At 38.4% G+C, this 67,856-nt stretch overlaps 2 protein-coding genes and 1 non-coding gene across 5 annotated transcripts in view; 2 read left to right on the top strand and 1 right to left on the bottom strand.

Annotated features, from left to right (window-relative positions):
- The window catches only part of LOC101744222 (coiled-coil domain-containing protein 186), a 20,898-nt gene extending 5,766 nt beyond the window's left edge, over positions 1-15,132 (bottom strand). The window contains exons 1-13 of one of the 2 annotated variants that reach the window (XM_062675856.1): positions 13,897-15,132; positions 12,401-12,613; positions 11,467-11,586; positions 10,207-10,315; positions 9,575-9,729; positions 8,711-8,820; positions 6,888-7,047; positions 5,879-6,016; positions 4,037-4,138; positions 2,666-2,753; positions 1,421-1,509; positions 796-834; positions 1-164 (exon numbers count right to left, since the gene is read on the bottom strand). The exon at positions 1-164 is cut by the window's left edge and continues 43 nt beyond it. In XM_062675856.1, the coding sequence (XP_062531840.1) occupies positions 1-164; positions 796-834; positions 1,421-1,509; positions 2,666-2,753; positions 4,037-4,138; positions 5,879-6,016; positions 6,888-7,047; positions 8,711-8,820; positions 9,575-9,729; positions 10,207-10,315; positions 11,467-11,586; positions 12,401-12,613; positions 13,897-15,132 (2,723 nt within the window). The remainder of the gene's footprint in view (positions 165-795; positions 835-1,420; positions 1,510-2,665; positions 2,754-4,036; positions 4,139-5,878; positions 6,017-6,887; positions 7,048-8,710; positions 8,821-9,574; positions 9,730-10,206; positions 10,316-11,466; positions 11,587-12,400; positions 12,614-13,896) is intronic. The other variant, XM_062675857.1, reaches the window with a different exon arrangement.
- Positions 15,133-17,287: 2,155 nt separating this feature from the next.
- On the top strand, positions 17,288-66,942 carry LOC101744080 (kinesin-like protein KIF3A). 2 transcript variants are annotated; one of them, XM_004926416.5, is made up of 14 exons: positions 17,288-17,472; positions 25,413-25,625; positions 50,316-50,521; positions 51,187-51,317; positions 53,184-53,383; positions 54,477-54,674; positions 55,097-55,227; positions 56,529-56,581; positions 57,577-57,707; positions 60,584-60,660; positions 61,220-61,400; positions 62,361-62,597; positions 64,329-64,454; positions 66,121-66,942. In XM_004926416.5, the coding sequence occupies exons 1-14, from the start codon at positions 17,467-17,469 to the stop codon at positions 66,250-66,252; spliced, it is 2,022 nt and encodes a 673-aa protein (XP_004926473.1). In that variant the 5' UTR covers positions 17,288-17,466; the 3' UTR covers positions 66,253-66,942. The 2 variants fall into 2 exon arrangements, with proteins under 2 accessions (XP_004926473.1, XP_012546091.1); XM_012690637.4 differs by lacking the exon at positions 17,288-17,472 and adding an exon at positions 24,786-24,860.
- On the top strand, positions 26,524-26,596 carry Mir2766 (microRNA mir-2766). Its single transcript, NR_107335.1, has one exon. It is a non-coding gene; the product is annotated as a microRNA mir-2766 (primary transcript).
- Positions 66,943-67,856: the final 914 nt, after the last annotated feature.

Below are 67,856 nucleotides of genomic sequence, written 5' to 3'. Positions count from 1 at the left end.
AGCTGGTTGAGCAGCGCCCGCAGCAAGCGACTCTTGGCTCCGAGCTCGGCGGTGAGCTGACGGGCGTGCTCCTCGAGGAAGTCGACCCGCTCGGCGCGGCGGGCCAGCGCGCGCTGCAGCGACACCACGCGCTCCACCAGCGCCTGCCGGTCAGGCTCGCGGACCTACCCCGCCCACACCACACAGCACTCGTATATAAAACTGATGGAGGACTTTTTGTTTTTGGCGAGAACACGAGGAGTGAAGTTGCGTGATTATTTTTTATGCCCTTGTAGGCGAGCACACCCGCTGGAATTTCCAAACACTAGCCATAGCAAGAGCAGTGCTTCAACGAATCTACCACCAGAATCGCGACATAGTATGGCGTGAGCGGCAAACCACACCCCCTCTTCATCAGTTTTTTTTAAAAGGATTTTATGACCGGGTAACTAAGACCTTTAAGTCGTGTCTTATTTTAATTTTATATTCCTATTTTTATAAAAAATGATAATATGGAGTAATGAAGAATGAAATGAAGATGATTAATTTGAGACATTAATCAACTGGGATGAAATTAAATGAAACGAGATGATATTCGATGAAATACTATCTCAGTAAAATGGTGGTCATTTACTGAATTTTTTTCATTGCACTTTTTGGAGGATCCCGAAGAAGTTACGTCCAGCGGCTTTGTTTTATTTCTCCACATTCGTGCACTTTCACAGATATTAAAACAGTTAATAAACCACCGGTTATTACACATACATTTAATCTATTTTACGGTTAATTAATTTACAAGAAATACAATAATCTAACCTTCACCATGAATTTACTAAATAAACTCGGATTTCTTATCTGAAATTCAATAGAATACGACATTTTCTTTGTGCCAACGAGTTATATGGTAGAATGTTAGAAAGAGACAGCGCTATAGCGAGCGATGACGTCAAAGTTCAGTAATTAGATTATTTAAACGACCAAACAAGCGGGTTGGAGATATTTGGGACGTCTGCGTGGAGACGAAGTTTTTTTCTAAATAAATATTACGTTCACCAGTCACTCGACCTTTTAGCCAGACTATTTTTTTCTATTATTGTAGGCTGACGAGCACACGACTCCTTTATGGATTGAGTTACATCATCCAACCATACAACTTTAACCCTTAATACGCGCTACATAAATTACTTTTTTATTAACTGTTTTCTACCCACACTCCTCGTACAATAATTATAAAAAAATATATATTTCATGTCATTATTTAGTACCACTAAGCAGAATGCGAGAAGCTGCGTTTTATTTAAAACATGAACCTTATGTCTCGAGCACGTAGCGCTATATTTGTACGTGCGTCGATAGTATCCGGACGGAGACGGAACAAGAAAGTAATAGAGCAGATTCATATCATAAATAACGATTTTTTTTAAATATATATATATTATACCTGGACATCAGGAACGTTGTCTGCGTGTCCGTTCTGCAGACTCTCTTCTTGCGGTGCGCTTTCGCCGCTCGTCAGCGAGGACACGGATCCTTTAAAGGAAGAGAAACATTTTCCTTATGTTTAAAAAAAATATTTTTCTAAACTCTGATAATGATTGGTCTGATGCTGGTGTGAAAGTCGCATCGCAGATGCTGGCGGGAGATCAGCGCCGCAGTACCGATTGAGTAGGCTTTGCTGAGCCGGTGATCCAAGACACGTTATTGTGTTATTCTCTGTGTCTCTTTCGCCTGTGTGTTGCATGTCGCGTGACGGTAGGCCGCGGAGTAGGGATAAAGTGAAAGGCGCACGTCAGAGCAGCCAAGGCTAATATGGCGGCGCCTATAGTTCGCAGCAGCTGACCGTGTAGTGTATAGACTATTACACATTTGTGCCAGTGCTCCACGCTATTTTTTTGTTTGTTTTCGTCAATGTTTAATGTAAATGTTGTTTGTCAGAGTTAAATGTCTATAATGTGAAAAAAAAGTTTCACTTTTACCGTGGTTTCATAAAACCTCACAATAATTTTTTTCTTAATTTAAATTTGGAATCAATGTTTATTATTATTTATTATTTGGAATGTCGAAAAACGGACTGTGAATAGTGTTTTGCCTAGTTCTGCTGCGAAACTGTCATGTTTCTAGAACTATACAGTAGCTAATTCGACAAAATGGACAGTTCGCCCTCATGATCCTAAGTGAGTGCAAACATTCAAGTCTAAGGGCTACAGTAGCTACAAATATCATCGCTTCAAAAATAGAGCACCCTGTATATCATTATTTGCTGTGTGCGATTGGACGGTGCGAAGATATCGGGAGCGGACCGTGGGCCACATGACAAAAATTAATCGGTCTTCGATCCTATTTCAAGGTGAGCATAGACATCCAGCTTTGGAATGAGCTCCCCTCCACGGTATTTCTCGAGCGCTAAGACATGTCCTTCTTCAAACGAGGCTTGCGGAGAGTACTTAACTGTAGGCAGCGGCTTGGCTCTGCCCCTGGCATTGCTGAAGTCCATGGGCAACGATAACCACACACGGTCAGGCGGCTCGTCTGCCTATAAGGCCAATAAAATCTAAGAGCCTGTAAAAGAGAACACCCTGTACGTCATCTTTTTCGATGAGGGTGTGCGGGACCGCGGGCCACTTCACAATTCCACAAATTAATCTTCTTCTTTTTTTTATAAAAGAGAACACCCTGTACTCCTTACCTGTCCTCGTTGATGGAGCGTCGGCGTTCACTTTGGCTTCTAATTGTCCACAGCGTTTCATCGCTCGCTGCAATTCACGATTCATTTCCTGGCAACAAAATACATACTATTTATTACACGCTGAGGTTCCGGATAAATAAAAATTCTACCGAAAACAAATTAAAACTCTATTTAAATTCTCAATTCTCTTCAGGTGATCCGTTTGTTGTTTCGCTTCAAATAATTCCGATTAATGACTGACTGCGTGCCATCTCTGCAACGCTTTTATAGTCGATAAATCGAGTAGCCTCGATATGTGTTTCCGCTATCTCACAATAGATGGCATTGTACTTTTCGAGCGTTCTCGGTTTTACTAGTTCTTTTGATATTCGCTTCCGCCATTCAACGACAGATGGCGTTGCTCTTACCGGCGTAACAATACTCTCATTTTGTGTAAAGCCAAAGCTCTGCCAAAAGCGTCGGGCGCTTTTCAGGATATTATCAAAATAACCCTTCTACTCATATCTGTTCATAAAATATTTATAACTACTGATACCATGCACCCCACGCTTTTTTTTTTCAAATAAAGTCACTTTTTCTTACACTATTTTTAATTCAAATTTATTAAAATTAATTTTCTATTTTTTAGTTGGATTTTCTATAAAAGCGTATTTTGTTAGTTTTTTTTTTAAACTATTTTATTAACTATTTTTCATTTTTTTAGTTCAATTTCAATTTTTTCCATTTTTTTTTAAATATTGTATTTTCATCGGTCCTTAATAAGTATACCAAATTTCGAGTTAATCCGACGTTTTGAAGAGGGACAGAATCATGTTTAAAGATTCCGATATATACTGTATGGGCGCGAGTTCATGTCCATCGGGGCCAGAGGCGACGCGCGGGGGACAGCTCGCCCCGCCTTCGCCCGCCCCCCGCATTCGTCTGACATCGAGTGTTGTCCTTGACGGTTGTGACGCGCGCTTATCGACATCGAAAACGCTAACGCTATTGTGTTATTTAACCATGACCACTCCGCTTCCAACAAGTTCAGATAGAAAAAAACCTACTGAAAAAAAGATACATACTGATTCCGACTCTGATCTGTCGGTTGTCTTTTCATTTGATAGTAATTGAATTGGAATTTAAAAAATATTTTTCTCTATTACAAATAAACAAGTAATTACTTATAACATTTATTTTATTTCATAAATTGCAAAATTACCTTAAGTTACATTACACCAAATTGACAGCTGTTGACTAAATCGGTAGTTATTATCGACATTACCATAATTAACTAGGTCACAGCACTACCGCATTCCTCAGGATGGACATGAACTCGCGCGCCTACTGTACGTTTGAAGCTAATAAAAGCGTATTAAAAAAAGAACTCACCTTTATGGCACTCGAGTGTTTCTTCTTCAGAACCCCGTTCTCTCCCTTCTCCCATTCCAGCTTCTTGTTCGTCTCTGCCACTTCCTCCGTTAGTTCTGCCACCTGGAAGAGTATTGCAAGACCGCATTAGCGCACCCAATGACTTTCATAGTTTGACTACGAATAAATATATTTTGAAAAAGTTTATAGAAAGAATTATTACTCCATCGCCATATAATAGGCGCGCCATAAAAAAAAAGACATGACATTAGTAGTCCAACTGGAAAGACGAAGGTATCATCACACCATAAAGCCCAATCTTTTGTATAATCTGTTTTATGAAATGTGATATGGAGCGAAATGAAATGAAATCGACTAATTTGAGACATTAATCAATTGGGATGAGATTAAATGAAAGGAAATAATACAGGATGAAATATAGGTAGTCTCAGTAAAATAGTGGTTATTTGCTGAAACATTTTCAGTGGACTTTTTGGACGAAACAGAAGTTACGTCCTGTGTTTCATTTTCCAATATACCAATTTATTTGGGATTTTATGGCCTAGTAACTAAGACCTTTAGGTCACGTCTTATTTTAATTTTAATAAAAACTCTTTTATATGAAAAATAATATTATGAAAATGAAAGGAGGTTGATTAATGTGAAACAGTAAAGTGAAATGAAATGAAATGAAAACGAAATGAAATGAAATGAAAACGAAATGAAGCGAAATGAGATGAGATGATATTGGATGAAATATAGTCTCAGTAAAATGGTGGTCATTTACTGAGACTTCACTGGATTTTTTGGAGAATCACGAGAAGTGGACTTTTTTGAGGATCACGAGAAGTGGACTTTTTGGAGGATCACGAGAAGTAACGTCCAGCGGCTTTGTTTCATTTTCCCACATTTGTGTACTTTCACAGATGCTAAACAGTTAGTAAACCACCGTTATTATCCTGAAAAGCAACCCACGCTTTTTTTAACATTAAAATAATTTTTTCTTACACTATTTTTAATTAAAATTAAAATTTATTTTCTAGTTTTTAGGTGGATTTTCTATAAAAGCGTATTTTGCTAGTTTTTTTAAACTATTAAATTTTTTTCCCTTGCATTGAACTGTATTGAATTTCAGCTTCGCGGCGGAAACCGGCAGGGTTGTGATGCCTACCCGTGCGGACTCACAAGAGGTCATACCACCAGCAATTACGCAAATTATAATTTTGCGGGATTGATTTTTATTACACAATGTTATTTCTTCACCGTGGAAATCAATCGTGAACATTTGTTGAGTACGTATTTCATTAGAAAAATTAATATTTTAAATTACAAATTTTTAAGAAGTCGTTGTGGCCTAAAGGATAAGTCGTCCGATGCATTCGTGTTGAGCGATGCACCAGTATTCGAATCTCAGGCGGATACCAATTTTTCTAATGAAATACGTACGTATCAAATGTTCACGATTAACTTCCACGGTGAAGGAATAACATCGTGTAATAAAAATCAAACCCGCAAAATTATAATTTGCGTAATCACTGGTGGTAGGACGTCTTGTGAGTCCGCGCGGGTGGGTACCACCACCCCGCCTATTTCCGCCATGAAGCAGTAATGCGTTTCGGTTTGAAGGGTGGGACAGCCGTCGTAACTATACTGAGACCTTAGAACTTATATCTCGAGGTGGGTGGCGCATTTACGTTGTAGATGTCTATGGGCTCCAGTAACCACTTAACATCAGGTGGGCTGTGAGCTCGTCCATCCATCTAAGAAATAAAAAATAAAAAATTACACCGGACGTCTCATCCTTTAGGCCATGACGACTTCTACCTCGATTTCGATCTTGGTTCGATGTTGCGTTATACCGACCTTCCTGGCGAGCACTCGATTTTCCTTGTTCCTCCTCTCAATCTCCTCATCGAGGGCCCTCTGCAGACCCTCGCACTCCGCCCGCAAGCCGGCGACCTGGTCCCTGAGCGTTGCGTTATCAAGTTCTAAGGCTTGAGCCTGTAATAAAAAATCAACAACAACAAATTACCAATTAGTTTCCGATTATTACGTTAATTTTAGTATTAAAGCTGATAGTTGAGTCTGTGAGCAGCCGTGACCACTCACAGTCAGTTGGGCTGCCAGATTGTCTCTCTTTGACGACCAAAATGGAATTTTTAATATATGAAGAATAGTTATTAGTAAACTTTAATAAAATTCAATACTATTATGGTGACTTTCCTTATTATACGTAGCAGCAGTAAGGGTGGGGACAGTAATAGGTAGTGCTGTCAGTAGTAATTAGTAGTGGTAGTAGTTAGTAATACTAGTGGTAGTAATTAGAGTTGGTAATCGTGATTATTAGTGGCAGTGGTAAGTATTGTTAGTAGTAAATATGGTGCTGGTAGTACTACTTAGTGGTGGTAGTAGTATTTAGTAGTGTTGGTAGTCGTATTTAGTGGTGTTGGTAGTAGTATTTAGAGGTGCTAGTAGTAATATTTGTGGGAGGCTTAAATTACGTCGGGGTCACCAGTGTGGGAGGCCTAAGCGACGAATAGAAGAACTTCCATCGAACGGGTGATATTGCTCGGCAGACCGACGATCTGAAGGTGGTTGTTCGGAACTTGTATATATGCGAGCTTATCTTGAAAATGTCGTAAGCGAGATTCATGCATCTGTCAAATATTTTGCGCTGTATGATGGCTACCGCCACAGTATTTAGTGGTGCTTGTAGTAGTACTTAGTGGTGGTAGTAGTATTTAATGGCGTTGGTAGTAGTATTTAGTGGTGGTAGTAGTATTTAGTGTTAGTATTAGTATTTAGTGGTACAGGTAGTAGTAACTAGTGATGGTAGTAGTAAGCAACGCCGGTAGTAGTATAGTAGTACGACCGTGGCGCGATGCTTGTGCGCCGCGGCCCGCTCCGCGACGTGCTGCTGCGTGAGGGCGGCGGCGTGCTCGAGCGCGGCGGCCTCCCTCCGTCCGCACGTCTCGGCCCGCGCCCTCTCCGCGCTCAGAGCGTGCTCCGCCTCGTCCGCCCTCACAGTCTCCCTGCACACGACATTATACACTACTTACTAGTGGTAGGATTTTTTTTTAAAGGATTTTATGACCTGGTATCTAAGACCTTTAAGTCATGTCTTATTTTAATTGATATTCTTATTTTTATGAAAAATTATAGTATGGAGTGAAATGAAATGAAGATGATTAATTTGAGACATTAATCAACTGAGATGAAATGAAAAGAAATAAGATGAAATGGTATGGGATGAAATATAATCTCAGTAAAAGGGTGGTTATTTATTGGAGGATCTCGAGAAGTTACGTCCAGCGATTTTGTTTCATTTTCCCACATTTGTGCACTTTCACAGACATTAAACAGTTAATAAACCACCGTTATTACACATTTAAATCTGAAGAAACACTAAATAGACAAAATAAAACAAATCACACAACATCACGTCTCGCGTTCCCGCCAAAAAGTCCCGGCGGTAAGACGTCTTGTGAGTCCGCGCGGGTAGGTACCACCACCTTATTTCTGCCGTGAAGCAGTAATGCGTTTCGGTTTGAAGGGCGGGGCAGCCGTTGTAACTGTGTGGTTTTGTTGATGTTGAGGGTTTACTGTGCGCTCTCCTCCGGAAACCTCATCAGAGTGGTCAATAAAACACTGAGTATAATTGTATGTTTATTCACGTGCAGCGACCGCGGTGGATCGCTGCACGTTGACCACTGACTCACTAACGTATGTTGCTCATTACTACAACTGCATAGTAAGCAGCTAAGCGGGGCGGGGTATCATTCCCCTACATAACTATATCTCGAAATCGTCGTGGCCTAACGGATAAGACGTCCGGTGCATTCGTGATGAGCGATGCACCGGTGTTCGAATCCCGCAGGCGGGTACCAATTTTTCTAATGAAATAAGTACTTAACAGATGTTCACGATTGACTTCCACGGTGAAGGAATAACATCGTGTAATAAAAATCAAACCCGCAAAATTATAATTTGCGTAATTACTGGTGGTAGGACCTCTTGTGAGTCCGCGCGGGTAGGTACCACCACCCTAGTTCAGCCGTTGAAACAGTAATGCGTTTCGGCTTGAAGGGCGGGGCAGCCGTTGTAACTATACTGAGAGCTTAGAACTTATATCTCAAAGTGGGTGGCCCATTTACGCTGTAGATGTATATGGGCTCCGGTAACCACTAAACACCTGGTAGGTTGTGAGCTCGTCCATCCACCTAAGCAATAAAAGAATAAAAACAACGATTCGATGTTTTTAATTTAGCTTCAGTTAAGTTCACTCCATTTAAATAGCTGAAAAAGTTTTTATTTTGTTTTTTTTTTCCAAATTTTAAACTTTAAATGGCTCTACTGTAGAGACCCCTATACGTGTTTGAAACCAGCTTAATAAAAAAAGTAAACAATAAAAAAATTACCGTTTAAATTTCGTGCATACTAGAGAACACCCTGTAGCGAATTATGACGTCATACGTGTAAGGTGACCTTTTCCAATGCTGTTATAAGAACATTGAAGAAATACCGTAGGGCTGAACCGTGGAATTTAGTGGAAGACTCGTGACATGATGGTCATATACGGGTCCAACAGTTTCCGAGGCATCATTCAACTTGTTTGTACTATCTAAACATACATCTATCTCTCTCTTATCTAGTTTACTAGAGTAAAGCGCAAAAAGGACAGATCTAGTGGCTCACCTCTGCAACTGTGCGCTGAGTACATCGGCCAGTGCTGCTTGAGCTCTCAGAGCTGCAAGTTCGGCAGCCTCCTCCTCTAAACGTAACTTGCTCTCGCGCAAAACCGTCACCTGTTAACAAAAGTGGATGACGTGGGTTAAGTGGGTGGCGCATTTACGTTGTAGATGTCCATGGGCTCCAGTAACCATTTAACACCAGGTGGGCTGTGAGCTCGTCCACGCATCTAAGCAATAAAAAAAGGCTTTTCTTTCGAAGTCTGATCCCCTCTCCAAGCCCCCAAACACCCCCTATCACTATAACCCGGTATTATATTCAGGGAACACTGCCACTCTCCGGGAAATCCCTCAGTGGCCTTCGCCACGCCAATACGGCCTACCTGATGGTGAGTGGTTACCGTCGCCCGTGGACTTCAGCAATGCCAGGGGCAGAGTCAGGCCGCTGCCTACCGCTTAATACTCTCCACAAGCCTCGTTTGAAGAAGGACATGTCATAACGCTCGGGAAACAAAGTGGAGGGGAGCTCATTCCAAAGCCGGATGTTACGTGGCAAAAAAGATCTCTGGAAACGCACTGTCGACATCTCGACATCATCTCAAACAATTCCTCAGAGCACTCCTCATGGAACATACGGTAAAAAATACAGAGGGAACCGAAGTCCCTCTGTATTTTCTAGTATTCTAGACAACGTCCTCTGCTCTCCTCCCTAGCTACCGTAGTGTAAGACAGCAATTTACTGCTGACTTCCAAATAAGCTTCTACAGATAACTACCTCTTAAAGATTCCGTTGGCTCCAGCTGGAATTTATTTCATTCCATGGGCCCAATACTAGAAACTAAAAAAAAAAAACATTAAAGACTTAAATTACCTCGGCGCTGGTGCGAGCGAGAGAATCGATAGCGGCCTCTCGCTCCCTCGAGCAAATGTCCAGTTGTGTCGTCATCGTCGACAATCTCTTCTCCAGCTCGTCCTTTTCGTGTCTGCAGAGGATCAGGGCCGCCTGGCTCTCTTTCAATTCGGTCTCTGTGACGTACAGTATTAAGGTTCAATATTGCGTGATGAAAAGTGATTGCATACAGCAGAGATGCGAATGTTGCAATGAATGTGTGGAGTAACAAGAATGGATAGAATACGGAATGAATATGTTAGAGGAAGTCTGAAAGTGGCACCTGTGACAAAGAAGCTGAGAAGTGCGCGTTTGGGATGGTACGGACATGTGATAAGACGAAATGAAAATGAGGTTGGTAAGAGAGTGTTTAATGAGGAAGAGAATGACGTCAGAGTCAATAAAGTCATCACATTAAAAACACTATACCACCAGCCTATATCCGTAATATACAGTTTAAAAAAAAAACACAAAAAAAAAAATTAAGAATATAGTAATAAAATATTAATATTACACTTGCGTCGCTCAATACGAGTACTCCAGCCGTCTTAATTCTTCAGGGCGCGACGACTGCTTACATTATAAATACCGATATACCAAATTATAAAGCATACCAAGATGTTTCGCTCTGATGGAGTCAGTGGCCTGGGCCGCGGCTGCTCCCTTGGCGGCCTCCAATTCCGACACCTGCGCCGAAAGCTTCTCAACGCGTTCGGAGCTTTCCTGCAAATCGAGACGCGAAAAAAAAGTAAAAATGTGGTGTCGTGGGACACCAGGTAAGAACGAAGCTCCTTCGGCAAATGTAGAATCGACACAATTTGCAAAAAAAAAATCGTGCTCAATTTTATGTTGGTTTTCTTGATTTTTCTCTTAAATTTTGCTGATTAGTTTTTATTTAAGTACAGGAAAGTATTTAGGAAATTCAGTATTTTAGAAAATAATAAATTACGTAAAATAAAAATAAAATCTTAATTCAAATTATCAATTAAAATAACAAAATATGTCTCTTTATTTTTGTTTGACAACATAAAATTACATAGAAATAGAAATAATTACAAAATAGTGAGAGAATGGATGAGAGAACGAAAAGAAAGAGGGAGAAAGAGAAAGGTATTATACACTACTCGCTTGTGTATACGACTGTCGCGCCTGCGCACGTCTCATTTAACGGTTTTATTCCACGCACTTTTTTCCACGGATTTTTTCCACGCACTTTTTTCCACGGATTTTTTCTTACGGTTTTACTATCACATTTTTTTCAGTTCGGTCGCGCAGCAAAATCCCTATCCCCTCCAAGCCTGCCGTAAGGAACTTCGTTCCAAAAAACATGAAAAGCTACTTCGTTCACCTGTGTGATGCGCGTCTCGGTATCCCTCACATGGTGGTAGGACGTGACGCTTGTGAGTCCGCAAGGGTAGGTAGCAATAATTTATTTGTTTCTTATGTCTTTTTGCTTACTGCTTGAATGGGTGGACGAGCTCACAGCTCACCTGGTGTTAAGTGGTTACTAGAGCCCATAGACATCTACAACGTAAAGGCCGCCACCCACTTTGAGATGTGAGTCCTAAGGTCTTAGTATAGTTACAACGGCTACCCCACCCTTCAAACCGAAACGCATTACTACTTCACGACAGAAATAGGCGGAGTGGTGGTACCTACCCGTGCGGACTTACAAGAGGTCCTACCACCAGTAATAAGTCGACCGGCTGCTTGGCGTACTCTTTCTCGCTCGCACAGCCGAACGGCCCCGATTGCGTTCTCTTTCTCGCTTGCACTTGCACAACGACTGCATGACAGACTACACCTTACCAATAGTGTTCAGCATTCTATTGGCTGTATGGGCGTCGAACCGTTTGCCTCCTTCAGGAACTCACCCTGTACGCGTCCATCTCCATACGAAGCTTACTCTGAGTCCACTTCAATCGACCCTCGAGCTCCCGTAAGTCTTCACGTAATTTAGAAACTTCTCTCTCGTTTTTCTGCACCTCATGACACTGAAAACATTTACACATAAAGTTGTACACCTGTAAACATGGGATAACTTGAAGTTTATGTAATAGTATCGTTACGCCATCTATTGTCAAATAACGGAAACACACCACACTCGACTTGTCAGGAATGTTCTCGATAGTTCCAGGGATGTCGTATCGACTATAAAAGCGTTGCAGAGATGACATGAAGGCAGTTAATAATCGGATCGACTCGAAGCGAAAAAATCGCGAACGGATCACCTGAAGCGATGCGGAAGAATTGAATTAAAAAGTTGTAAAGTATTCTAAGTGTTAATACAGTTTCAATTTACACTTTGGTAGAATTTTTATTTATCCCGAACCCCAGCGCGTAGCAGTAATCCTGCCTTGTTCTGCCGTGAAGCAGTAATGCGTTTCGGTTTGAAGGGTGGGGCAGGTGTTGTAACTATACCGAGACCTTAGAACTTATATCTCAAGGTATGTGACGGCATTTACGTTGTAGATGTCTATGGGCTCCGGTAACCGCTCAACACTAGGTAGGCCGTGAGCTCGTCCATCCACTTAAGTAATAAAAAAATTATTACAAATGTAGCAAAATAATTACAAATGTTTAAGCAAACAGTGAAACACGAATTTTGATCACTCTTGTTAACTTCCTTGATTTTTCCTTCCTGGTTATTTAAACTACTCTTATTTGGTTCCTTGGGCAGATATTATCAACCTTTCTCGGGGTGAGCCCCGTGAGCTCACCAGCCAGTGTGCAGGCTCCTGACAGAGAGGTAGGCAAAGAAAGCAGCCCACAGCTAACGCTAATATTCCCCTAATCTCTAATACTAACCTTATCATCATAGAGCTGACATATCCTGGTCTTTTCAGCGGCCGCAGACCTGAGTTTATTGTTGAGCAACTCCACTTCGTTTAGGGCACACTTTTCGCTTTTGGCTGCTTTTTCGGCTGCACGCTTCGCCTCTATGTGAGCGCATTCGACGCTGGCGTAGCGCATTACGGCCGCATCCTTCTCGCGGTCGGCTTGTTCTAGACGCTTCGATAGCTGGAGAGTCAAGCAGTATTAAGGTTTACAATGGTTTTTTTTTTATAAATAGTTTGGCTCCAACGCCTTTGGCATTGATTTTGCCAATGTCAAAGTATTTACAAAAATGAATTACATACTAAATCTAAATACAAATAAATTTGTTCAGTTTTTCCATACGCAAATGGTTTTAAGAGCAGCACATACAAATATAACTACTTTAGAGATAAATATTATTAGCAGATAAAAATTTACACAGAATATTTACATGTTTAGAATAGAATAAAGTTAATAACCAATTAATATTAATAGGCCGGGGAATGTAATTGGGAAGGATATCATAAAGAGGGCATACGGTATTGGGGCAGTCGAAGAAAACGTGATCCAGAAACGTTTTTAGTGGTCAGTGATTACAGTCGACAATAACGCCAATGAATAACTCTTCAGAAACCTTATTTGATAGTACTCCCTGCAATGCTCATGTTAATGTTGCCTCGCATGATGGGAATCACGAAACACAATGTGAATGGGCCCTATGCAGTAACACTCAATTCCAACAAAAGTTCTATTGAGTCAAGACCGATGTAATTTGATCCCTGATAGCGAGACCAAGTCAAATCGGCAGTTGACAGTTGTTTGCGTGAGTGTACCAGGCTTACCACAAGCCGGGAGAAGTGGCGATTGCTCGTGAGGCGCATAACATCTGCCCACACCAATGATACCGAAAGACGACCATGACTGCTCTGACAAGAGTGATACGACAAAGAAAGAAAAGCAACAGTTTCCTCTGAATCTCGTACTATGCAGTCATATTGAAGGTGGAGAGTGTGGGCTCAAGTGACTGCCAGGTATCCAGGGCAGGAATGGATGAAGTAGCTGTCTAAGTTTTGAAAAAGAATACTATTCCATAATAATGCAATTTCACTACCAATTATGAATGCTTCGTGTTTTGGGACATTTTAAAGATACCTAAGTATATTATGGAATATGAAGGTACCAAGTCAACATAGTATAGCACCTAACTAAGATTCATTGTACTAACAGAACTAAAGACATTGAGAAGATAAGTTACATTATTATTTTTAACTAGAATTTTCAAAGTTCTCAGGATTTTTGTTGATTCTTCTTCTTCTTCTTCTTTGTCGTTTCCTCATTACTGAGGGTCGTGACCTTGGTCCAGTTTTTGCACCAGCTTCCTCCAATGATTCCTCCAATTTTGTTGATAAGAAAACAAATAAAGGTAAAATATAAATTGTACCTAGATAGCATCAGTGATATTTAATAAGAGTAATAATAACATTTACCAGATCCATTTTTGCTTCCAACTCCTTGAAAGCATTATCCTTTCGATTTGTTTCGTCGCTTTGTTGTCTAAGGCGATCCTTCAACAATGCATTTTCGTCTCTCTGCTCCACTAAGACTCTTTCTAGAATTTCCATTTTAGTTCTCAGGATACCTAAGTCAGTTGTATCATCAGATTTAACATCAACTGGTTTTGTAGGATTCTCAGTTGATTTGACGTCAATAGACTCCACTTCATCCTCAAATATTTCACTCATTATTTTACCATTCGGTATAGGTTTCACTGATTTTACCGGTTTTGGTGTACGGTATCCGTAGGCATATTTCAGACTCCCACTGACTGAAGAGAAGATTCCCTGAACATTCTTAACTATGCTACCCACATCTTGGTTTAGTATTTCTTTTGGTAGCCGTGGATGTGTATTCGTCGCAGTTTCTGGTATTTTCTGCAATGCGGTGACTTTGGTTTTTTGATTCGAAAACTCTGATAATACTCTATCGGCATTTATCAAGTCTTCATTCCTGGTGTTTGTTTTAGAGTCGTCATCATTGTATTTTGTAAGATTGTCGCAACTGCGACTAAGCAGTGACATGTTAGCGATTCTGTCAACAGAGTCATGTCCGTTCAGGCTAACTGTAGATACTGTTAAGCTATGACTGATATTACCTATATCCGTATTATTCAGCAACGTTTGTAAGGATTGTGTACTACTATTTGTCGTTATATCTTTGGTTTTATTACATGAATTAGTTTCATTGGTTTCATAATTATACTTAATTGTCTCCTTAGCAACATTTTCTTCTGATGGATCCGGGCTAGAAGAATTACTGTCAGTAACTGCGTTGGACTTATTTAGGCTATTTGGTGAGCCATCCGAGCTTAAGTTTACCAATGGGGTGACGTCAGTTTCCGAATCGGATATGGGGAAAGCAGAATCCATTGTATCTAAGCCTGAATCGCAGTTTGTATCACTAGCTGTGCAATTTTCATAGCTATTCGTCCTACATTTAGAACTTTCACCTTGCACCAAATTTTCGTTTGGAGAATCATTGTAAGAAGAAATTATTTGATTATCTGTGGTGGAACAGGTACCAGGGTAAGCCTCGAAGCAATCCGCGCATGAATTTTTGGTTTCCAAATTGTTTTCAATAGTTTTTTCTTCATTTCCTAAGGTCAGGCATTCGCCAACGTCATCTTTCTCAATATGGCTAGACCTCTCATCATATCCGGTGGACATTTTTATATACAGAGCTACTTAATTTAAATCTATTATTTTTATTGCAGAGTTTAGAAGTGCGAGAGCCATGGGAATTTGTGTATTATTATTTAAACAAAAAATAAACATCGCATGAATTTGACGTCAAGGTTTCGACTTCGACTGACTTTGACTTTTGTTTGAGTTTGAGTTTGACAGTAGTAGTTCTATTTTTCCAACTAGAAAGGCAAATGGATCATACCATACAGCATAATATTTTTTTTTTTTTATATATACCTATCAGAAATGATATTATGAAATGAAATAAGATGAAATGGACTAATTTGGAACATTAATCGATTGGCATCAAATTAAATAAGATCAGATGATATGGGATGAAATATAATCTCAGTAAAATGGTGGTTATTTACTAAGATTTTTTCAGTGGACTTTTCGGAGACGTTCAGCGGCTTTGTTTCATTTGTCTACATTTGTGCACTTTCACAGATACAAAACAGTTAATAAACAACCGTTAACACACATGTAAACCTGAAAAAACAATAAACAGACAAAATAAAACAATTCACACAACGTCGCGTTTCCGCCAAAAAGTCTACTGAACTTGACATTAATATACTTAATATGCGTTATGCGCACATGGCTTATGTTGCAAGCCAGAATTTGTTTCTTTTTAATTGTGTTTTTTATGTATCTTTTTAGCTTGTGAGTGTGCTCATTAACCTAATCTTGTGTGTCTAATAAATAAAATAAAATAAAAGCTTAATAATTTGCTTTTTTTACTTTTAGTCAAGACTAATTAATCGTAAAGATAACAGACCTAGATCTAACAAATACATATTTAAAGTTGTCTTTGAAAGAACTAAATCGGTTTTATCAATTATTTTACGTAAGCAGAGATGTTTTTGAAAAAAAAATTTAGAATGATATTTTGTTTCTTGTTTTAATTTCTGATGATGTATGACCATTTATACGCTTTAGTTTTTGTGACAAAACAAAACAATTAACAACTATCATACGATGAAAAACATTACAATAATTATTGTTGAAAATTTTATTTATGACTGTTGATAATAAAGAGACATTCGAGTATTTCAAATTTAAATTAGCACAATGTTTCAAGATAGAGTCGTCGACTTGGAAATTATTTTTCAAACGTGAGAGCGGAAAGAGTATAGTTATTGTACACCAATATAATAATAAATTAAAACAAATGCAAAACGGCCTCATTGTTTTTTTTTTTAATTGAAACTTCAAGACTTTCATAAATTCCGTTCTGAAAAAATATAAAAATTAAACTTTCATCTCTTATTCTATAATATCTGAAAATCACCAAAATACCAAAATATTTTTCGAAGATACCTAACCAAAATAGAGTCATAAAAATAAAAAGATCTGTTATGATCTAATCTTTCTAAATTAATTTTCTTTTTGTTAAGACAGCACCTTGACAATGTTTCAGGCATTTCGGTATTTTTTTAATAACAGAATACTGATAATATATGTACTTTGTTACTCCAACACTACAGTTTTAAGGTACATACTGTAATGATGGTTTCTACGTTATATGTATGTGTGTATATCTAGTTAAATACTTTCAATTATAAGTGTGCTTCATTAGGCTCACAAGAAAAAAAAGATTCAGTAGCTCACGATACACAGACGACACAACACTGCATGCTTATACCTTCAGGTACTTAGAACTGCCGAAGATAGAAACACATGGAGGGGAGTTGTGGAATGGGTAATGAAAGAACAAGAGTCAAGTATACTTTAGGGGCTGGGTACACAATTGCATTACACTTCGCCCCTTGAGATCTCTTTGTCACTTTCCGGTCCTCTTTGTCTTATTTCTTCTTCGGTTCGTTGCGTCTTCATTATATATTTAGTCACATTGATCTTATTCAGATGCTTTAGAGACCATTTCATACCGAAACTGTGACGTGACAAATGTACTGTACTGTTAATAGGTAAAAACAGACCATCGCAATAAATCATGTCGCCTTTGTAGCCAAAACACACAGCGTATTGGTTAATTAATAGGAATTGAGACAAAAACTGAGTAAGAATTTGACTACCTACTTCAAATAATATAGTAGAATTGTAGCATTTTCTCAAGTGAACGAATTTCATTAGCTTTTTTCGATACTTTTATTTCCTGTTTCGAAATTTTCCGTTTGTATTAGCTGGCAACACCAAATCCATTTCCATTCCGCTTGTCCCGTCGTAAAGGAACAGTGTAACAAACTAGGTCGCGATTATTGATTTTTCGCATTATATCTCAAACAAAAGCTAAAACGTAATTAAATCTAAATTTGAGTCTCTAGAATCTGTGCCGGAGCTTCGGAGTCCACAAAAATGCCCGTGAGTATACTAAATCATGTGATATTCGTACCGATGACCTCATCGTTGCAAAAAAAAATTTGCCAAATTTCCGTTGTGAAATTTCCCTTTGTTCGTCCACATGGCAACGAAGAATTATTACGCCACTCTCTTTTTAACCGTGTGTATTATAAATCTGAAGATCTAAATACATTCTCAACTTAATTTCTTATACATTTTATTAGCACCTAATCCGATATTTATAATGCGGTGACGTATTGCATAGTAACTACGCCAGTCTCTTCTACGTGTACAACTTTTCAGGCTGTGCACACATGGCCTATTGTTTCAGCTTGTTCCAAAATTATTATATGAAATTTTAAATGAAAACTGTATGCTTTTCAAACCTCACGTCCGGTGAAGGTCACTCGGATTACATCATACAGAAGCGTGCGATCTGATAATTAATAATACCTAATTATTCAATGATTCCTAATTCAAAAATGTGTTTCGAGAAACATCTTAAGAAGTCTGAGGTTTTTAAGAGAAAAAAGTAAAATCTAACATATATGTGCATTAGGTAGCCTAAAAAAGTACTTTATCACGTTTATATGTACAACAATATCCTGGATTACTCTGAAAAAAAAAAAAACTATCCAATTGGATTCCTGTAAAATAAAGAAAAATATGAAAAATGATTACTAGAAATGAAATTCTGAATCCAGTTGGAATTGATTTACTCTAATAAGGTTACAATACAAACTTTGCTACTCTAGTGTCGTTGTGAGCTTACTACCGCTTAGTTTCATAAAGACTGACTCTGCTAATTACATATGTTTGTAATCTCTTCACACCCAAAATTGTAGTTTGTTCTAAGCAAATTAAATAATTAGTTAACAATATTAATATACTGAACATAAAGACTATTGTTCGTACAATTTCTTAAATAATCAAAATTAAAAAAAAAACTAAAAGCTAACGACATTCTCTTTGTAATCCTAATTTTTTTATGAACATAGTGGAATGCCTATCAGCATAATAGAGTGTTTCTCAAAGATAACAGAAATGTAACAGCATTAATTTACCAAGACTCATCTGCTGACATTAAAAAAAGCTAGGTTGTCCTCGGTTGGTTGGTGATCAGGGGAGCATGTTTTTAAAACAAAACTCAATATTAATAAACAATATGATGAAAAAATTATATGAAATTACAAAAAGTCTGACTAAGGCATTCTCAGAGGGATCTCTGCTGTGTTAATTAAGTAAAATTCTAAATGTATTTTTATTATAAAAGCAAATAATTGTGTTTAGTGAGACATTTCTTATTATTATTTATTATTATTATTTTAACTAGTTAAACTATAAAATAACTGATAACATTTTGTTGCCTATTAAAAATTAATTCTTTTATTTGCCTAAGAAATACTAGATACAGTTATTTGTGTCATAGTCAGGGCAAATGGATTAGAACAGCCCTTCCCAAAGTGGATAACGCCCCCTTGTGGGTGCTGCAGGCCTAAAGGGCGGTAAGATACACAGAAAAAAAGCTTGCCTTGGAAGGCGATTTTTCATCTAGGAGGACTCTTAGACACCGACTGAGCTCTCGCTATAGTGATTTTTAAGTAGATGAAAAAATAGGGGGACGCCAAAAAATAATTAATTCTCAAAGTGGGCAAAATAAGTTTTAATAAGTAATAGACAAAAAAAAGTTTTAGAACCTCTGGATTAGAACATCAAACCCCATCATGTGTGAACATCTTTTGTAGGCCTTTGGTCTTTTGCAAAAATAAAATTATAGGTTCTTTATATCACTGATGTTTATCTTAAAAAAAAAATTTAAGTTATTTTTATTTTTATTTTATTCTTTAAACTAGCAATTCTTGTATATAAATATATATATGTATATATATAATCTGAATCTCGGAAACGGCTCCAACGATTTTCATAAAATTTAGTACACCGGGGATTTCGGGGCCGATAAATCGATCTAGCTACGATTTTTTTTCAGAAAATGTTGCTTTATTCGTGTTTTCAATAATCAACTTTATCGATAATTATCAACTTAAACATAAACTTTTTTTTTATTGTTGAAAGAAAATAACGAATATTATAATATTATAATTAATATCAATATGTAATTTGTATTTAAATATAATTTCTAAAAAACACAATTTATCAAAAAAAAAAAAACGGGCAAAGCTCTGTCGTCCTCTACTATTTATCTATACACGTGCATTTACAGTAAGTAGTGATCGAGATAGAAGGCGTTATTAGCTAGTTTTCAGAATCGCCCAAATTGGCGATTTGGTAGGCAATGGCGGATCCAGGTGGAGGGTCATGGGGGTCATGACCACCCCCTGAGCTGGGTCCAGGACTTAAGTGGACCACTAATTGAATATTATGATTTTATTTATATATTTTGTCACCATACAGATTTTATGTAACTACATACCTTCAATATTTAATTAATTTAATATAATATAATAACTTTGTATAATGGCAAACGTTTGGGAACGAACGCATCTAAATTTGACTATGTGACCCCCTCCTGGCGCCAAAGCTGGATCCGCCCTTGTAGGTAGGCAAATAAAAAAAATGTTTCCACGTGGCGGAAATCGCAAGCGCAGTAGCTCAGCAAATTATCGTTCGTGTTAGGTGAACTCATTTTAACCTAATCTCGTTCCGCGTAGTAAACTTGTACCTCAAAATCGTTCCGAAAAATGATCTCAAAAAGTATTTGCGCGTATTTCTTTCACGCCTTCAGAACTGACAGTAATAGTTAAAATGATATATAAATTTCGGCTTAAATAAAGAGGCGTATTGTTTTCATTTAATAATTAGTATTTTGTCCCATTCAGGCGTAGTTGGAAAAGCCCCTTAGGCTACCGAGGTACCGGTGAGGTACCGGTAGGCAGCGGCTTGGCTCTGCCCCTGGCATTGCTGAAGTCCATGGGCGACGGTAACCACTCACCATCGGGTGGGCCGTATGCTGACGAGCATACGTGCAGGCAGACATGCCTACAAGGGCAATAAAAAAAAGTGAATTAGTAAGGAAAAAAATCGTCAAACTTTTTTTGTTAAGATTGTCCTAAGATTTCCTATTCAACAAATTACATATTACCCATCCAATTAGGTATAAAAATAAGGTACATACTTAAATGAATTAGATTTGTTTTAAGAATGATGAATATCTAAAGTATCCAGAAATATTTAAATATATTAAAAATGTGAATATATACATATCTTTTTGTGTAAATACACCTTGACTTGTTTTTATAAATCAAACTAAATGTTCAGAGACCACCGCTTTCTTATTATTTTCTAATTTCATTCCTGGCCTGGCCATTTGGTATTAATATTAAAAATAAATTTTGACTACAACATACATAATATATAACAGAAGTTAGAGCTGGTTGGTACCTTCTAGTGCTGAAACGCATAAGGAGACTGCTTGAATATTCATTAGTTAGTCTATACTATAATCTATACTAATATTATAAAGAGGAAAGATTTGTTTGTTTGTTTGTTTCGAATAGGCTCCGAAACTACTGGACCGATTTGAAAAATTCTTTTTCCATTAGAAGCCGACATTGGCCTTGATGAACATAGGCTACTTTTTTTAATTTTTATTTTATTTTATTTTTTTGGTTTCATGTGTGTTTTAATGTTTCCGAAGCGAAGCGAGGGCGGGTCGCTAGTGTTTAATAAAAATAGCAGTGTGTCATAGTTCTTTTTAGAGACATCTCTATTTAATATAACGTTTTTAGAATACAGCTATTTCAATTAGGTATATAAAAAAAGTCTTACTGTTATAATTTTTTTTTAATCTACTCTTTTCTTATGGTTAGTAAAAGTCTAGTAAGTATAGACAATATGTTTTGAAAATATGTCTTTGAAACCAATTGGAATTTTTTTGGTACTGAGTTGAATTAATCTTATTAGATTAGCAAAAATTGTATAAATGGAAGGTCTGTTTGTCTGATACTCTGTATTTTCTTTGTCGCGGCCGACTAATGACGGTTGAATATTGTGCTAACTACAGTCGATTTTTGTATAAAAAAAAATATTTCTAGAACTTTACGTTTTCCGCAAACCGAACTAATCGTATCTTGAGGTTTGCCAGAGTCGTAAACAAAATCCAATTAAAATAGAGGTTTTTTTTCCCGACCTAATCATTGGCATCTTCGGGGCCATTCCAACTTCACGCGGATCGGTAGGTGAGCTCACGGGCTCAACCTGAGAATATTGCTAACACTAGAGCAAGAGCGGTGCTTAGCTGAATCCACCACCGGATCGGAATCGCGACCCCCTAAGAAGATCCGGCAAGTAACTCAGTGGGTTGGAAGTTATTATAAGGTGACCAACTATTTTTTTGTTCAAAAAGAGTAAGTACACTTTGCAAGTATTTCATAGGTGAAAAAAAAAGAAAAAACTTTATTTTCTTTTAAAAACATATTTTTCTTCGGAGTGGTTTTTTTTGCTAATAATGTTCGTCTAATAATGCAGCCACATCCGAACATGAAAGTTCATTTTGCATATTAAATTTTACTGTTAAAAGACGCCAGATAATGTTTTTACAGAAAGTTGCGACTTCTCACTGCTCCAATAATCATTCCCTAGTGAAAATACCTAAAAAATAATTAAAATTATCCAAATGAGTACTTTCAGAGTACAGGATTTGAAAAGAGTACGGTTTGCGAAAAAAGAGTACAAAACTCAGTAAATGAGTATAGTTTGTCGGATAATATAAGTAAATAAGTAATAAGTCGCGGTAAACCTTTGCCGGGCTTAATCAGTGATAAATAAGCTCACGGTTAACCACACTTGGTTTGTCGATACGGATCACATATATCATAACAGAAATAGATGGGACTATAGTATTAATACCTCCAATCACTCCCTTCACTAAACATGGTAGAATCCTATCTCTTATACCGTATTAAGAAACGTTACCATGATTTATTGCAAAGTTTGTAATATTGGCGATACGTATTGGCGTATCACTTGTTCAACTTTTCAATATCGCTTCAAACATCAGCCAACATCGTTCTATGGAAGAACTGATTGGTCCCACATTACCAATGTTGTCCACATGGCGTGTTGGACCAACGCGTTGTCGATAGATACTTTATGTTAGCGGTTTGGTCTCGGTCAAACTTAACCGGCCTGTGGACGCTGAGATTTTGGCTAATATTAGAATCTGGATATGAAGAATACACAGTAAATACAAATAAACTTTTGATTTTTATCATCTTAACTATCCAGGAACTAGAATTGGAGAGTCTTAAATGATCTTAACTGTTCTCATGACCAGCGTCCAACGGTGATGGCAATCGTACTCCACCAAATATACCGTAGAGTGGTTCGACTTTGTTAGCGAAAATAATAAGGGATAAAATTAGTTGGAACACGTAACTAGGTCACAAGATCTTGGTGCTAAAACAATTTGTCCAGCGTAACTGAGAAATTAGGGGTACCCTGGGCCGCTGAGTCCTCTACTAATGCTCCCCCTTCTGTGGTAGCAGTGGTTTAGTTGTTGTAAAACCGCCCCACTTCTACCCGTGGTTGTGGTTGTGATAGCTTTAGTAAAAAGCTTTTAGTAAAGCTCTACAAATTACAAAAACAGGTCACAGGCGGACGTATCACGATGCACAGCAATGAGCGATAAACTGAAGGAGGGAGGGGGGAGGAGCAAAGCTTACTTAGTGAATTATTAAAACAAGAACATGACCTTATTTAATATTAGCACTAAAAAACAAAACAAAAAAAAACCTTAATAAATTTTATTTATAACAATAACCATAAAAAAAAGAGAAATTTTTATTTTTATAACTCACATAATGCATCCTAAATCCTATCATTGAGATTATTTTTTTATTGCTTAGATGGTTGGACGAGCTCACAGCCCATCTGGTGTTAAGTGGTTACTGGAGCCCATAGACATCTACAACGTAAATGCGCCACCCACCTTGAGATATAAGTTCTAAGGTCTCAGTATAGTTACAACGGCTGCCCCACCCTTCAAACCGAAACGCATTACTGCTTCACGGCAGAAATAGGCAGGGTGGTGGTACCTACCCGTGCGGGCTCACAAAAGGTCCTACTACCGGTAATATTGATAGTGAGATATTGCAGGAACATCCGTTAGGTAAATATTTTCCGACCTATATTTCGATATCTTTACTTACCTAGTGAACTATTTAAAAGAGGAGCACTTATTTATTTAATACTAGCTGACCCGGCAGACTTCGTAGTGCCTCAGTCGTTAAATAAAAGAACTAAACTTTTGTATAAAATAAACTTAAAACACACAAAAGGAATCGGTCCGACGGGAGACACATCAAAGGAAAAACTAAATTGTTATTTTTATTTTTAATTCCGAGCATTTTTATATTTACCTACCTTTTAAATCTTCTCTGGACTTCCACAAATAATTCAAGACCAAAATTAGCCAAATCGGTCCAGTCGTTCTCGAGTTTTAGCGAGACTAACGAACAGCAATTCATTTTTATATATACTAGAGGTCCCGCAGTAGTCGAAATTCGACTATAATTAATTGGAATTGTAAGTTTGTACACTATTATGATTGTATTTTATACTTCTATAATCACAGATTTCGCCAAGACTACACTATAAAAAATATTAACAAAGACAAACAATATTTCATGTATTCTCAATTTGACAACAGACGTCAAGAACAAAAGTTTGACAATAAATAGTATGCATGCGTGTGTGCGTCAAATACATGGTATGTAGTGTGTGTAATGTTTTCTTTATTGATTTAATGTATCTGTTATGCATTATTTTAAAAAAATATTAGCATTGTGCACTTCTTCTCTATATTCTCTATAAGTGTGGAAAATTTCATACTCCTCCGTCCGCGCAATTTTCGTAAAAAGGGGTACAAAGTTTTTGCTTCACGTATTAATATATAGATAGATTAGCTTTAAAAAACAAAAAAAAAAGCACGTTAATAAATTTTAATTGTAACAATACGTACGTAAACACTAAAAATAAACTAGGCGCGTCTATTCTATAAAGGGATTCTGCAACGCGGGCCGTCACTATTTCGATTTAGGTCAACGCGCTAATAAGTAAGAGTAACACACAAACGCCAAACCTAATTCGGGCGTTCTAATATCGAAAACGTACCCGGGTCCGTCCGTGGCTTTGTTTAAATCGGTATTAGTAATTGCATAAATGGGTGTATTATTTTGCGTTTTAAACGTTTGAAATTGGAACGATGCTCGTTCGTTACGTACGTACGTACGTATATACGTATGTAAATTAATATTTTCTGGGACACGAAGGTGTTGCCAGTTGCCACAGATCGCTGGGCCGCCTCCTCGCAGTCTCCGGCGGGCTTTGCTCGCTAGCGGACGCGTCGGGTCATCCGGCCCGCCGAAATTGTGTGACCTAAATTGAGAAATGTAACAAAGAACGCTTTTATTTTATATATTTTGTTTTTCCTAACCGCCAAAATTGATAATGCCTTTGTATGGTATAACCGTGTTTTAAGATTGCGGGCTCTGTATGATTTTTTTTTTAACGAATGTCTCGATTTCGAAACAAAGGCGTTTGCGTAATGCAAACTCGAGAAATTTGAGTACATAATGTGTTGTAATATTATTATTTGAAACGAGGGAATCGTTTGCGCGTTGCGAGAAAGAAAAAAAAATAGCGTAGTTGCTTTTTTAACGGTCGCGTAACAAAGGAGTGCTGAGGTTTTTTTTTGTTTGTTTGATTTCCATTTTTAAATCGCGCAAATAACGAGAGTTAGCAGCGCGCGCTTCTTCGGAATAGCGCGTTCGTTACAACGTACATAATTTGAACGACACGCGACGCTAGTTTAGAGCTTGACCCCAATATTGCGAGGTCAAATGTGACACCAATGTTTTTTTTTGTTTTTTTTTTTTGTGAATTTGCAGCCGCGTTCCTTTTTCGAAACCACACTAATGATAACTTTTTTGTGTTTTCAATAGGACGCAGAGCTCTCGGCTCCGACCGTCGAGAATGTTCGGGTGGTGGTTCGCGTGCGGCCCATGGACCAGAGGGAGAAAATGGACGGCTCCTACAATTGCGTGTCCGTAGATTCCGTGAACGGGACTGTGGCTGTGACCAGGAACAACGTGACGCCTCCAGAGCCGCCTCGCGTTTATGCTTACGATGCTGTCTTCGACTCTAACACCAGTCAGGTAAGTGCTATTTTGGCCTGACCGGGCCATGACAACTAAACTAAGGTAGGTGTTGGTCGTAGTCATAAATAAGGGGTTGCCCACAGGATTTAAAAAAAAAAGGAGTTTTCAAAATATATGTGTAAACCGCGGTACTGTATTTGGTACATAGTTAACTGTTTGATATATATTATTATGTAGGTGGAATTGACGCATGCGCGGTAGTGTCCATACCAATCGACGTTTTGAAGCCCTTTAGTACTACGTGCATTGCATAGTACAATTGGGTCATGAAATTTGTAGGAATTTTATATAAATTTGTCTTAATTTTCATTCAATAATTCGATAATAAATTCTTTTAGTTTCCGTTTATATGAACTTTACGAGGTGTGCGTTTTTTTTTTATATGACATTTACCTACTTGTTCTCATTTTGAAACATTTAAAAACCTTTGAATTTGGAATCGAATGAAGGATTATATTTTGTTTTTTTTTTGTTTAAATTACGAAGCCGTATTTAAACGTTCACGCCCACAAAAGCGTTTCGGTACATCGTTCGGCGGAAACGAACGAAGCCGACGGTTGCGCGTTGCAGTGCAGCTCGCTCGGAGCCGATTCCCTCCGAGTACTCTACATTATTTCACTAGCCGTCGACGTTGCGACGAGCGCAGTTGTCAGCGGAACATAACCGCTCTGTTACAATGACTTAGTTAAAGTACTCGTATTGACTCTTATTACTGTCGGAATTAGGTTGAGTATTTTGAGTTATCGCGGTACTTGTTTTGAATTTGGAATTTGAATTTTATTTGACAGTCGACATGGTTCATTGTTGTAGTGATATGGAACTGATATTATAGTGTTGTACCAAGAATACTTTGGCGTCGAAGAAGAAGTGATGAACACGAATAGAAGATGAAACGCATTACTCGTCCGCCCTTCGTCTTGACTGGCGCTGTCGCTTGCATCAGTCTTGTCGAATGGTGGGTGAGTTTCGTGTGTGACGTCATTTAGAAGACGACTCGAAGGCTGAATTGAAACGACGCTTATGTGTGAGCATTGAACGTGTGACTTGAAAAACAAAGAGCTCAGTTTTGTTATTTTGTTTTTGTTGAACATTAAAAATCTTCAATGTGGGAATTTTCAAAGCCATTCTTTTTCAAGTTACGTTCTAAGCCCACAAACTGGCAAACGAAATGTGAAGCAAGAAGATTAATAAACGTGTGGTGTAACGTTCTTAGTGCATCTTGCGCTACGTTTGGGTTTCGGCGCTTCGTGTCGAAATCCTGGTATTGCAAGACGATTAAGAAATATATTGCTTAATGCACAGGGAACGTTGCACCTAATAACGTCGAGCGAGAACCGAAGAATCGAAGTGTTTCTATATTTAAAAATGTGCATTAAATTTTTCGATTTGTTTTTTTTGGAAATCGAAACTTTTTAAATGTCAGCCAGTTGTCTAGAATAAATTTGAAAATGGAATAGTTTCGGATTTGGATCTTGTATTTTGTAATTTGAACTAATAATAATGTTTATTATATTATACGCGCCGATGTATGTATGTATGTATGTAAAATGTCATTTAAAGCAATCACTGTGACTAAAGTTCTTATATAATGTTTTTTTCGAGGTTACCATTAAATTTCAAGGAATCTTAAAACTGATTAGATAATTTGTTAATGTAACGGAAATTTTAAAACAATTTATTACGAATAACTTTGGTATTTTTTTTATAGGAAAACACGAAACGTATTAAATACAGAGTATACTTAATATCGAAGTCAATCTGTATAAGTTTTTTTTTTTTTTTGCAAAAGCACATAATGCGGGAAATCGTTCCAAATACGAAATGCACACAAAGATAGCGTTACCAACATGACGAAACGAAATTGAGTTTGTAATGAAAGAGGGCGACCTCGTCGTGTTGCAGCCGGGCCTGGGGATGCCCTAATTGCGCTGTGCCGGCGACCGATCAATAACACTCGAACCGTTCTGTAGGTCTATCCGCGTCTAGCACTACCGCCTACCATCGCTAGTACGTACAGAGTCGTATAGAGCAGGTGCTCCCAAACTTTTTTTTGCCCACTTTGAGAATAAATTATTTTTTAGCGCTACCATTTTTTCACCTACCTAAAAATCACTACAGCGAGAGGTCAGTCGGTCTAAGATAAAGTCAGAAATCGCCTCCCAAGCCTTGTTTATCTGGGTCTCTTATCGTCCCCCTTTCGTTTTTTTTAAGGGATCTTGTGACCTGGTAACTAAGACCTTTAGGTAAAGTCTTATTTTAATTTTAATTCTTTTATTTTATGAAAAATGATAATATGGAGTGAAATGAAATGAAATGAAGATGATTAATTTGAGACATAAATCAGCTGAGATGAAATTAAATGAGATGAGATGATATGGGATATCTATAATCTCTGTAAAATTGTGGTTATTTATTGAGACTTTTTCAGGGGGCTTTTTGGAGGATCTCGAGAAGCTACGTCCATCGGCTTTGTTTCCTTTTCCCACATTTGTGCACTTTCACAAATATTAAACAGTTAATAAACCACCGTTATTACGCATTTAAACCTGAAGAAACACTAAATAGACAGAATAAAACAAATCACACAACTACACTCCTCGCGTTCCCACTAAAAAGTCTGCCCTCTTTAGGCCTGCAGCGCCAACAAGAGGGCGTTATCGCCCACTTTGGGAAAGGCTGGTATAGAACGAAACCGAACGGTTCGTACTAGCTCGCACTAGTTCGTCCAGTTTAAATTTGGAAATGGAACGTAAAACAATTGAGCTATATACGTAGAATTAGTTCATCGGTCAGATGTACACGGAGAGAGAATGATTTAAAAAAAGAATTTATATATTTTTTATTGTCTCTACAATGATTTTACTTTTGAATGGATTACAAATGAATTGTTTTAATTAGGTATAGTTTGTTTTTGTCGTGATCCGGAATTTTTTTTGAAAATGGAATTATGGAACTATGGATGATGTTTGAAACAATTTCTAGATTGAGAGCTGTGAGAGAAAGGTTTGTATAAAAGAATGTTGTTTTAGGAACAAGAAAGTGTTTTTTTTTTGTAATAGTAATGTGATTATTACAGGTCCCATTACCGAGTTTCGCTAAAGATGTATTATTGTTTATAAATTAGAGAAGTGCATTTACAGTGCGTTTCCAGAGATCTTTTTTGCCACGTACCATCCGGCTATGGAATGAGCTCCCCTCCACGGTGTTTCCCGAGCGCTATGACATGTCCTTCTTCAAACGAGGCTTGTGGAGAGTATTAAGCGTTAGGCAGCGGCTTGGCTCTGCCCCTGGCATTGCTGAAGTCCATGGGCGACGGTAACCACTCACCATCAGGTGGGCCGTATGCCCGTCTGCCTACAAAGGCAATAAAAAAAAAAAACAGGAAATGTTGAGCGAATTTAAAAAGAATGACCTTGACCTGAGCTACTCGCCTACGCTTAAACAGCGACCGGAGTCCACCTTGAGGCATGAGGTCGATGTCTCAATAACGCTGTACGAACGATGTTATGACACTCGAGAGCGAAACGTTGCTTCGTAGCAGATATAGTCAGGTTGGCGGCACAACTATATCTTATAAGCCAAAATTTACATTGGCGGACTTAATGCCTAAGGCATTCTCTTCCAGTCAACCAAAGGTAGTGCAGAGTGAATAGTGGTAGGTGCAATGAAATTTATATTAAGTACAAATACATACACAAAAAAAAAGTATAAACTTACATATTATATACACAATCATATTATATTCATACATACATCCATACATTTATTGGCTTATAAGATATATAATTATATAAGCCGTTATTGATTTATAAGATACTAGCTGGGCCGGCAAACGTGTTGCCATATAAATTACTAGTGGCCCGCTCCGGCTCCGCTCAGGTCTTTAATAAAAATGTCAACGACGTGGTTTTATTTTTTTAAATAAAAGAACACTTATAGCGGCATAACTATAATAGTTAGACATATGCTGTCGCAACACTTTTCGTAAATAATAATGTGTTCTACAAAGTCGTAGTACATTATTTTATTCTATCATCAATAGTTTTCGCAGAGCACGCGATGTAAAGTATATTTTAGGTAATTATTTTACACCTTGGTTTACATTATCTGAGTTTTTGTAAGGATCCCTAATTTTTTTCAAAACATATTATAGCCTATGTCACTCGGGAATAGTGTAACTTCCAACCAGTGAAAGAATTTTTCAAATCGGTTCAATAGTTTCGGAGCCTATTCACTACAAACAAACAAATCTTTCCTCTTTATAATATTAGTATAGATTTCTAGGAAAGATAAATAACCTAAATACCGACTGCAGTTCCATCTGCCGGGCTGATTTGTGAATCTAAACTATTCTCGAATCCACCTGAAGTTATACAGAAAATTTCATTAAAATCTGTCCAGCCGTTGAGGATGAGTTCAGTGACAAACACACACACAGAAGAATATATATAATTTTTATTGCTTAGATGGTTGGACGAGTTCACAGCCCACCTGGTGTTAAGCGGTTACTGGAGCCTATAAACATCTACAACGTAAATGCGCTACCCACCTTGAGATATAAGTTCTAAGATCTCAGTATAGTTACAACGGCTGCCCACCCTTCAAACTGAAACGCATTACTGCTTCACGACAGAAATAGGTTTGGTGGTGGTACCTATTCGCCCCGACTCACAAAAGGCCCTTCCACCAGTAAAAGTCTTATATGCATCGTTTGACTGGCTATACTGGCTTACAAATAAAATATATATAGATATATAATAATATGCTAAAATGCTGTCGCGGACTTTTTAGTAGGACAATTCATTTCCATTTTACCTTATATTACATAGGTGTAACTCCAATGGTTTTGTATTAGCTCGCAGATTGGAGATATTTTTCCTTAACACTTGATACACTTATCGTTCCATTTTCGGTAATTCACATTTTTAACCGACTTCAAAAAAGGTGGAGGTTCTCAATTCGACTATGTTTTTTTTTAATGTTTCTCATTACTTTTGACTGGGTGAATCGATTTTGATGATTTATTTATTTATTAGTAAGCTGACGCTTCCCTTGGGGTCACATTTCAATTTAGTCCAGTTCTGATAATGGTATCCATGAGATCAATAACTCAATATCACGCCAACCGATTTCGATTTTATTTTTTAATATTGATTATTGTTATGTACATATATATGTATATTAATTTGTTTTGGAATATCTTTTTTTTTCTATTTCAAGTCGGTTTTTGTTAAAGCATGTTTGTTTACGATAGCGTCCCGCCCCGGCTCCGCTCGGGTCTTTAACAAAAATTTCAACGATATTTGACGTTGTTTTCTTTTTTAAATAAAAAAACACTTATTGCGGCATAACTATAATAGTTAGACATATTATTATACTGTCGCGATCTAAAGAATATTTTAGGTAATTTTTTTACACCTTGGGTTACATTATTAGAGTTTTAGTAAGGATCTCTAATTTTTTTCAAAAAAGATTATAGCCTATGTCACTCGGGAATAGTGTAGCTTCCAAACAGTGAAAGAATTTTTCAAATCGGTTCAGTAGTTTCGGAGCCTATTCAATACAAACAAACAAACAAAGCTTTCCTCTTTATCTATTATTAATATTAATATTAGTATAGATTATATCTTTATAAATTATTAGTATATGTGTTATTCTGATGTGTAAGCTATGATGTTGTAAAGTTTCATGAAAATCCATTCAGTACTTTTTGCGTGAAAGCGTAACAAACACACATTCTTACAAACTTTCGCATTTATAATATTAGTAGGATTACAAACGTGTTAAAAACTTTTGTTCTATCCGGATATTTACCGCAGTGAGCGCGTATCTATCCGATAGTAGGTATGTTTGTAGGTCGAAGCTAGGGATGGCATGCACTTTGTTTTTTTTATTATTAGCGACTCAAATGACTATGTTCCGTTTTTTTTTTAATTTACCTTTAGATTCATTGCGCACGTGTATGTATGTAAGTGGGAAGATTGCTATTGCATTGATATCACGATTCCTCCACCGACTTTTATAGTGTGATGTCGAGGACTGGATTGTATTGCATACTTAGTCCGACTCCTTTCCCCTCATTCCGTACACTCCTCCCCTCCAAGCAATGACTGCTTCTCCATAGAAATACGACAGAACCGTCATATCTGCCTGGGCTGTCTTAGCGCGTTCTGAAGGTCCTAATATTGAACTAAACCGAAAGGCGAAACGGTTTCACTCTGAAAAATCGACTGTATGTCAAGGATAATAGAGCTGATTATGTATTGACGGGCTTCGGTCGGGCACTCGTAACCAATGCCTGTTAGTATAGGTTAACCCATAGACACAGCCCACGGAGTTTTTCACCGGATCTTCTCAGTGCGTCGCGGTTCCGATCCGGTGGTAGATTCTGCGAAGCACTGCTCTTGCTAGGGCCAGTGTTAGCAATACTCCCGGATTGAGCCCCTGAGCTCACCTGCACGCCAAGGAGAAGCTGAAATAGCCTCTCAAGGCTATAAGCATAGGTAGGAGAAAAAAAAGTAAAGTTTTTAAAGTAAGTAAAGGTAAAGTTTCTTTAATTATATCTACGTTCCAAGAATGTTCGGGAACCGGGTCCCGCGTATCCCAGACGTCTCCTAGGTACGGATACCTCGTACGGGGTTCGAATTCTGGCAAGAAATTAAAGAGACTGTCTCTTCTGGTAACCACTTAACACCAAGTGAACAATGAGTCCCTTAACTTATCCTTAACATTGAATTCCTTTTTTTTTATTGCTTAGATGGGTGTACGAGCTCACAGCACACCTGGTGCTAAGTGGTTACTGGAGCCCATAGACATCTACAACGTAAATGCCCCACCCACCTTGAGATATAAGTTCTAAGGTCTCAAGTATAATTATAACGGCTGCCCCACCCTTCTAATCGAAACGCTTTACTGCTTCACGGCAGAAATAGGCAGGGTAGTAGTACCTACCCGCGCGGACTCACAAGAGGTCCTACCACCAGAAAAAAAACTTTGAAATCTTAAATTCTTAAAATTTTAAATCTTACAATCTTAAAAATTTCCGCCCAAATTTGTACACATTACAAGGCGGACGGTACATTATTACATGTGACGTCATTTGTGGTTAAAGTAGCGACGTATCCACAGAACGACAATGAATTTCATGTTAACTCCGGGGCCTTGCTTCTACTATTAGGTAATTACTGACACTTAAAATCGTAGACTTATACGTAGAATGTACACTAAAACAGAACGATTAAACACATATGACGTCATACGTTTTGATTTCAAACTAGATAATTAAAATAGAAACTCAACCTTAATCACTTATGCCTTAAGGCTTAGATTTATATTACAAACACACAAAACATAAGAATTACTGGTGGTAGGACCTCTTGTAAGTCCGCGCGGGTAGGTACCACCGCCTTGCCTATTTTTGCCCTGAAGCAGTAATGCGTTTCGGTTTGAAGGGCGGGGCAGCCGTTGTAACTATACAGAGACCTTAGAACTTATATCTCAAGGTGGGTGGCGCATTTACGTTGTAGATGTCCATGGGCTCCAGTAACCCCTTAACACCAGGTGGGCTGTGAGCTCGTCCACCCAACTAAGGAATAAAAACAAAAATTAACTGTAAAACGAACTCGCTTCTTTGTACATAAAGATATAAATGTAATTAAAAACAACAAACTGCCATCCCTATTGGGGCCTGAGTATTAAAAAACCTTAGTCGTGCATAACCTTGCTTCTATCTGTGTCACACGCCGCGATGATGTGTGTGACGCGCTTCCACGCAAGGACATCAGGTCCGATAACGAAACGACGCACGTACAAAACAAGTTTAAAGGAATATAGACTTAAACGCGTATCAATAAAGACAGTTTTAGTCGTTATCGAATCTGCAACACGTTACATTTAGATTTTGTTCTTAGGTTCTGTATTCTCAGCTACAATGCTAGTTTGTATTTTTTTTTAATTCGTCGTACATTAGCGAAGGAAATGATGTTTGATATACGTTAGGAGTTTTCACATATTAATTGAATAGTAGTCGCCCGGTAGTCGAAATTCGACCATAATTATTAATTTAGATTATAAGATTGAACCTTATTATGGTTCTATTGTCAAAGACTATTATTTTACTTCCTATATTCACAGATTTTCCGAAGACTACACTTTAGATAAATATTTAACCTATCCTCAATTTAACCACAGACTATAAGCGGAAAAGTTTGACAGTAAACAAATAGTATGCATGCGTGTGTGTGTCAAATACATGGTAGTGTGTGTAATGTTTTTTTTATTGATTTACTGTAGTTACATATTTTTTATTTAAAATTAGCATTCTGCACTCCTTCTCTTTATTCTCTATAAGTGAAAGAAATTTCGTGGTTCTCCGTCTGCGAAAATTTCGTAAAAAGGGGCACAAAATTTTTGCTCCACGTATTATTAATATATAAATTAAATTATTACTAGACGTCCCGCAGTAGTCGAAATACGACTATAATTAATGGGAATTGTAAGTTTGTACACTATTATGATTGTATTTTATACTTCTAAAATCCCAAATTTCGCCAAGACTACACTATAAAGATATTGACAAAACAAACAATATTTAATCTATTCTCAATTTGACCACAGACGTCAAGAACAAAAGTTTGACAATAAATAGTATGCACGCGTGTGTGCGTCAAATACATGGTATGTAGTGTGTGTAATGTTTTCTTTACTGATTTAATGTATCTTTTACGCATTATTTTTAAAAATATTAGCATTGTGCACTTCTTCTCTATATTCTCTATATTTTCTTGGGAAATTTCATAGTCCTCCGTCCGCGCAATTTTCGTAAAAAGGGATACAAAGTTTTTGCTTCACGTATCAATATATAGATAAAACTGATTCGTTGTCGACGAACGTATGAGGGCCGTGCAAAAAACAATAGCTTTTTGTGTCCTAATTAACTTAAGGACTTGTTCTAACGAGGTCAAGGCTAAGATGGCGTTAAAAAATGTTGGGTGACCTAAACTGAGCGAAGCGTCACTTCACGCCTGGACTAAGACTTTGGCTTTACAAAGCACAAGTCCGGTCTCGCGTGGAGTACTGCTCCCACCTCTGGGCCAGGGTTCTGAAACACCCAGCTACTTCCATTTGACTCCATACAGTAGAGGGACGTTAGCGATAATTCCATTTTTGCAGATCGTTTGGAAACTCTCAGGCTGCGAAGGAACTTTTTTTCCTACATATTCTAGTAGTCTTGAGGGGTTATTCTAGATTCACTGAGTCAGTAGGTGAGTTCACGGGGCTCAAACCTGACGACCTAACAAGAAAGAGAAGAGCACTGAGAAGATTCGGCGAGAAACTCAGTGGGCTGTGTCTATGAGTTAATTCGCTCGTCGAACCCTTCGTCGCAAGCGACTGGTTCGACGACGACGGTGACCGGTGCTTGTGGTGCCTAAAAGCACCGTTAATGAATCGGGAGGATCCGTAATGACGTGCTTTGGGCGACGTCGACTGTTTACCATTCGGTCTACAGGATCGGGTATGTAGTTTCCAGCGGCCACGACAAGAGGGTTCTCATGTCGTGTCGCCTTCTCGAAGTGGCGCAATGTTGCCGACTGTAGATACTTACTGACAGAGTCGAGCTCCAGGTCATCGTGGATCTCTTTGTGCTCTGCTTCGTACATAACCCTTGCATTAGACGCCTTCAGCTCTAACACTAGGAGTAGGGACCCCAGTAACCGTACTCGTCGAACTCTGCAAACAGTTCGACCTGCAACCTAAACATCAGCCCGCCGAGTTTCTCGCCGGATCTTCTCAGCGGGTCGCGATTTCGATCCGGTAGTAGATTCATTCGGGAAGCAGCTACTCTCGAGTTTTTAGGTCTCCTTTGGAAGCGCTCGGGCAGCTGTTAGCAAATCCCGCCCCTCCTGGCTGAGCCCTTGCTCACCCACCTGTCCTGGTAAAACTGGAAAGGCCTCCGGGTCACCAGGAAATGCTCAATCATAAAAAAAAACGAATATTCGTACTAAATACATTCTGAATAAATCTATCCTTATCTTTACTGATAAACATAGACCTATATTCGTATAACCGTCACTAAACGTTTGATTGTAAAATACACTGCATCAATGACATATCCATTCGCACTAACTCCGTAATATATTGATCTTTCGGCGCTTTGGGCAGCATTCTTTGTTCCAATTTACGCCAGCGAGCTACAGTGACCCAGTTATAAAGGGGCTCTGCACACAAGAGACAGCCCCGTACAAGATAGTTGAAGGCTTTGTAATAGAACATGTCCTTCCTCAAACGAGACTTGTGGAGATTATGATTATGTATGGACAGTCTGGTACTGTCGATAACCGATACATCTACTAATCTAATACTAACTATTAGTATTCCTCCGACCGACCTTTAACTTGCACTGGTGGTAGGACCTCTTGTGAGTCCGCGCGGGTAGGTACCGCCACCCTGCCTGTTTCTGCCGTGAAGCAGTAATCTGTTTCGGTTTGAAGGGTGAGGCAGCTTAGATTGGTGGACGAACTCACAGCCCACCTAGTGTTAAGCGGTTATTGGAGCCCATAGACATCTACGACGTAAATGCGCCACCCACCTTGAGATATAATAGTTACAACGGCTGCCCCGCCCTTCTAACCGAAACGCATTACTGCTTCACGGCAGAAATAAGCAGGGTGGTGGTACCTACCCGCGCGGACTCACAGCAGGTCCTACCACCAGTAATCAGGTATTAGGTATTATCACAAGGTATGTTCACGATAACATACCAGGGTTAATGTATTTTTGACATTTGACATCTGACATGTGAAGATCTATGAAACCGCCAACCGAATAAATTTGAACACCGTTCAATTTTTTTTTTATTGTTTATTACGAGCGAACGGATTTGGAACACAAGCGCCACAATGCCACAATGAAAGAATACCTACTAGCTAAACCCTTTAAATCAGCGGTCGGGGAACCGGGGTAAATTACCCCAAATTGTGTAAAATGAAATTTTGGCGGGTAAAAATGAAACTTTTGTGAGTAAAAAGTGTATATTGAAGTGAAACTTCTTTAGAATCGTTGTGATTTCAAACTCGATAAAACGAAATAAAACGCCTCAACTGTATATTACATATATCTATGTATTAATACGTGAAGCAAAAAAACTTTGTATCCCTTTTTAAGAAAATTGTGCGGACGGAGAAGTATGAAAATTTCCACACTTATAGAGAATATAGAGAAGAAGTGCATAATGCTTATATTTTTTTTAAATAATGCATAAAGGATACATTAAATCAATAAAGAAAACATTACACACACTACAACTCAATTTGACCACAGACGTCAAGAACAAAAGTTTGACAATAAATAGTATGCATGCGTGTGTGCGTCAAATACCTGGTATGTAGTGTGTGTAATGTTTTCTTTATTGATTTAATGTATCTTTAATGCATTATTTTTAAAAAATATTAGCATTGTGCACTTCTTCTCTATATTCTCTATAAGTGTGGAAAATTTCATACTCCGCCGTCCGCGCAATTTTCGTAAAAAGGGATACAAAGTTTTTGCTTCACGTATTAATATATAGATAAAATACAATCATAATAGTGTGTGTACAAACTTACAATTCCAATTAATTATAGTCGAATTTCGACTACTGTGGGACCTCTAGTTACTATTATTACCGTTATATATTACTAGGTATTTATTACATTGATAAATTGTATAAATGATGTTTAAATTAAATTTTTAGTTATTGTTTTCTTTTCAAAATTATCATGTGGGCTATAATATGAAAGATGCTAAACAGAAGCGATTTCGTTTTTTTTTTTTTTTTGTTCTTCGCCATGGAGTATAATATCAACTTACACAAAAATATTTTGGGGTAGTAATTAAAAAGTTCCCCGACCGCTGCTTTAAATGCAGCTTTGAATGAAAACATAGCGAAACAATTTTGCGCATGAAAGACTTTCCACGTTTGGTGTTTTCCCGTCGCAACTATGTCAATAGGGGTGCGGTTGCCGGGGAAGTGAAATAGGTCACGCAGGTCACAGGTCGCGGATCTAGATCACTGCGGAGGCTGTGCGAACCTACCTACTGTGTTGTTGAGCGCCGCTCTAAAATTTACAGTTCGAAATGCAACCTTTTGAGGCGCGAACCGTCGATATATCGATCTATTAATGCGTTTAAAGTGCGGAGCGTCGGAATACCGACTGTTTGCACAGTAACTTTTTTAATAAGTTATTTATTATCATTTATTGTTATTAATAAGTTGTTATTTAATATATGTCATTTCGTGTTCATTGATTTTCAATTTTAGTTAAGAACGAAGAATTGTTTGAGATGATACCATCATCTCGTTTTACCATCGAACGGTCCGCCACCGGTGTACAGTTCATCCAAACTACCTGGAGCCCTTGGCCTTGGAATGAGCTCCCTTCCACGGTGTTTCCCGAGCGCTATGACATGTCCATCTTCAAACAAGACTCATGGAGAGTACTTAACGGTAGGCAGCGGCTTGGCTCTGCCCCTGGCATTGCTTATGTCCATGAGCGACGGTGGCCACTTACCATCAAGTGGGCCGTATGCTCGTCTGCCTAGATGCGCAAGAAAATAAAAAAGTTACGATTTGGTTTGCAATAAACTCAAACACTCTCTCTTTGTCACTGCTTAAAGCGAATTACTATTTTAATCGATTCAAATACTTAGGGTGATGAAATAAACAAAATAAAATGAAACCTATCCACGCTAAAAGCCATAGATATTTTCCGCTCCACAATGGAGCTCTCAGTTCGTAGTCGTGACCTGATTTCAGCGTCGTCGGCCCCGTGCATAATTTTATCTCCCCTCTGTTTATTGATAATCTATGCCCCGAGTGACCTCCTTTTTGTATGACCCTCTATTTTACTTGGAACGTACTCTATATTGCATACCGTTTGACAGTTATTAATTCGAATCAATTTGAATTCGGGCCCAGTCGTTTCTTCCGCGCCATTTTCGTAACAATGTAAATAAAATACTTATTTAATACGACAGAAAATATATAATGACAATTAATTTAAAGAAAAAGAAAAAAAAATTAAATTGAATTAGTAAAAATAAGTAGCTTTAATTAAATCAGATTTGAGACATTGAAAACAAAATTGCCGAAATCTGTTTTGGCGGGTAAATAAAAAATCGATTCGTGTACACACTTCAAACTGATAGCGTCGTATTTTTTCGAAATGCAAAAACAAACCTTATCTGCATTCGGATACGGTTTATTTTTTCTTGAATTCATAAATGAATCGACGCTTCAAAGGCAATCTTATCTGAGTGACGGAAAACATTAAGAAATGCTTCGATTATTTTTTTCGTAGCTTGATTCATTTTAAACGATTAGATCCAGATAGATAAATATAATTCTGTATGAAAATTTTAAACCGTGTAAATATCTAATATATAAAATTCTCGTGTCACAGTTTTCGTTGCCATACTCCTCCGAAACGGCTTGACCGATTTTGATGAAATTTTTTGTGCTTATCCGGTATCTATGAGAATCGGCCAACATCTATTTTTCATCCACCTAAATGTTAGGGGTAGTCCACCCCTAAATTTTTTTATTTATTTTTTAGACAAAATTTTTAATTTCAATTTTTTTATGATACAACATACGAAAATACATACAATCCTCAATTTTCACCCTTCTACGATCAACCCCTATTTTTTATTGGTTAATTATAAACTTTAATTTTTTTGGAAAGATTTTCATTTTTATTTTTATTTTGTCATGAGTTAAAATAAAAAATCTGATGTCACTCTCAATTTTTCATCCCTCTATGATCAACCCCTATTTTTTATTTGTTAATTATAAACTTTAATTTTTTTGGCAAGTCTTTATTTTGTTTTGTCATGACTTAAAATAAAAAAAATCATATTACTCTCAATTTTCACTCTTATACGATCAACCCCTATTTTTCCATCCCGATTAATATTTTTTTTATTCTATGCACAGATCTGCAGTAAGGTTGCAAGATGGCAATCAAATATTATAATTGTAGTACGATAAATTCTTATTCAGAGTTTATAATTTCAAGTTACTTTAATTATGATTGTTTTAAATTTAATTTGATCTCCCGCCCTCGCCGTTCCACTTCGGATCAACTATCAATCGATCAGCTATCCCCGCCAGGTGTCACCACTCATCCAGCAAACATCACGTAGTAGGGATGAGAACGAAGCCGGTCTCCTGTCTTACTTACTCACTATACATCATAGATTATACACTTAATATATTTGAGAGCTGTACAATACTATACCTTTTTCAGCCATGTTTTTTTGGTTTTATTTGTGTATCAATAGTATGTTAATAGGTCTGAGAATCGGCTACTATCTATTTTTCATACCCCTAAGTGAAAAGGGTTGTCCACCCCAAACATTTATTTTTTATTTTAATTTTATGGATATATTTTTTTTGTTTATAATGAGGTATTATGTTGTTAAATGAGGATTTTTTTCTACAGTAGAATTACCCTAGAAATCTTATTTAAGGCAACACAACGTTTGCCGGGTCAGCTAGTTATGAATATATAATTTAAATATTTTTTATTTATTTTATTTTTACGCTATTATCGATGTTTCGAATGCTCTACAGTTTTTGACAATAAAACAAATAGTGTAGTAAGTAAACACAAGGAACACAATAGGTTCGCGTTATTTTTTCAGAATTGCTTTTGGAGACTCTCGCAAGAAACGAAGACACTGTTGTATACCGGTGACACATAATGGTGATAAAATAAAATAAAAAAATTTAGCACGCAATGTATTACAATCAAAAACGAAATGTCGCGCTTGTTGCGCGTACTTACGAGTAGCCGAGCAAAGGAGACGGAAAATCGTGGGCCAAAAATGTAATAACTTGGAATGTAGTCTAAAAAAGTTGTCATATTTTTTTATATAAGAATATAAAAAATCACCTCAATCCTCTTTCTGGGACCGGAGAAAAATGAGAAAGTTAGTTTTTGTCGGTATAACGGTGTGATCGATTTAATTAATCGATTACAGGATTATAAAAAGAAAAACATTGCACTAGGTAATTAATGCAAAGTAATTAAATGAGCGATTTATACTTGTTGTATACAAGTGCGGTATACGCCAGATTTAATTGCGATTATATACATAAATGAAGAAAAAGTCTATTATTACTTAACAAAGTAATATGATTATCGATTTCAAATCGATTAAAATCGATTGTATTTTTGATGACAGCTTTGACAGTAAGCTGACATGACGTTTGTTCATAGATTATACAATTATTTTTTGGCGCTTGTTGGTTTTTTCTGCTCTACTTGTTTTGTATCTTCGACGCATTTTGAGTGTGTATCTATCGGGCTGTTTTTATATTTTCAACGATCACTGCTTTATTATTACGGATTCCAACTCTGCCAGTCTTGTACGACAATTGCTTCTACACTGGACACCGAAGATCGCTCACACGTTTGACTTGAAATTGTTGCATTGGATACTGTTGAAATTATGGATCGCTGTGTGAATTGTGGGATAGCAATTCCATATTCCATATGATGAAGATATTGAACGAGAGCGGAGAGCGTTGTCGGTTAGAACAAACATGATAGCTCGCAGGTTTGCACGGTGTTCACTTAAAGTCAAGGTCGCCCTCTTTAGGGCCTACTGTACTAACTTTTACACGTGCAGCTTGTGGGCTGGATATACTCAAAGATCGTACAACGCTCTCCGTGTTCAATACAATAACGCGTTTAGGGTGCTGGTGGTGCTGCCCCGCTTTTGTAGCTCATCAGGGATGTTTGCAGACGCGCACATAGATTGTTTTTACGCTACCATGCGTAAGAGGTGTGCATCTCTGGTAAACAGAGTGAGAGCCAGCTCCAACAGTATCCTGAGCATGATCGCAAGCAGGCTGGACTGTATATACATGGGTCGCTGTGGTGCCATCTCCCATGGGATGTTACCACAGTAATTCATTGTGATGTAAATATAACTACTAACATAGGTCTAAGTCTTATTAACAATTTATATGAGTCATGGTTACTTGAAATAAAAACATTATTATTATTATTATTATTATATCATTGATATTCATTCATAATATGACATTTAAAAGATTATCCAATGGATATAATAAACATTTACTTATGCTTAAATAAGTTATTATTCAGCTCTTTTAAAGAGATTGTAACATAACCGAACTTTTACTAAATCTTTATTAATTCGGCTCTCAGATTGAGAAAACTTTTATAATTTTCAGCAAGGTACTGATAAATCTGAATCTATTAATTCATATTAGTTTCATCACGTTACATTCGGGCCCAAAAATGTATGTAATCGTTTCAGTCTCCTTTGAACATTAGCTGTTGACGAGTCAAAACAGTACTGTTGCTCCATGTCTTGTAGGCCCTCTTGGCTGCATCCAAGGCGGAAGTCAAATTCATATTGAGTTGCCTCTGGCACCCTGCCTTTTTCCCCTACCTAAGCTGATAGCCTTGAGAGGCTATTTCAGCGTAACCTTAACTAGTAGGTGAGCTCACGGGGCCCGAACCTGACGACGTTGCTAACGAACTCTAGCAAGAGCTGTGCTTCGCAGAATCTACCACCGGATCGGAAACGCGACTCACTGAGAAGATCCGACGGGAAACTCAGTGGGCTGTGTCTGAGGGTTAATTTACTCTTCGAACCCTTCGCCGCAAGCGACGGGTTCGACGAGAAAGATGACCGTTGTACCCTACCAATGACTTCATTAGTTGTTGGGTTGGTCAGCTCAATCCAATTTGCAGTCTTTGAATCTAAATATTGTCCAACAATATATGTACTCGTAATGGCCGCCCTGGGGAATGTCCGCCGCATTGGCGCTGCGCTACACGTAATACGTGCTACAGTTGCTAGACTATTGAAACTACAAGGTTCAGATTAATTGTTTGCATTACATTTCCGCTTTTGTTTAAGACATTTTTTTCTTGTAATTGTCGACAGTAAAAAAAACCTTTTCTCTATTCACTTCGGGTCATTTATGTTGTACATTTGAGTCTTAAAGTGGGCGGTAGCGACTGAAGTACTCATACCACAGATAAACTTAGGTATACTAGGAGTGATTTATTCTGATTTTTTTTTGTATTCGCTGGTAGCCTAAGAGGCAATTCCAGTGACGATCGGTCGGGCTCTGTTCTTAATTTAAATTTTACAATAATACAGATAATAAATGCGTTAAACGTTCCAAATCACGTTCGGAAATGGCCGCGTTAGTGCGAACGGATCCAGTCGATACTCCTCGTCCTCGGGTCTGTCGACACAAAGGCCTTTGTCTTCGTTCGACAACGGGAAATAAAGATTTAGGTACTTTGCAGTAATGTTTATTATGATATTAGGGAAACTGGAATGATTGCTTAAATAAGTTATATCGAGCAAGATCGAGGGGCAGCTAATTAATAATCTGTGCAACACACAGTGTGTTATGAGAGACAAAAATAATAACATATAGAGTCTGATAATTAATGTGTAATGTTTTAAGTTACTGACTTAGATTCTAAGTAATACTAACAAAATGTATGGTTTTTACTGAAATAAAATATTATTATTATTATTATAAAATGGCTGCATGGATTGATACTTGTGCCCAAAATAATTGACAGTTGAGATTTTTGTTCTTTTATTTAAATCAGTAGGCATAGTTAGTCACAATCCTTTTTTTATGTTGTCACACAATAGGCCCAGGCTTTCTAAAGCCTAAAATAAAATTGCCAAATATCATTATTAAAATAAAACCCGCAATTTTGGTTATTAATAGGTCAGTGACTTCCAAATTGAATCTGAATTTTCTTTACGGTCAGTCAGCGAAGCGTGACCTGTTTCCGTGGGCCAGCTGCGTCCCTCTTCCTCACGTGCTAGTTGTCGTAAGCGAAAAAGAGGTAGCCGTATGTTATAATGATTCAAATGATGTATCTATCTAATATTATTTATAACGCTGTTCTAAATTACGGTTTCTTGTAGTATGTATTAGCGGCATTGGCGTTGCTAGATCTATGGTCGCCACTTAACACCGGGTGAACTATGAAGTCGTTGCAGATATAAATAAATAAATAAAACTGAATAATAGTTGGTATAACATTAACGTGCAGAGTGAATTGGAGCCCTGTGTTGAAGCGTGTATAAATTCATCATTCTCTTACTCTTGTCAGAGCAGTCGTGGTCAAGTGGTATCCTTGTTTATTAAAGCCGTATAAACGCCATTTTTTTCCTACCTAAGCTGATGGTTTAGAGAAAACGATGACCGGTGCTTGACGTACCTAAAAGCACCGTTAGTGGATCGGGAGGACCCAAAATAACATGTGTGGAATTTGAAAAATTTCTTCAACGGAACACTAATGTAAAACCTTAAAAGAAAGTACTTTTTAACGTACGGTTAGACAATGCCAATGACTCTGTATGTATGCAAAGCGATTGATCCCGGCCTTTATTATGATGCAAATTCATATTTCACTTAACAAAAAAGTAGATTATTTGAATTTTTGAATGCGACTATCAACCTTAACTACGGTGGTAACTTATAGTCGGTAGTGGTAGGGACTATTCCGGCTACACACGACCCGTCCGCGGGTAGGTAAGCTCACGGGTTCAGCCAGAGAGAATTTTCCAACACTAGCAAGAGCAATGCTCCGCTGAATCTACCGCGGGATAGGAATCGCAACCCACTGAGTAGATTCGGTGAGAAACTCAGTGGCTTAAAGCATGCTACCTTCTTTTCGAAAGAAAAAAATATATATTATCCTGTTTAATATAGTATCCTTGGAATGTACATATCGACGCTTGAAAGGCAAATGTGACTAAGCGACAATGCGTGAACTTTACATTAGACTAATTTAAAGTTGAAATACCTGAAAAAAATCTATTTTAACGAATCTAGCTGTAGGATTGAAATGATTTTAATAGACCTAGAAATATATATTTTTGCGCATCGAATATGGTTATTGCCTATAATTTATGTATAAAGAAGCTATTGTCGCTTAGTCACGTTTGCCTTTCAAGCGTCGATATGTAACGTAATCTTTGAACGTACCTAATTCTCGTTGACTTCAAGACGTCCTTGACAGTTCGTACAGGCGTCAAGTTTTTTTTTTTCGTACCTAAGCTGATAACCTTGAGAGGCTATTTCAGCGTAACCTTAACTAGTAGGTGAGCTCCCGGGACCCGAACCTGACGTCGTTGCTAACACGAACCCTAGCAAGAGCAGTGCTTCGCAGAATCTACCACCGGATCGGAAACGCGACCCACTGAGAAGATCCGGCGAGAAACTCAGTGGGCTGTGTCTGTGGGTTAATTTACTCGTCGCAAGCGACGGGTTCGACGAGAACGATGACCGGTGCTTGAAGTACCTAAAAGCACCGTTAGTGGATCGGGAGGATCCGAAATGACGTGTTTTGGGCGACGTCGACTGCTTTCCTTTCTTTCCGCAAAACCGGGGATGTAAGGCGTCAAGGAGCTATGATGTCACAATCATTTTGTACCTTCGCTCTAATATCCTGACCGGTATCGACAGGAGACCAAACAAAGATGAAATCAATAATTATTAAATTTTAAACAATAAACGACTTAATTATAATTTTATTATTTCGTAGAATTTCGAATGGTTCACAGTTTTCGTGGTCGCCGATGTCTGAGGTGTATTTTGTCGTCGTCGACATTTTTATATTGTGCTAACTACCGTCTAATGTTTAACAAAAAAAAAAATCTCTTTATTTATGTAGTGTTTCTATTTAAAAATAAGCCATCACAAATTCCATAGGTATATATTAATACGTGAAGTAAAAACTTTGTATCCCTTTTTACGAAAGATGCGCGGACGGAGGAGTATGAAACCCACACTTTTACGGAACTGGCGACCCGCCCTCGCTTCGCTTCGGAAACTGTAATTTATTATTGATTTCTTCACTATTTAATGGATGTTATTATACATATAAACCTTTCTCTTCAATCACTCTATCTATTAAAAAAAACCGCATCAAAATCCGTTGCGTAGTTTTAAAGATATAAGCATACATAGGGATATAGGGACAGAGAAAGCGACTTTGTTCTATACTATGTAGTGATGATACAGATGAATGCAGAGAAGGAGTGCAGAAAGCCAATTTTTTTTTAAATTATGCATAAAAATTCATTAAATCAATAAAAAAAAATATTAAACCCACTACCATGTATTTAACACACCCACGCATATTATATACTCTTTTGTTTATTAAAGGATGTGGTCAAATTGATAATAGATTAATATTGTTTCTCTTTTTGGAGGGAACGCGAGGAGTGAAGTTGTGTGATTTGTTTTATTTTGTCTATTTAGTGTTTCTTCAGGTTTAAATGTGTAATAACCGGTGGCTTATTAACTGTTTAGTATCACACACAAATGTGGGAAAATGAAACAAAGGCGCTGGACGTAGCTTCTTGGGATCCTCCAAAAAGTCCACTGAAAAAGCTTCAGTAAATGACCACCATTTTACTGAAATTATATTTCATCCTATCTCATCTCATTTCGTTTCGCTTCATAATATCATTTTTCTTAATAAAAATTATAAAAGATTAGGCTGTATGGTGTGATACCTTTGCCTTTCCAGTTTGGAAAAATATAACTACTACTTATTATTATTTGCAAGTGTTGTAACCTTAGCGAAATCTGTAATCATAGACGTATAGTATTTGACAATAGAATAAAGTTCTAACTTATAATTAAAAAAAAAGTCTACATTTAATTACCTAATTAAGATTATTGGTCTATATAAATTATGCAATCCACTCCAACAATGAACCTAAAACTAAAAACCTTAAATAATAATAATAATAATAATTTAACAACTCAAATATATTATTAAAAGGAGTACCTTTAGGCAAAGTTAAATTAAAGGTAATTAATTAAATAAAGGTCGAATTTCGATTACTGGGCGACCATTATTAATCGTAAATCGTTAAAAATCATTCGAATGAATCATATGAATAGAGATAGTGTTCATTAAAGGAGATTCTGCGAAGCACTGCTCTTGCTAGGATCAGTGTTAGCAACACTCCGGTTTGAGCCCCGTGAGCTCACCGTGTAGGTTACGTTAGGGTGAAGCTGAAATAGCCTCTCAAGGCTATCAGCATAGGTAGGAAAAAAAAACATAAAAAAAGAAGGGGGAATTGGACGTCATTTTCGATTTGCACAATGTAACTTATGTAGCGATATGTCTATCGTTAAGGATTTATATTTAGTCTGGCCATAAATACTGTTACAATTAAAAATAAACAAAATATTACATTTGAATTTCGAATCTGTCATTTTTATACGATTGTTCATTGAGTTTTCTCATTTTGGCGCCAATACATTGTACAATATTTTGCGATATTAAAATGGAGTGGGGTGATAAAGACAACCGAATCGCTGTGATTGCGTTACACAAAGTAGGTATGGACCCAAATGCAGTTTTTAAAACTCTCCATACGCTTGGTATTAGTAAAATGTTTGTGTACCGGGCTATTAATAGGTACAATGAGACCTCTGTTTGTGACAGAAAAAGATCTGGCCGTCCACGTAGTGTTCGTACGAAAAAGGTGGTCAAAGCAGTAAGGGAAAGAATTCGAAGAAATCCTGTTCGAAAGCAAAATATTCTATCTCGGGAGATGAAGATAGCACCTAGAACCATGTCGCGTATTTTAAAAGATAACTTAGGACTTCCAGCCTATAAGAGACGTACTGGTCATTTCTTAACTGATACAACATGATGATGTCTTAACTGAACAACTACTAAAGCAAAGGGAGGTCATAGAAAAATTTTGTTTACGGATGAGATTTTTTTTACAATTGAGCAACATTTTAACAAACAAAATGACCGTATTTATGCTCAAAGCTCTAAGGAAGCTTCCCAATTAGTCGACAGAGTGCAACGTGGGCACTATCCGACTTCAGTGATGGTTTGGTGTGGTATTAGCTATGAAGGAGTGACTGAGCCATACTTTTGTGAAAAAGATATCAAAACATCGACACAAGTGTATCAAGATACCCTTCTTGAGAAGGTAGTGAAGCCCCTTAACAACACCATGTTCAATAATCAAGAATGGTCCTTCCAGCAAGACTCGGCGCCAGGTCATAAAGCTCGGTCTACACAGTCTTTGTTGGAAACGAACGTTTCGGACTTCATCAGAGTTGAAGACTGGCCGTCGTCTAGTCCCGATCTTAATCCGCTGGATTATGATTTATGGTCAGTTTTAGAGAGTACGGCTTGCTCTAAACGCCATGATAATTTGGAGTCACTAAAACAATCCGTACGATTAGCAGTGAAAAATTTTCCCATGGAAAGAGTGCGTGCTTCTATTGATAACTGGCCTCAACGTTTAAAGGACTGTATTGCCGCCAATGGAGACCACTTCGAATAAGATTTTTATACTTTAAATTGTTTTATATTTATGTATTAAACTAACACACTGTAAAAGTAATAAATGTTATTTGCAATAGATTTTTTATTTATTTTTCATTGTAACAGTATTTATGGCCAGACTAAGTATAGATCGAGCACAACTCGGTATGCAACTCGGCTTGTTGTAAAATCGATATTACGTAGTTCGTGCATCGCGCATCGGGGCTGCGTCTGCGGGGCGACCGACTGACCCGGATTCTGGCCACGCCTCGTTCACGCGATCCGCGCCGTCTTGAATCCACCTACCTACCTACCTACCTCTCTCGTAGTCGCGGCCATAAAGTCGGATGTAGGCGGCGCGAATTATCCAAACTGCCATCTTGAATTTTCGTCACATTATCATGAATATGCGATAATCGTAATGCGATTTGTATTGAATGCGATTGGGTTTGGTGTTAAGAGATTACCGGAGCTCATGGACATCAACAACGTTACGAAATTCATTCGGGTGTTTGTCTGTGCGCCTGTACAACAAAATTCCACAAGATGTTCAGAACCTACATATACATAGGTTTAAGAAAACTATTAAAGAACATCTGTGCAATAAAGCTTACTATACAAGTCAATGATTATCTAGAAGATTGCACCAAGTGGGAATGAGTTGCTCGCTCCGGGCATTTCAATATTGCGATAATTGTTACGTTATAATACTCATTGTAAAAATGAATATTTAAAAAAAGAAAAAAAGAAAAGGCATGTCCGCTGAGTTTCTTGCCAGTTCTTCTCAGGACGGAGGCTAGTTCTTGTAAATTGGCGGTAGTTCTTTTTGACGTTCAACAAGTATGTACTTTCATTTATGTTGAATAAATATTTTTTTATTTGATTTGATTAATGCCAAAATTCGCCTTGAGATACCTATGAGTTTTAAATCTCAGTTTGTATAGTACAACGACTTCCCCACTTTTCAAATCAGAAGGCTGTTACTGTTTTGCGGCCGAAATAGGCGGAGTGGTCGTACCTACCCGTGCGGGCTCTCAAGATTGGCATCAGCTTGTCATGTGTTCTGCTATTGGGTATAGTCCGATCTCACGTCTGTTTTCATAGCTATGGGCTCTAGTGACCACTTACGACCAGATTGGCTGTGCCTTCATTCACACGATGAATCACTAAAATCAGCAATTTTCCAACCGGAGTACTCTTTACCAACTTTTATTTTTTATTGCTTAGATGAAGAAGGACGAGCTCATGGCCCACCTGGTATTAAGTGGTTACTGGAGCTCATAGACATCTACAACGTAAATGCCGTCACTCACTTTGAGATATGAGTTCTAAGGTTTTTGTATAGTTACAACGGCTGCCTCACCCTTCAAACCGAAACGCATTACTGCTTCACGGCAGAAACAGGCAAAAATAGGCACCTTAGGCTGTCAAGTAGAACTTGCGTTAAGCATTATAAACACTCACCGTTTTGTCCATAGAAAAGTTATATTGTGAACTCAACTTGATTATTTATACCGGGAAACCGTCACGCAAATCGGAGGGTGGGACAGCCGTTGCACATTTGGACGCTCGACATCATGTCTTAACGAGTCTAACAATTAAGTTTGGCACATCAATGCCCCCCCTCCTTTAATAATTGAACGTAATACAAAATTTTATCCAAAATAAAAATTCGACTTCCACATAAATTAAAATTGAGAATATCATCTATTTAATAGTAATCCTAGGGTAACCTCACAAGTTGTCTCCGCATTAATAAGTCTTGCGCTTGCTCCTAACTGCGCTCCAGATCAGACGGGCAGTAATCACCAAAACAAGTAATATCATCAATGTAGTCAAAGATCAACGACTACTTACAGGTCGGATCTTGATGGAATATAAATGAGAGGATGCGTGAAGCATCAGCTTTGCAATAAATAAAACAACACGAACACGTAAAAGCTGCTCGTCTATAAAGAGTACAGCCGAATTGAGAGCTTTCTTCATTTTGGAATCTAAAACCATTACCATTGTCCGGTTATCGTTCTCGTCGAACCCGTCGCTTGCGATGAAGGGCTCGGCGAGTAAATTAACCCACAGACACAGCCCACTGAGTTTCTCGCCGGATCTTCTCAGTGGGTCGTGTTTTAGATCCGGTGGTAGATTCTGCGAAGCACGGCTCTTGCTAGGGTTCGTGTTAGCAACAACGTCAAGTTTGAGCCCAGTGATCTCACCTACTAGCCCGGCGACGCTAACATGGTCTCTCGAGAGTCTAGACCATCAGCTTAGGCAGAAAAAACAATTACCACCGATACCTGCTAACGACAAAATCCTTTTGCAGATGGACATATACGTCCAAACGGCCAGCCCGATTGTCGAGCAAGTCCTCAAAGGGTACAACGGCACTATATTCGCGTACGGGCAGACGGGAACAGGGAAGACCTATACAATGGCGGGCAGCAGCACGGCTCCAGAACTCAGGGGGATCATACCGAACTCGTTTGCACACATCTTCAGTCACATAGCGAAGGCCAAGGACGACGAGAAGTAAGGACTCTTCGGTATTAAATTGCTTAGACGAGTTCACACTTAATAGAGTCCATGGACATCAACACGCCGCCGTCCATCTTGAGACACGGGCTTCTAAATCGTGTAGTGCAATGGAGTTATCATAGTACGCGTCTTTCAAACCGGAATGCATTACTGCTTTAAAGTACAATTAGAGGTGTTTGGCATGTGGGCTCATTCGACGCCCTGCCACTAGTAGCTAGTGGTTTGCCAGTCTGCCTATTTCAGCCTCGAAGCAGTAATTAGTCCTAAAAAATCATGGATTTGAGGTTATTCACCTGTCCACGTAATAAAAGTCTTTAGTACTCGTATTTGAATTTAACAACAATTTCAAATGCCACCTTCTTTTCTGCATCGCCCTTGATTGTCTAGTAGATAATGCCGTATCAGTCTGCCAATTTCCCTTCAATGGGCATGATGCGTAATCCCTATGTTCCCTACTCCGAAACGGCTTGACCGATTTCGATGTAATTTTCAGATAATCTTTAGATCATCCTAACGAGTGGTTCTGTGAGTTTGGCAGCGATCGGAACAAAGCCTGGTCGATGATCGGCAAGAAAAAAAAAGCTTCTCGAAAGCTCTTTCGAAGTCGTTTGCGTTAGTCTTCGATTCGAGTCTACTGTATTACTGCTTTATCTCCATAGATTCCTGGTGTGCGTGACTTACCTGGAGATCTACAATGAGGAAGTCCGGGACTTGCTCGGGAACAACCCCCATCAGAGCCTCGAGGTTAAGGAGCGGCCTGACATCGGTGTGTTCGTCAAGGACCTGACAGGTGAATACGCATCAAAAGTCGATAACGATACGATAATCTTATTAAATCAGCCTAATATTCTGATTAGGTTCGGGATAAAAAGATCAGTGCCCTATGCTCCTAAGCCCCATAACCGCTCGTCGGTCACTCATACGCGTATAATCCGGGGAATCCCTCATTTCCCTTACGACACCTCCAAGAAGTGATAGGGGTGCTATACTAGGCCTATACCACATAACTGTGTCCGCACGGATAGGTACCACCACCCCGCCTATTTCTGCCATGAAGTAGCAATGCATTTCGGTTTGAAGGGTGGGGTACATAGGCGGCACTGAAAATATCGGGAATTAACGAAGTGACACAACATTACTATTTAAAAATGTATTTATTGCTTTTCGAAGTATTCTCCGCGAAATTTAACACATTTTCCATACGATGGAACCAATCATTGAAGCAACCATTCCATTCGGAAGTTGGGGTCTCCAAAATGGCCGTTTTGTAGGCGTCCACAGCTTCTTCAGGTGATGAAAATCTCTGTCCATGCAATTTATTCTTTATTTTAGGGAAAGTATAGAAATCATTAGGGCTTCGGTCGGGGCTGTACGGCGGATGGTCTAATAATTCTATGTTTTCTTGCTCTAAAAACTCTTTTGTTCTGTGCGCGGTGTGAGAACTCGCATTGTCTGATGGAGGATGATGCGGCGGTTGCAGTTCTCTTTACGGAGTTCAGAAACGATCTGTGGCAAACAAATGCTAGCATACCATTCTGCATTAACCGTTCTTTGTCCCTCAAGAGGAATAGTCGTAACATGGCCGGTTTTGGAGACAAACGTGGCCACCATTTTTTTTGCAACACTCCGTGAACGAACAATTTTTGTTGGCTTTAACTCATTTTCGAACACCCAAACTCGTGACTGGTTTTTTGTTTCGGGTTCGTACGCGTATGTCCAGGATTCGTCACCTGATACACTTTTGTATACAGCATTTGAGGATCCTGCGTGGAATCTTTCGAGAGTTCTGACGCACCAAGTAACGCGAGCCGCTTTTTGCTCTTCACAGAGCGAATGCGGTATCCATCGGGAAAACAACTTTTTTACACCTAATTATTCATGCAAGATTATTTGTATTTGACTCATGCCAATGTCTAAAGTTGCCTGAATTTCGCGGTATGTCACATGTCGATCTTCTTCAATCAGCTTACGCACAGCATCAACGTTTTCTTGGGTGACTGCAGTTTTTTGGACGACCTTGACGGGGATCATCACTCACTGAGCTTGACACGTCCACGTTGAAACTAAGCAAACCAGCGATAAATTGTGGTTTTGGATGGGGCTTCATCACCAAATGCAGAAATCATCCGGTCAACACACTGTTTTTGTGTTAAAGCACTTCGAAAGTCATAATAAATCATCGCTCTTGAATTTTCTCGAGTCAATTCCATTTTCTCAATGACTAAACAAGTTTGACAAAACCTCGTGACAAGACCGAGAATCTTTTTTTAAATAAATAAATGGTATTCGATTTTTAAAACCAAGGAGTTTTCAATTAAAAAGATTTTAATATGACAGGAACAGTGGAAATATTCCATTCCCGATACTTTTAGTGCAGCCCTCATAGCCGTTGTAACTATACTTGAGACCTTGAACTTATATCTCAATGTGGGTGGCGCATTTACGTTGTAGATGTCTATGGGCTCCAGTAACCACTTAACACGAGGTGGGCTGTGAGCTTATCCACTCATCTAAGCAATAAAAAAAAACATTTTCTTTTGCCACTTTTCGCCTAGAGCGATCACCGCCCTCGCTCGACTCAAGGTGCCCGCCTAGATGATTCTATGGATTGGATGATTCCAAGGCGCTTCGTTATTGGTACTTCGCACGTTTTCAGGGTACGTGGTGCATAACGCTGACGAGCTAGAGAAGATAATGACGGTAGGCGATAAGAACCGGCACATCGGCGCGACCGCCATGAACACGGAGAGCTCGCGGTCCCACGCCATATTCTCGATAACCGTCGAGAGCAGTAAGAAGGGCAGCGACGGTAAAACTCACGTCAAAATGGGGAAACTGCACCTAGTCGATTTGGCGGTGAGTCTTTGAAATTTTTCATCTATATATATAAAAATGAATTGCTGTTCGTTAGTCTCGCTAAAACTCGAGAACGGCTGGACCGATTTGGCTAATTTTGGTCTTTAATTATTTGTGGAAGTCCAGAGAAGGTTTAAAAGGTAGATAAATATGAAAATGCTCGGAATAAAGTAAAAATAACAATTACATTTTTCCTTTGATGTGTCCCCCGTCGGACGGATTCCTTTTGTTTGCTTTAATTTTATTTTATACAAAAGTTTAGGTCTTTTATTTATCGATTGAGGCGCTACGAAGTCTGCCGGGTCAGCTAGTTTACTATAAATTCAATTATCAGGACTATCAAGGCGCTGCTTATGTCATTCAGGAATATTTTCCTTACTCGTAAGAGGAAAACCAGTATAATAATTAAAAGTGATAAGTGTTTATAGAGAATTAGTTAAAGAGTAATACGATATTTCGTATACAGGTGGTAGGACTTTTTGTGAGTCCGCGCGGGTGGATATCACGACCCTGCCTATTTCTGCCGTGAAGCAGTAATGCGTTTCGGTTTGAAGGGTGAGGCAGCTGTTGTAACTTACTTGAGACCTTAGAACTTATATCTCAAGGTGGGTGGCGCATTTACGTTGTGGATGCATGGGCTCCAGTAACCACTTAACTTCAGGTGGGCTGTGAGCTCGTCCACCCATGTAAGCAATAAAAAAAAAAAACAAAAAATATGGATGACGTATTCATTCCAGTCACCTCGAAAACCAAACTATATAGTGTATCGTTTTTTCTCGAATTTTCTATGTGACCGAACTCAGTTAGTTGATTGATAATCATCCAAATCGGCTTAAATCGACTCGAGTTCGAGATAAAAAACAAAAAAAAATACAATCGATCAGCGAACATCCTCCTTTTTTGAGGGCGGTTAAAAAGCACATACATCTATGTTATTCATTACTTATCGTATTAAATCACATCCAGAGCTCACAAACTCAGACTACCACGATTCAAGTAATATAAAAAAAATATCTGAATTCAGCCATCGCGTTTCATATGATCTCCGCAAACAAATCGGACACGAAAAATCAGTTTTCCGATATTCCGTCAGGGGTCGGAGCGTCAAAGCAAGACTCAAGCCACCGGGACACGCCTCAAGGAGGCCACGAAGATAAACCAGTCGCTCTCGGTGCTGGGAAACGTGATATCGGCCCTAGTCGACGGCAAAAGCACCCACATACCGTACAGGAACTCGAAATTGACCAGACTATTGCAGGACTCACTCGGGGGGAATTCTAAGACAGTTATGGTAAGCAATTTCTGTGATATCCACGGGCTCATCATCGTGGTGAGCTCGTCGATGTACAAAGCTGTTTTTTTTTCATACCTAACCTGATATCCTTGAATCATTACTTTTTAACCCTAACCCGTAAATACGGAATGCATCACGGCTTGGCGGCAAAAATAAACAAGATGTCTACTAGTGCCTGTGATGTATCTATGACCATCAAGAAATGCCATTGACGATAGCTTTTTTTTAAAGCCTTGAGAGGCTATTTCAGCGTAACCTTAACTAGTAGGTGAGCTCACGGGGCTCAAACCGGAGTGATGCTAACACTGACCCTAGTAAGAGCAGTGCTTCGCAGAATCTACCACCGGATCGGAAACGCGACCCACTGAGAAGATCCGGCAAGAAACTCAGTGAGCTTAAAGCTGTAATGTTCGATACAGATCGCGACTATAGGCCCAGCCGATACGAACTACGTCGAGACGATCAGCACGCTTCGTTACGCGAACCGAGCCAAGAATATCGAGAACAAGACGCACGTCAACAACGAACCAGGAGACGCGCTACTTACCAGGTACGTCCTTATCGAGTATTCGATACTAGGTACGTCCCTAACGAGTAATAGATATTAAGTCCGTCCTTGAGTAGGAGACAATAGGTGAATTTCTATTGCACTTAATACTAGGTATATCCTTATTAAGTAATAGGCAGTAGACACGTTATTTTAGAGTACTATATATTGTGAACATCCCTGTCGTGTAATCTATATTAGATACGTCCTTATTAAGTCAAAGGTAGTAGATACGTTCTTAAAGAATATGAAATAAATACTATGAATGTCCTTGTCGTGTAATCTATATTAGTTACGTCCACAGGTACTCGACAGCGAGTACTAGACACTAGGCAAGTACTAATCGAGTAAAATAACAAAGTGCATGTACACACGCAGTGCAGTGACAAGTATCAGTACGTATTTTGAATTAGAGACTAGGTATTAATCTGCTATTTTAATTTAATTACCTAAAGAAATGAGATATTCAACCGTAAATTACATTTTATGTATCCAACGACTGAATACTTTCTTAGTTGTTATATAAATTTACACTTCACCCTTTTAAAATATTTCTCCTTGCTCGCCTTTAATCAGCTAACTAGCTATATAATAAATAATATATTGTTTAGGTAGAATAATATGTAATATGTTTTGAAGTCGTCGTGGTCTAAAGGATAAGAAGTCCGGTGCATTCGTGTGTAGCGATGCAACGGTGTTCGAATCTTAAGCGGATACCACTTTTTCTAATGAAATACGTACTCAACAAATGTTCACGATTGACTTCCACGGGGAAGGAATAACATCGTGTGATAAAAATCAAACCCGCAAAACTATAACATGCGTAATTACTGGTGGTAGAACCTCTTGTGAGTCCACGCGGGTAGGTACCGCCGCCTATTTAAGCAGTAATGCATGTCGGTTCGAAGGGCGGAGAAGCAGTTGTAACTATACTGAGACCTTAGAACTTATATCTCAAGGTGGGTGGAGCATTTATGTTGTAGATGTCTATGGGCTCCGGTAACCACTTGGGGGCACCAGGTGGGCTGTGAGCTCGTCCACCCATCTAAGCAATAAAAAATATATATATTTCCTTCTAAAATCTTTCTCCTCGCTCGCCCTTAACTAGTCAATTCAATACCTCCGGTGGGGGGCGGGTGGGGGTAGTTGGGGGGCAGGGAGTCGTAAGACCCGGCGCCATTAAATATCACCACCACCGTCACGTTCTCTCATCGCTGCATTCCTCAAAATGGGGGGTGACGTTCCAATGTGACGTTTTAACGTGCGCGTGACGTAATAATAACTTTTTTTTTGACCGTTTCCAGATTCCAGTTGGAGATCGATCAGCTCAAGAAGCAATTGGAGGACTGTAGCAATGGTAAGGCGGTGGGCTAGACCGTTTAGTGTCGTAAGGCAATTCGGGGATTCCCCGGAGAATTGATGGCGGCGTTCTATGAATATTTCACTAGTTTTCAGCGAACTCTAACCACTTTACTGGTGGTAGGACGTCTTGTGGGTCCGCTCGGGTAGGTACCACCGCCCTGCCTATTTCTGCCGTGAAGCAGTAATGCGTTTCGGTTTGAAGGGCGGGGCAGCCGATGTTACTATACTGAGACCTTAGAACTCATGTATCAAGGTGAGTGGCGTCATTTAGGTTGTAGATGTCTATGGGCGCCACCTGTAGTGCATATATGGCAGTAGGACAAAAGACCAAGGTAGGATATATGTCGCTTATTAAGCGACTATATATATCAAAGGGTGAAAGGCTATTCAGTTTAAGCGATATTTCGCTTAATACGCGACGATTTTTTTTTTATTGCTTAGAAGGGTGGACGAGCTCACAGCCCACCTGGTGTTAAGTGGTTACTGGAGCCCATAGACATCTACAACGTAAATGCGCCACCCACCTTAAGATATAAGTTCTAAAGTCTCAAGTATAGTTACAACAGCTACCCCACCCTTAGCCGAAACGCGTTACTGCTTCACGGCAGAAATAGGCAGGGCGGTGGTACCTACCGTGCGGACTCACAAGAGTTTCTACCACTAGTAAAAAGAGTTCAATGTTTTTAATTTGAACTTCAATTAAGTTTACCACAAAAATCTAATCAAATATCTAAAGAAGTTTTTCAATCATAATATTTTTTTCAAATTAGAAAACTCTGAATGTTAAGTAAAGTTGCAAAAATGTCGCCTAAACCAAATAGCATTTCACCTCTCGATATCTTTCTGACGCAAAACAAAAGTTGAACGATAATGGAACAGACGCTACGTTATGTTACGACCTCCTATCTCAAAACGGCTGACATTCACTTTGCGATGTCCATGGACCTCATAATTATTAAAATTCGTTACGTTTTGGATGATGTTGAACAGAAATCGAAGGGGGCGCCGAAGATGATTTGTCTGAGGAGGACCTCTCGGAGGACAGCGTGTCCGATCCGGAGATGGACTCTCTCGATCCCGAGGAGAAGAAGCTGCGAAAGAAGATGCGCAGAGAGGAGAAGGTACGAGCGCGATTTTGACATTGCCTTTAACATTGGCCGTTGGTTAATGAATGAGAAATCATTTTAGTTGTAGTGACCTTGATCTGTCAAAGTTCGATAAAAAAGTAGGGTCACCAAAAAAAAAAATATTTGAAATTATTTTGCCCAATGAAGTAGGAAACCTATGGAAATGAAACGTCAACCAAAATTTCGTGCCACTGTGACGTCATCTGGCCACAAAACATGGCGGCTTTAGTGCTGTACAAAAGATTTCAATGTTATCAGGTTTTATCGATAAACGTTCTTGGCTCATTTTATTTTAAATATTGTTGAGTATTATTTATTTGTAGAATTTATACTTTAATGGGAAGTAAGTAGGTATATTGTTATGTGCAAATATGATATGATTTAGATGGGTGAAATCTAAGACAAGTTCGTCCTTCGAATTTGCCAAGTAAACGATATGATGATTTTTAAAAGTTGCTACACTGATTTTATAAAGTTGTCGTTTGTCGCAAAACATAAAGATACGGCGTAGTTCAAAGCCATCAGCCCATTTCTAGCATGCTAAATGTTATCGTATACGTACACGTTGAGTACGTGTTTTTCTTAGACTATTACAATCTATTTTAATTGTTTTGCTGACTCTAAAGTCCGTAACATACTACCGCAGCGCACCCCAAGGATGGTGCGCCGCACCATTTGAATCACTTTCGCTTGAGAGTGATTCAAATTTTAAACTTATCAAGGGACCGCGTGAAAAAAAAAACACCTACAGAACATTTATTCATTAATTACAAACGTCATTCCTTGTGACTTCCTCTCTAAAATCACTTAATTATTAAATATTTAACAAATTTACAATAGTGTTTTACTCACTGCGGAATAAAACTATTTTATTTAAATAGTTCCGAAGAGATTTTGTCGGTAGCCTTTTTCCCGAAATATCTAAACAGAATGTCTAAATATGTTTTGATGACATATTTTAAAGTGGTATTTATGATTAGTGTCATGATCAATAGATTCCGACCGAAAAATGGATTTTTCGGATGAGGGCTCCATAATGAATTTAAATACATATAGATAATAGTTTTAGGGCATCGACTTTCTTGAGATCCTATAAAATACGTTTTAATTATTATTTTTGTATGTTTTAAGCAAATTATGAAATTTTATATAATCAATCATATTAAATCGATATCAAAGTCAATAAATAATGTACAACCCAAAACAGACGGCCGAACTGACGTGACAATGACATTTGGCGCGCTAAACATGGATTTTCGGCCTCATTAGACGGAGACGGAGATATTTACGTATATTCATGTTTCATTTTATGTACGCACTGAAATACTGTTATATTGTTTTCCTGCGAGTTAAAGTGCTGAGTAAGAACGAGATAGATATATGTTTATGTATGTGCCTTCAAAATGGGTGCTATTTATATAAGCAATTGTACGTATAGAACAATATGTCGTGTCCCTACTATATAGGTCTATGATTTTGCCTAACTATGAAGACTAATAATATGTTTGTTTTAATGAACCGTACACATTTACTTGAAATGTTGAGTACTGGTCGAGGTAAATTAAAGATTAATTTAGATTATATATAATAAAAAAAAACACCTATTTAAAAGTCACTGTCGGGCCCTATAATCTATGGATGGGCGACGATGATGATGATTACTCAAGCAGTGGGATGAGCGGAATCGGCAAACTCGAAGACTTGGATTACATATAAATTAATATTAAAAAATTCCTACTTTTTTTACTGACTTTACTTATATTTTTCGATTTGACAGCTATGACGTCACAATATGGCGCAGGTCCATGCACATTCATATTGCAGGATTGTTTGGGTGATGTGAATTCGACTCTTTAAGTCTTGATGCAGAAGATCGTTATCGAACAGTAAAAACCCGTTATTTAGTTTCGGACTACGAATAAATAACTTATTATTTATTATATAACTACGAATAAATAACTTATTATTTATTATATAACTACGAATAAATAACTTATTATTTATTATATAACTACGAATAAATAACTTATTATTTATTCGTAGGTTTCGACAGACAAAACAACAAATTCATTTGAGTGCGTCCGTTTTTTCACTTAGATAATTGGAAACTGTTGTATTTGCCTGAATGTACATTAATGAATAATTTATAATACATAATGCTATTTAAATAATAAAAAAAAAAACAAAAAAATAATCATAAAAAAAGCAATTGTTCATTTTTCATTTTAATCCGCGAATGAAGGAAGCATCAATAACGAATTATTTTCTATAAACCCATATCTGAATCGCGCCAACTACATTTACCGAACGTATAATATGCATTACAAAAGTCCTATTAGTTAATGATCGACGTCGCCCAAAACACGTCATTACGGAACCTCGCGATCCATTAACGGTGCTTTTAGGTACAACAAGCACCGATCACCGTCCTCGTCGAACCCGTCGCTTGCGACGAAGGGCTCGACGAGTAAACTAACCCATAGACACAGCCCACTGAGTTTCTCGCCGGATCTTCTCAGTGGGTCGCGTTTCTGATCCGGTGATAGATTCTGCTAAGCACTGCTCTTGCTAGGGTCAGTGTTAGCATCACTCCGGTTTGAGCCCCGTGAGCTCACCTACTAGTTAAGGTTACGCTGAAATAGCCTCTCAAGGCTATCAGCTTAGGTACGAAAAAAATTCAATGATTCAGTCATCTCGACAGAATCGGTAATGCTTCCAAGTTCCAAGCCGACCGCTCGTGCAGTCGGGTCATTAAAGGTCATTAAATTTCCATTTACATCGATGCGTCATTGACGAACGTTGCGGTTCCATTGCTGGCTCATTACGAGACGATAATTATTAATTATAATGGTCTCCCGTTTTGTTCGCAGGAGAAAATGATCAAGGAGAAAACTCATCAGGCCCGGAAAGTTCTGGAGGAGAAGAGAGCTGAACTACAAAGGACTAAGTGCGTAACAAGGATAGAAGATAAATTTGGATTTCATCTTTTTTCTCCTACCTACGCCGAAAGTTCGGTTTTCGTCCCGCTGTACCGGGAAGAAAGTGTAATTTTTCCTCCCTGGGCACTGACAAGTGCGCATGCGCGTTAGGGTCTACGTCTACTCTCACGCACCTCAAATTCTCCGCCATTGTTGTGCTCGGGTAATATATATTGGGCAATATTGTGTTTAATGTAAAAGTGAAATAAACAAAAGGCAATAAAATTTAATAGCGAAGTATTAAACAAAGATGAGTTCATCAGATAGTTCTTATTCAATTAGTAGTAGTTTATTTAAAAATAAAAAAACAGTTCAATTGTTTTTTTATGAGTATGGGGGGGCCCCACCTTCGAACCGAAACGCATTACTGTTTCACGGCAGAAATAGGCAGGGTGGTGGTACCTACCCGCGCGAACTCACAAGAGGTCCTACCACCAGTAACCTATAGACATCGCTCTACGTATGCCTTAGCTTGAGACACATGATATACTACAAAGAGCTTAATCTAGAACTTTCCAAACGTTACAGGAGACAGCAGGAAGAGTTGAAAGATAAACTGCAGCGTCTCGAGTCTAAGGTTCTGGTAGGCGGAGAGAACCTCCTGGACAAAGCGGACACCCAACGCAGACTCCTGGAGCAGGCCGCCCGGGAGCTCGAGCTCAGGGCCGCCAACGAGCTCAGGCTGAAGGAGGACTTGCAGAAGAAGGAGGTGAGGTGGTGGCACTTAAGCTTGTTTCTGCTTGGTAATATCATTGCTGATGTCCACGGGCGACCATGACCACTCACCGTCAGGTGTATGCTTAATATTCCAATTAATCGCAATAGTACTTCTTGCTTAGATAGCTTGCCTCATCATTCACCATTCCCCTGCCCTTCTCCGAGTCACTTGGGGTTAATCCAACATGGTATCTCCTTCCACACTCCTCTTCTGAAGTCGTCGCGGTCTAAAGGATAAGACGTCCGGTGCATTCGTATGTAGCGATGCACCGGTGTTCAAATCCCGCAGGCGGGTACCAATTTTTCTAATGAAATACGTACTTAACAAAATATGTTCACGATCGACTTCCGCGGTGAAGGAATAACATCGTGTAATAAAAATGAAACCCGCAAAATTATTATTTGCGTAATTACTGGTGGAGGACCTCTTGTGAGTCCGCACATGTAGGTGCTACCGCCCCGCCTATTTCTGCCGTGAAGCAGTAATGCGTTTCGGTTTGAAAGACGGGGCAGCCGTTGTAACTATACTGAGACCTTAGAACTTATATTTCAAGGTGGGTGGCGCATTTACGTTGTAGATGTCTGTGGGTTCCAATAACCAATTAACAACCAGGTGGGCTGTGAGCTCGTCGAACCCATCTAAGCAATAAAAAAAACATTTTCTCCTTTCATACTCCTTTATCATATACCATTTCTTCGCTCACTCCCCTCTTACACATATCGTCTCTCACGCAATTCATCCATTTTTTCTACGGTCTACCTCTTCCTCTAAAGCCTTCCTCGTTCATATTTAAAACTCTCTTACCAACCTCATTATCATTTCGTCTCATCACACGTCCATACCATCCCAAACGTGCAGATCATTTGCCTGTTACTTAAAAAAAAAAATAGTTTTTTTTTTACGGCTCTAACACTAGACCTTTAAGCCGTGTACGTTTTGCATTCATTTCAGGCCGAGCGATTGGATATAGAGGAACGCTATTCGAGCCTCCAGGAAGAGAACGCTGCTAAGACCAGGAAGCTCAAGAGGGCTGTCCAACTCCTCAACTCGGCTAAGGCCGAGCTCGCTGACCAGCAGCGCGAGCAGCAGAGGGAGATGGAGGGGATCCTCGACTCGATAAGGGCCCTGAAGAGGGAGATCCAGCTAGCCGATCTCGTGCTGGACTCTTATATACCGAAGGAATATCAGGTTTGTTCGTTGATTTGTCTTTTTATAGCTTAGAGTGAACGAGCTCACGGCCTGGTGTTAAGTGGTTACCGGAGCCCATAGACAACTACAACGTAAATACCGCCACCCACCTTGAGATATGAGTTCTAAGGTCTCACAGTATAGTTACAACGGCTGCCCCGCCCTTCGAACCGACACGCATTACTGCTTAAATAGGCGGAGTGGTGGTACCTACCCGCGTGGACTCACAAGAGCTCCTACCACCAGTACTTACGCAAATTATAATTTTGCGGGTTTGATTTTTATTAAACGACTAGCTTTTGTCCGCGACTTCGTCCGCGTGGAATAGTTCGCAAATAATACTTTATTTTAGAACAAATTTGGTTAGCATAAAAAACGTTATAGTGAGCCAACCTTAACATAAAGATATATGCTGTCGCCGACTTTTTTTTTAGATCTTTTAAAGGGGAACAATTCTGTCAAACATTATTTTAGCGAAACTTTAATAGTTTCTGTAGCGCACGCAGCGGAAGCTCTCAAAAGGGAAAAAAACTCCGATTTTGAAACATCCTTTATTGGTGCTCCGCTTGTATTGGTCTTAGCGTTATGTTATATAGCCTATAGCCTATTCCTCGATAAATGGGCTATCTAACACTGAAATAATTTTTCAAATCGGGCCAGTAGTTCCTGAGATTAGCGCGTTCAAACAAACAAACTCTTCAGCTTTATAATATTAGTATTGTAAGGTTTGTTGTAAAATAATTAAATTCAATTTAACATGTCACAGTTAAAGCAATTTTCGGATTACCAAATAGCAATACTGTTGGTGGGAGCAATGGCAGTAGTGGGGACGTGACATAATAAAAAAGGCGGTAGTCTGAAAAAACGGGACAGAAAGCAGTGTCTGAGATTATATTTCATCCCATATCATTTCATTTAATTTCATCCCAGTTGATTAATGTCTCAAATTAATCATCTTCATTTCATTTCATTATTTTTCATAAAAATAAGAATGTAATATAAATTAAAATAAGACATGACTTAAAGGTCTTAGTTACCAGGTCATAAAATCCCTTAAAAAAAAAAGAAAGCAGTGTATTGAGTTGTGAGCAGATATCTAAAGATTGTACAAGTGGAGTTAAAAATAAAGCAATACAGAATTAAGTGAACTACTGCGATCTGTGTATTATTTTCTGACTGTTGGAAACGGAGTGCTACAGTATAGATAATATACATTCACCATGGAAGCAGAGACGTCTTAAACTAGGCTGGGGCCCTTGGGCACACAAGAATTTGAGCCCCTTTTGGAAAGTAAAAAAAGCGAATTATAATAACATTTTTTTACTGAGTATGACCATTTATTATAGGTAATCAAATACAGTGTGATATAATATGTCATTAATGATATTAGAATGCTGCCGGTTTTTTGGTTACGATTTCGATAACGATTTCTTTCGGGATTTCTGTTGAGAAAAACCTTCTATTATAGGCATAGTATATGCCTTGTAAATACCTTCTGATTACTGATTTGTGAAAAAAGTGTTATGTGCCCGACAAAAATGTTTTGAGAATAAACGTGTGAGAGAAATTGTCGGTCTTTCGGGGCCCCCTGAGAATGGGGGTCCTGGGCACGGGCCCCGTGTGGTAAAGATGGTATTGCATGGAAGTCAAACTAAGACTAATCGAATCGTGTCCGAATTACGGATATATATATATATATCAGTCTGCAATCTGATTATCGATGCTCCTCAGGCCCTGATCGACAAGTACGTGCACTGGAACGAGCAGCTTGGCGAGTGGCAGGTTCGGTGCGTGGCCTACACCGGGAACAACATGAGTTGTCCATTGCAGCCGCGACACGCCGCCACCAACAAACACGTGAGACTAACAAACTACCCTCGTTTACTTAATATGTATCGATAGGTGAAAAGCTATTTTTTTTAATGCTTAAATGGGTGGACGAGCTCACAGCCCGCCTGGTGCTAAGTGGTTACTGGAGCCCATAGACATCTACAACGTAAATGCGCCACCCACCTTGAGGTGTAAGTTCTAAGGTCTCGGTATAGTTACAACGGCTGCCCCACCCTTCAAACCGAAATGCATTACTGCTTCACAGCAGAAATAGTAGGGTGGTGGTACCTACCCGTGCGGACTCACAAGGCGTCCTACCACCAGTAATAAAACAAACTATAGTAGAATTATTTTGTCCGTGCAGTTTGGGTCATAAATAAAACCGGAGCGGTGAAGCGAGTACTTCGCTCTCTTTTCCACTCACTTTTCCACTCACGAGCCTTATGGACGGGTATAGTGATGAGCATTATTGTTGTCGATAAGCGTTATCGATAGTGTATTTAGTTTTGTCTTTTTGTGGGTTAGTGATAAAAATAAGAAAGAAAAAATCACTAATCGAACACTTACACCACATATCGCCGCAGCAAGTTAACGAGAACGGCAGAAATTAACACTTTGTAACTTTTCGGGATCTATTCTCATTTCATTGAAAAATTTTAACACATTGTTGATAATAACACGTGCTTGTGCTGGTGTATATTATAGCTAACAAGCAAAATATTTGAATAAATTCTGCCGTTTTGGTACAAAACAAAGGAGTAGTCATTGTGTCAATAAAGAAATTCAGAGAGCGAATGCACAAAATCACATTTCTGTTCGATATATGTACTATAATTTGCAGGTAGGTTTGTTTTTATCGATAATAACATACTCACCGCCCTAGCCGGGCTATGTTTTATGACCCAAACTGCACGGACAAAATAATTCTACTATACTCTCGTTGACTTAATATATCGTCTTTTTGCATTAAAAATGTAGGTACAATTTCCAAAAATATTCGAAATTGAGTTAATATGCGTAAACATTTGGTATCACCAGTATTTTTCTCATAAATACTGGTCAAGAGAGTGTAGTTTAGTTTTAGTTTTTTTTTTTTAGTTTACCGGTATTTTGACTACTATTAGCAAAATTAATACATAATTTTATCTTACTTTAAAAGACAGATAATGTAACTGGTAAAAAATAAAAAGAAATGTTGCAAAGATGATTAAGTATTCAAAATATTACATTAAACCTTTAAAACATTCTCCTGTTTTGTAAGTTTTGAGATTATACAGTTTTAGCGCGAGATGACGATATAATAATATGTGAAAAGCAATAATTTTTTTATTGCTTATCCAAATAAGTGGACGAGCTCACAGCCCACCTGGTGTTAAGTGGTGATTGGAGCCCATGGACATCTGCAAGGTAAATGCGCCACCCACCTTGAGATGTAAGTTCTAAGATCTCAGTATAGTTACAACGGCTGCCCCGTCCTTCAAACCGAAACGTAATAATGCATTGTAACTTAGACCTTAGAACTTATATCTCAAGATGGGTGGCGCATTTACGCTGTAGATGTCTATGGTCTCCAGTAATCACTTAACACCAGGTGAGCTGTGAGCTCGTCCACCTATATAAACAACAACAACAAAAAATGTGATATGCTCGGAGCAGTCGGCTTATAGTGATGCGGTCCTTGGTCCCCGGACAGATGGAGCAACCAGACCTATCAGACAGGTACCTGTCGTACGCAACGGTGAACAGCCGCGGCACCTCACGGCTCGCGCGACCTCATTCATCCGCCGTGCCCCGACCTCACACCGCTTTGAGACAGCGACAGTAGACAACCACAGTGCGGATACCGGACATCAGCCTCGTCCGCCTGTACGGTTTCACAACACCCTGTATCTCTCTAGGAATTTGTCGAAAATTGTACCAGTAATTTTGAATGTAAGTTTCGTCACTGTCACTCTAGTTTAAATACGCAACAAAAGAGCGAGTAAGCTATAGTTTTGAGAGCCTCACGCTGTACGTAACGATTTAGAAATATTGTTTATATTTATTGTTTTTTTTTATTTTAAAATTTTGAATTGGGAATATAATCTTTCAAACTGGATAGATTCTCCTTTTCTCGGTAGGCGTAATATCAGCAGCTATGATGTTATTAATTTTATTAAAAAAAAAAAAATTTTGATACCAAACTTTATGAGGAAATTCTCTCATAGTATTAATTTAAAACACTTAAACTAGTCACATTCCAGGCGACATGATTTATAAATGTTTGTATTAATAACAGTATTATTGTTCTAGTTAATTTTATTCTTAATGTTTACATTGTACCTAGACTTGATTGGAATATTAATTTTTTTTTATCAAATTTTGATGTATCCATCTCGGGTGTGGCAACAAGGCTTTTGGCCAAAAAGAGCATTGCCAACAAAATTGTGTAAAATTTATCAATACTGCAAAACTAAAATGTAACCGGTGTTTAAAATGATAATAATAATTAAAAAAGTTTTTGGATAAATTCGAAGTGTCATTTTTTATTTTTTTTGCCCTTGTAGGCCGATGCTCTTACGCCCCATCTGATGATGCGCGAGCCAAGACGCTGCTTACCAAATTTCTAATTTAGGGGCTTTTTGGCGGGAACGCGCGCAGTGAAGTCGCGTGAATTGTTTTATTTTGTTGATTTTGTGTTTCACCGAGCTGTGTTAATGCTGTGAGCTGTGATAATGATGGCTTATTAACAATTTAGCGTATATCAGAGTGCACGAGTGGTGGGAAATTAAAGTAGCCAGAGATATCTCCTCGGGTTCCTCCAAAAAATCCACTGAAGTGAATTCCTACTATTCTACTGGAAGAATACTTCATTTCATTCTATTTCATTGGATTACATATAGATTAACTTCATTACAATTTGCTTCATTTTTCAACACAGAATGTCTGTGCATGTATTGTATATCATTTTATAGTTTTTTAACAGGCCTAAAGAAGTTTCACTTCAAAAATATCCTTTTTTTTATATTTCTATTGCCTACATGTAAATCATGGCACTCTGTGTTTTAATATACAATATATTTTTAAATGCGTAATAAAATCTTATTTCGGCACAAGTTTCTAATTTCTGTGTGTTTGGGTGTGTGTGTGTGTGTGTGTGTGTGTGTGTGTGTGTTTTTATTATATTCGCAATAAATGCTTTTAGATGATTTTGTGTTTTCATTTATTAACGGATACAGAAGTTCGAAGTTCGGATGTTTTGTACCAATAATGGAGATAGACATTGAATATTTTTTTTTGTTTTTCCTACCTAAGCTTTGTTTTGCCTAAGCCTTGAGAGGCTATATCAGCGTAACCTTAACTAGTAGGTGAGCTCAGGAGGCTCAAACCTGACGACGTTGCTAACACGAACCCTAACAAGAGCAGTGCTTCGCAGAATCTACCACCGGA

The sequence above is a fragment of the Bombyx mori genome, chromosome 24 (genome assembly GCF_030269925.1).
Source record: "Bombyx mori chromosome 24, ASM3026992v2".
Taxonomy (NCBI): Eukaryota; Metazoa; Arthropoda; class Insecta; order Lepidoptera; family Bombycidae; genus Bombyx; species Bombyx mori.
This window is presented reverse-complemented; position numbering and strand designations above follow the sequence as displayed.

Bases quoted from the DNA above. Each gene is read 5' to 3' on its own strand.
- LOC101744080 (XM_004926416.5), top strand. The intron at 61,401-62,360 runs GTGAGGTGGTGG...CATTCATTTCAG, and splicing joins AGGACTTGCAGAAGAAGGAG to GCCGAGCGATTGGATATAGA. The intron at 62,598-64,328 runs GTTTGTTCGTTG...GATGCTCCTCAG, and splicing joins ATATACCGAAGGAATATCAG to GCCCTGATCGACAAGTACGT.